The sequence below is a fragment of the Acipenser ruthenus genome, chromosome 3 (genome assembly GCF_902713425.1).
Source record: "Acipenser ruthenus chromosome 3, fAciRut3.2 maternal haplotype, whole genome shotgun sequence".
Lineage (NCBI taxonomy): Eukaryota > Metazoa > Chordata > Actinopteri > Acipenseriformes > Acipenseridae > Acipenser > Acipenser ruthenus.
This window is the reverse complement of record NC_081191.1, coordinates 31,019,237-31,084,652: the sequence shown is the minus strand read 5'-3', so window position 1 is coordinate 31,084,652 and position 65,416 is coordinate 31,019,237. Positions and strand designations below refer to the sequence as shown.

Genomic DNA, 65,416 nt, shown 5'->3' with positions numbered 1-65,416 from the left:
CACTACTCCACACTGCTGCCCATTTGGGGGCCAGCAGAAAAATATTAATGTACCAAACTAAGCATTGCTTACAAGCTAGCTAGCCATAACTGTCACTGGTCACTGGATGTGGTAATTAAAGTCAATACATTACCATTTCACAGTAATGTGTTACACTGGTCAGGCAGCAGGGGAAGCCTTGCATTACTGCGGTCTACAAAGTACCCTATCTGTGTATAAATAGAAGGGCCATGTAAGAGTGTAGAAGTACTAAATGAAACTTAATAAATCCAATGACAAACATTTCTGAAAAAAGACTTCTAATCCAAATGTTTATCACTGAAATAATTAAAAAGAAATGTTTTCGTACATTTAGTAGAGCTGTCATGTCTTACATTCCCAAATTGAATTGTTCATTGTACAGCTCCGAATTAGCTTGAAGCAGGCAGTCTTGTGCAGACTTCATTTAAAAAAGGGTACAAATGAGTTTAGTAATGTGTTCTCACGGTGGTTTGAGGTAAAGAGACATCCACAAAGCATTAATTAGATAGTTAGTAGAATCACTTTCACACAGATCAAGACTTTCAGCGACTGCCTTCTGACAGCAATTAAATCAAATGGTAGGTTTTATTTATAGTGAATTTGGGCCGTTGCATCAAACTACAAAGCCAGTTACAATGTATCCGTTTATCAACCCTGATTAGATCACAAGCGTTATATACAGGGAAATCGTGTGATTATGTTTATTAATTGTGTCAGCTGGCATTGACAACATAGCTCATTCGATAGATAACTCCCCCTACAGAAAGTGTAGTAGTCCATCTTTTGTGGAACATGGCTGGGGTTCTGCGTAGGTTGTAGACAATTTAAGTTGGGCCAGTAATAAAAGTCCCCACTTGAAGATTTTCCATAGAGTTGATATGGTTGTGGAGTTGACACTTGTAATTCTTTTAATAGACACATTTTGCATCAATCAATCAATCAATCTTATTTTATATAGCACCATTCATAGTGGACCACCATCACAAAGCGCTTTACAAGATGCAGTATGTGATAGCTAATAACATATGTATATGCATTTTCCCTGCCAAGCACATCTGTTCACTATCTACATAGTGAATGAAAGTGCATGACAGATAAGACTTAGGAAATTATTTTGTTACCTACAAACACTTTAAGGTGTCTTATGCCCATTTTCCACTGGTGTGGGTGGCGTGCGGGTGGTTTTCCACTGGTGCAGGTGGTTTTCCACTGGTTCGGGTGGTTTTCCACCGGCTATTTGTCGAGCCGAGTGAGGACCAAACCGTGAAACTCCTGCCTCACAGCGCATCTGAATCTGGCTTGGAGCCAGGCAGGGCCAGGGGCAGGATTAATGATTTTCAACACTACGGCGAATCAGTCAGTCAACTCAAGGAAGACAAACAACATTGCGTGCTGTGGCCGATTATCTTGCTCGTCAGATCCACATTACTGCTCTCTCCGAGAAGCATTCTCCTCTTTGCGCAATCCGCCTGTTTTTGCATTTCAATTGTATTCAGTAATATATGAAGAACGCAGCCATAACCTCTGGATCTGCCTTTCTCAGCTCAAATACAGAGCCTCTTAATACCTTGACAGGTTCATTGCGCGTGACGTCAGTTGCACAGCTGGGGCTCTGCAATGGAGAAACAACCAGGCTCCACCTATGCTGCTCCGGGCTGGCCCACCGTGACCCCGGCACAGCCCGGTTGTACAATGCAAAAGAGGTATTAGGTAAGTTGGTAAAGGGAAGGAGTGATTGATGTGCTGGGCTGTTTATATGTAGCTTCTTCTCCTCACAGGAACTTCTGTGGTACTTTTAAAGGCTAAAATAACTGAATCTATTCAGTCTTGAACAAAGAAGGCTATGCGGCGATCTGATTCAAGCATTCAAAATTCTAAAAAGTATTGGCAATGTTGACCCAAGGGACTTTTTTCAACCTAAAAAAAGAAACAAGGACCAATATTCCAAGACTATATGGCCAATTCAGCATCTTTCATTTTCATCAAAACTAAATTTACTAAGTGTCTGGACATCATTTTGGTTGGATTCCAATGATATTACCCAATGCACTATAGCTCTCAAATAAAAGCAAAAGTAATTATTGTGGAGATAGTTTAGGGTCAATATGGCTCTTGTCTACAATGGAAGTTTACTCCTTTTGAAATGTAATCCGGGACCTACGCATAGGAACCCATAGATTAACTGAGGAAACACTTAGGCCAACAACCAAGAGTACTCTTGACTCCATAATGAGCTGGGGAATAAAAGATTAACACATGCTATCATATTATTTGCTTTCTCAGAAAAAAATATTCAGGTGTGGAAGCGTATTCATTACAATTAATGTATCTATTACAGCTTATGGAGAAAAAAAACTACAAACCCACCACAAACACACAAATAGATGCAGCAGTCTGGTTCTGGGGGTGCAGTATGACATTTTGACACATCTGTTCCACCACCTTCCCACAGCAATATTATATAACAAGGGCCTCAGCTACCAGACATTCTGTCTCAGTTCTTTATTGTAACACAGTGATAATGAACAATAGAAGCTTGCAGCAGGGGATGCACTGTTTATTCCACAGCCTAGGTACTGTCATCTAAAGAAACCAAATTATGTATTTATGTATCTCTGTGTGAAGGAGCGCACACAACACAGATTTAAGCAGGATTTAACAAGTTTCCTTTTATTGATCCCAATAATCAAAAGTTACACTTTTACAGCATAATCATTATAATTAGACACAATAATGAGGCTACTAGTTATTAACAGAAATTAAGCATTGCTATCAGTTACCAACCTCAGGAAGAGGCATTCGACACGGCGATGGTGTGTGTTCATGGAGGACCTTGCTGCATCTCTATTGCACCTCCGAGTGCCTGCTGGCTTACACAGTTTTTACACCCCTTTGTGTGCAAAGCTTAGTTGCTGGCTTATCTCTGTGTGTGTGTCAGCAACATTTTGACCAGACAACTCCTGCTTGCACCAGGTCAGGTGAGGTCAGTTTTATTGACACTTTCTCAGGCAATACAACATTATTTCCCTGATAGCAGCCAGATAACAGCATGCTTTGCACAGCTGCACTCAGAATCATAGTTTTGTACTTATAATCTTTTCATTAACTCTTTACAGTCAGGGCATGCCTCCAGAGTTGCTGGACCTGAACATACACTGGTGTAGAATAACACATGTAAAGATGTTTTCTGCGTGTTTTTCTTTTTTTCTTGACACAGTACCTTGTTCTTTTTTAAAGCCTCTTATGGGACCAGCAAATGTATGCTCTTTTCTTCCAAGTCTTGCGATTTAAAAAAAAAAACAGTTAGCATACGCGTATATCACAGCATTATTACCTGCTTAGTTTTGACGCTCAGCCTCGCCAAATTTTCATTGACCTCTCTCGATACTGAGAGAGACAAGGAGACCGTTTGATTATTAGAAAATTATAAATTTATTAGGCCGTTTATTACACTGTACATAGAAGAAAAAACAATGCAGAAAGAGTTACATATTTGTCTGTCACCGTGTTCTTATGATATCTTGCAGATTAATCATCAGTCACTGTGGTGTTTTTCTTTTCTTTTCCACTTAATTGGACAACCCATTAAAGCTGAGCTTAGTGTTAGTCATTCTGAAGCACTGCTTAGGTCTTGGAATATCAATATTATTCCTTTATCATCCTTCTGCATGGCAAGTCAAAGTGTTTCCTTTTATCTATATCAGTGGCCAATATTTTGTACTTCTTTAGCTATTGCAGTTTTGAAACGATCTCCCTATGAACTTGTCTAAAGTATATACAGTATTCATAATATCAGTGACATTTCATCCATTAATAAAGTATGTAAACTTAAAAGGTTACTGAACACCCTGTAGTGTGTACAATAAAAACATTACTGTATCCTGTGTTGTGCAGTATGTATTTTGGCTATCTATTTTATAAACATAATCACTGTTTTGGCATTTTCCTCATACAAATACTGGTAAGTAAATAAAAAAAACGGTTGCAGAATCTGGAACACACTTATATTCATATGTGTTCTGGTTTTCTCCAGCTTTAAAACTTCTAAATGAGCTCTAAAACGTCTCCAGATTGAAACAGAAAATTATATTTAAAATTACTCCAACAAAAAGAATACTTTAATTAAGAAAACTCTGATATTACAGAACCTTACTAAGTAGTTCTTTAAATTGGCTACTTTATACCATCAACATTTTTGGAATATTGTATTTTCTGCCTGTGTGATATCATTTTATCTGTATTGTGCATCTTTCTCTGTTGTCATTTTTTCTTAGATGCTTTTTTTTTTACTATGCTTATTAATTATTTCAGCAAACCTGTCCATTTTCAATCACTTTTAAAAGCTGAATTCTGAGGTGAGGTGGTTTGACAAATAACCACTAGGGGAATTTAACTCTAATTATTACCCCCATCTTCGACTGTGGACCAGAGCTGACATTCTACCGAGGTGAAACTCAGATTTCAAGCTATAGCTGGCAGTATTTATATGACTGATTGGTATTTACTATTCAACCTCCAAATCTATGTTACACGGCACACCAACAGAGAAAATCAAGGAGTCTTGTACTTTACCAGAATTTTGACATGAGCGTCAACATTGCTGATGCAAAAAAAAAAACAACCGAGGATATGACCTCGGTGTCCTCCTAGCTAGTTATGGCCATGGTGGCAAACTGTAAGCTGGGAAAATCAATACAAAGTCAGGGGAGCAAAATAACAAACGCAAATCTCTAAGTGACAATTTGCACAGTTTCAAGAACTGTGCAAATCCTCTTAAGGTAAATATTTAGGACAGTATCACTGGCAGGCTAGAGCTCTTTTTCTAATAGAAGAGTGGATTACCACCGTAGTTTTCAAAAACAAGTTATTCGATCTGGGCAAGTCAAAACACTCAGCAATTCACTGGTGCCATCTCCTGGGGAAAAATAATGTTTGACAATTGCAGAAGTAGCAGAGGGATTGGTTATATTAGATAAACAAGATACCCAAACCAAAATGTCTCAATAAAACTATGCAATTGATGCTAAAAAATACAAAGATTTTTCCTGCCTATAAGCTAATGATTAAGATGCATATAATAACTTGGGCTTATAAAGGTAACAAGCTTCTGTCAGAACTATTTAAGGATATTGATGTCGTTTAGGATGTGCCTCCAAGATGTGAGGTCTCCTGAAGGATGTTATCATCCATATCCCAGACAGTTGTCCAACAAGTCTGAACTATTTTGGTGGTATGTTTAGTGGCACGTTGAGTTTTAAATATTTCATAAACCAAATATATTTAACCACTTGTATGCCAAAAAAAGAGTTGTCTGCTATGATAAAGCATTGATTTATTAAATATTCTAAGTAATATTGATCATAATTGGCTCAAATCAATATTAAGTTCTTAGATTCAATAAAATTATTTAATGAGTACAGCAAATTCAAGAAATGGATTTAAAGTAGTAATTAGTTTATTAACGAGGATCTAAAATGAACTCATACTAATATTCAATGGTTTAACATGCATAGATATTTACATCTAAAATCCAGTTATGTTCAATATAACACAGTTTTGACATGTCTTAAGATAACAATGTCTTTTGAGGATCAAGCCCAGTATAGTGGCATTAACAGAATACTATTTCAACTGTTCTTACTGTTCCTAAATTTTGGCAGAGTTCTGCGGTTGTTGAAGAGAAGTCTTTTGGTTGCCGCATATACAGTAGCTGCTGTTGTTAGGTTCTTATCCTGGTCTTGCTTTATCCTAAGGAAAGTCAAAATGAAGCAAATGCAGGCCTAAAGGCTGGCGCTGATCCACAGGGCCTCAAGAAGGTGTGTTGCATAGGTGTGTTGTTGTTGGAATCATCCAATTAAAGTTTATCTGCTCAGATTCTGTGTGTCTCAGGGTCTGCAGCATGTCACAAGTGACACATTGGTTAAATAGCCTCTTGGACTCCAATGAATCTGCATAAGGCTGTCAAAGTACTTTATTCCTGATAAGAACTATTTACACTGGGAAGAGTTGCAAGTCAGACTAAAACATTTTTTCCTAAAGACAGATACTGCTCATGCTATACAGGCTGAAATTGCAGTATGAAACACACATTAAAGTAAAATACAGCATGTTTACTCCATACTTCTTAAAAACAAACATTTTAAAACCCTATGGTGCACTTCAATTTGTAATGAAAAACAAATGATTTACAGCTTTCTGACCAACTGTCCCAACATACACAGGAATTGGTACTTTTTTTAAAAATTTCTTAACAAGCTTGTCTGTGTTGCTATGCTAACATAATGTGTCTATATTTTCGTTAACTTAAGGTCATATTAGGACATGCATATCTCTTACCTTTTCTGTAATGGTAACTGTTAATCTAAGTTTAATAAAGTATTAGTACTAAACTTAGTTCTGTTGCATTGAGCAAATACTTCGGCTCAATCCACAAAATAACACTCACTTATGTGAGGTGGTTAGCAATTGGCAACCCAGATTGGACCCATTTTAATTTGCATCAGTGCAACCTAGTGGGATTTAAAGGGTCACAACCTTTGCTCATTAGTTCTTAGGTAAAGAGCTAGAGCCGACATACTGAATTTTAGTACATCTAGTGCACAGTATAACATAAACAAATACTGAAGTAAAAAAAATTGCTCAAATTAAAGACAACCTTGCATAAAATAGTTTAAAAAGACTAAGGCCCGATTTTGACGGAATGCTGTAAAATGCAAATGTAAGATGAGCAAGATGTTATAAGCATCTGAAGACCACCGACTAAGCTTTTATTTTTTTATGAGATGCGCAGGAATGTTTCGCTGAGCATCTGTGGTTGCACCTCCAATCCTGAAGGAATGGCATGAGTAGTTCGAGGAAGAAGAGTCGCCTTTTTGGAGATCTTGGAGTCTTACAGAACCAGGACCCAGATACGTGACCAGAGACTGAAGCCCAAGATCCATATGAACTGCAGCAGGACGCCTCGATAGTCAGCCGAGACCGATGTTTGGGGTCCACACGAACTGCAGGATGCCTCGACAGGCAACTAGAAAGGGCAATTAGTTGCAGAAAGGGCAATTAGTATGATTAATACGATATTTTACGTGCTTTGAATGTATGGAATACGTGACCTGAGATTGAAGTTTAAAGTCTCCGATGCAGTGGTCCGTAATAGATCAAGAAACTGGCTTCGGTGGTGACAGTTTGAAGCAGATCTTTAGATGTCCAGCGGTGAAATTTGTACCCAGAATAGATTTTCTATTGGATCCATTGAGATGGTTCGTTGATCTGGAGGATTGGTGAGTAAGTGATGGACATCTGGTTTATCGGTGTTAGAACAGTAATTTAAAGAAGCAAGTGGAATAGATTCTAAAGCGATAAGCAGCTTTTGTAAGAACGTGTAGAAATGTCTCTGTAACTTAAACTGAAGTACTGCTTGGTAGAAGATCCTGCTGTGAACGTTTTTAATCCAGTCTCTTCCATTCTGGTAAATTCCGGTGTTGTCCCAGTTGAGCTGGCGGAATACGTGCTCCAGGCAGGCGGTGAACAGCTTGGGCGATATCGGGTCGCCCTGCTTGACCCCACTGCCGACTGCGATACGCAATGGTCGGTCGAATAGGGTGATGTCGGTGTCAGAATTCACAATTCTGCAGACATTTGCAGAAATCGTCTCACATAGGAAACCATTGTTTTTTTATTCTTATCATTATATGCAAATCAGAAATACAGGCATGTTGATTTGCTGTTGTTTATTTCGGTGCCTGCAACAGCACTAAGCAGCTTCAGTCTAAACTACAGGATGAATCGTGCACACAGAATATAACTGCAAATTTTTGTGCTGAATAGTACCCCAAAAATCTTCCATGAAGACGTGCCTGGTACCAGCCTCCTGGGGAAAAAAGTTAGGACAATTAAGACAACAGCGATACCTGTTGAAATTAGGGAGGATACAATCTGAATTACTGGCACCGCACACCGGCAGCTACAGTTATATATGTAACATCTAAAAATATAAATGCAAAGGATATTATCATTGTTAAATAAATAAATAAATAAATAAATAAATAAATAAATAAATAAATACAAACTTTCGAACCCCTCCAGGGCCCTCTGAGTGCCCCTGTGCAGCTGCACCTGCTGCACCTGCTATTGCTCCGCCACTGACTTGCAGCCCCTTAACCTGTGCTGTCTTATATGCAGCCCCTTAACCTGTGCTATCTTACATGCACCCCCTCAATATGATGGTTATACAGCTTCATATACAGATGTGTGCCATATAGTCAGTGTGGGAATAGGCTATTGCTGTAATCTTGACCTGGGGTGAACCTTATTGCATGCAAGGCTGTTGTTCCCTCTGATTTGTTTAAGTATTATTAGACCCTGCGCTTGCAAGTACCGGTTATTCAAATCCAATGTTAAGTAATTATTTCTGTAGTAATGTGAATGCTTATGTATATAATGCAGTTCAAGTTATGCCACTAGAGGTCAGTAGCGCCCTTTATACTTACCCTCTCCTAGGATACCAGTCGGTCGAGAAAGTCCTTAGTTAGAGAACACTAATGTGTAGGTTTCAACAGAGATTGTTCTAATAAAGACACTGTGATTAAAGTTATGATGTTATGATCTCGGATCTCGGATCTCGGATCTCGGATCTCGGATCTCGGATCTCGGATCATTCCAATTTCCTATGCAATTAAACATTTGAAAGCATTATAAATGCCAAATCCACCAACTCCAACTGCTATACAGGGAGCTTATATACCTGCTTGCTAGCAAGCCCCACCCCCTGGACCAGTCTAAAAAGCGTAAATAAATATTTTATTACAAACATGGTTATTTGACTCAATGTCACTAGAAATAGAACACATAATAGTTAATTCCATTAACATTCTGATTCAATTACCCATAATACTAATTTTAAAACCCATAACCTCTGGTTATATTATTATGTTTACTTCTCCATCGTCTTGTATTATGCGCGCGCCCTGCTGCATAATAACAGCGTTCTACAGGCTCACGCGCCCAAGATGGGGTCCCCCATCTCGCAGACATGTACACAGTACGCAATTCCAGTGCTACGTACCAGTACTTCTAGGTAAGCATCATTTACTTAAGTTATAACAATGCAACTGTCGTGATGTAACATTTAAATACATCTTTAGTTTCTTTTCTTCCCTTTCAGGTTTTCCCACCGTATCTCACCAACCCACCGGTAAGTACATAATTATTTATTTCCATGTTTTCTGTGCACAGTAGTTACACTGCTACTATTTAGTTAATCCTTTATTTGTGCAGTTTTAACACACGTTTATAAAACCGACATGCTCAACCAGCACAAAGAAAAGTATTGGTCCAAAGTCTCAATATTGTTTATTTTTTACCCAGTCCCAGGGACGGTTTTGTTCAGTGATGCAGTCTTTGCACTGTTTATTGTAGACAGTTCATTTAAGGGGTGCCTTCCACGAGGAAGCCTATTTGACTTATTCACACTGCTGCAGGAGATGTTCAATCACCATCTTCAGAAAGTAGCAGCGCTTCCAGAGGTCATACTTCTAATTACAAAGCCACTTTACTAGAACCATTTTTAATAACCGCTCAATATCTGTAAATATTCAAATACATTACCAAGGAATATACTGTACTACTACGATTACTAATAATAACTAGAAGTTGCAGGCAACTTTAAGGCTTCCAGGCGTTTACAGCAGTACAAGATATGGTTTTAGACATGTGAAAATGGAAATCAAATGAACATTTTGTTAATTGGAAAGCCTCCTTTTATAGTGTGTGTTTTTTGTAGTATAATGGTTAGTATTTTATAAATGTTGTGTTTCGTTGTGAGAGTGCATTGAGTGCTGTGGAACTTTCAGCTGCATATTTTAAATACCCCGGCTGTTAAATTTCAGTACAGCCCGAGATCACAGTAATGTTATAAAAATGGCAAATAATACTATAAAAAATGTAAATTTTACACTCTTAAAGTTAAGTGGGCACAGTATTTATTTTTTATTTTTTGTTACTGTTAGATATAATAATAGTATTAAGCAGTATATGTTGCAGGGTAAGGCAATATCATTTTTATCAGGAATTACAAGTTTTTATGGTCATAAGCGCCCTCTGAGGTGAGATTTTCGAAAGCAGTCTTTGTTCACCAAAGACTGCGTTCTAAATTTCACCACAAGAGGGTAGACTTGCACCACCCCCTAGTTAAAGACCAATCATATATTTCCTTCTTGCTGGAAAGTACAGTGATATTTTGTTTTGTTTCTAATATGTACAGTGTGTGTCAGTATGTGTACAGTGCTGTATATGCCTGCATTTCCACACGGTTATTTTAAGTAGACAAACATTACGGCAGGAAAGCTGCTCATACAGCTGTAACACTCCCCCCCCCCCCCCAAACTGATGACCCATTGCCCCCTGTGGTTCTCCCTCCGCAGCTGCAGAGGTCCACTAGGCGTTGATGCCCTAGCCCATGAGAAGGTCAGGAGAGACAAGGTGGCAGTTCTCCTGGTGGCCCCTAGATGGCCCAGGAGATTGTGGTTTTCAAACCTCTGCCAGCTGCTGCAGGGCCAGCCCTGGGAGGTCCTGCTGCACATTGATCTCCTCAGTCAGACGAGGTCATGACCCCAGTATTGCCCTATAGGAACTATTTTGCAGTTTCTGTAAGATCTGTTAGAGGTGGGTTGATTCCCTTCTACGTTGAAAGTATTCCTAGCAGCCATATCTGCATACCATGTCCCCATTGACTCTGTGTCCCGGGCGCTCCTGTACTAGCGACCCATTTTCTGAAGGGTGCTCAGCGGTTACGTCCTCCTAAGAAGAACGTTCTCTCCGAATGGAGCCTAGATGTGGGACTGGAGGCTTTCACTAAGGTCCGTTTGAGCCTATACACTCCATAGAGTTGAAGTATCTGTCTATGAAGACAGCATTCCTTTTGGCTATCCCCTTCGTAAAGCGGGTCAGTGATCTACAGGTGCTGTCGGTGCACAGCTCCTGTATGCGTATTTGGGATGATGGCAGCAGGGTGTCACTACGTACAACCCTCATTTCCTCCCTAAGGTGATCATAGCCTTCCACATGAACCAGTCTGTGGAACTGGAGTCTTTCCATCAACCTCGGTTTTCTTCGGAGGAGGATAGGAGATTGAACTTCCTCTGCCCAGTGCGGGCATTGCTCTGTGTCATACTGACCAACTCTTTGTCTGTCACGGTATATAGACCCTAGGACAGCCCCCTCTGGAAGCAGCAACTGCGTATCGCGATGCTGGCTTGCCACCACCTGGGCGGTTAGCCGCACACTCTACCAGAGGATTGGCTACATCTTGGGCTCTCTTCAGAGGGGCCTCGCTGTCTGATATTTGTACTGCGGCTAGCTGGGCTGTGCTGCATACTTTCTCCGGGTTCTATCACCTTAATATGATAGATCCTTCCTTGTCTTCATTAGGCACGAGGGTCCTTGAGGTTGCAAGGTCGCACTGCTAACCTTGGGTTATGCAGTTCTGATGCGTCCCTCATCTGCTGCCGTTCCTTCTCCCTCGCAACTGCTTTGGTACACTTTCCTATAAGTATGTTGGTGGTCGTCTTTGAATTGAAAGGGAATGTTAGGTTACTTACCGTAACCCTGGTTCCCTGAAAGAGAAGACGACCACCAACCAGCGAGGTCGCATCAGTCGCCCTCACGGGTTCGATGCAAAAGAGAACATGGCTTCCATGGGTTGACTGTTTAATCCCTCAGTAGGCGGGACCAAGGACGTCACCCCAGGAAGGGGCCTATCGGCAGCTCTGATTATAAAGAGTTCAGTGAATACCTACCTAAGGTAGGCATATCCCATAAGTGTGTTTTGGTGGTCGTCTTCTCTTTCAGGGAACCAGGGTTACGGTAAGTAACCTAACGGTATCTATTAAGTTGTTTGTGTACTGTTACTGTACAACAAATATTAATGCATTAAACAGTGACCAATTATTTTAAAATTATTTACTTTCAAGCCATTTTCTTGAGGTGCTTATACAAAATGTGATTACCACCACAGTTGTAAAAATATTTTAAATAAATATGTGGACAGAATGTGTGTAATAAAAAACACGGGTGAAAATGCTCCATCTGTAGATGGAATTCTGTCAAAATGGCCTCCCCCAGGTCCATTCCTATGATTCGTGTAGAAATGGCAAAAACATCGGGGGGGTGGGAACTGTAATGTTTTCGCACGTACTTGATGACTTGTTACCTTTTAGTATATTTTTCTCCTGTTGAGAAACTGTAACTTGATTGAGACCATAGGCACCTAACCCATAGAGCACAGGGGAGGCAAAAAATTCTGTCCACATTTTTTTAAAAATTATATTTATTTTTATTTTTTTTACTTGCAATTACCCATTTATACAGTTGGGTTTTTACTGGAGCAATCTAGGTAAAGTACCTTGCTCAAGGGTACAGCAGCAGTGTCCCCTACCTGAGATTGAACCCATAATCCTCCGGTCAAGAGTCCAGAGCCCTACTCCACAATGCTGCCCCTAGTAGCACTACTAGCAAAGGAAACAAATACATGCTTGTGGTTACTGCTTTGTTTTCTAAATTGGTAGAGACTCCCCCACAAAAAAAGCTAGATGGATACTCCCCATCTGATCAAGGGATACATTTTACAGGGCAAGTGATGCAATTCATGCTATTCAGTTGTGTGTGTACAACTACTGTTCGAAAAGCCGTACATTAAACACAGGAAAATCACACCATGTTCAGAGACAGAGTTTCAGTGATTTCTCACTTTGAAACTGTCTCTGAACATTGTGTGATTTTTCTGTGTTTAATGTAAGGCTTTTCAAACTCTTGCCTAACGTAGCCCAGACCTGTCAACCATGCAACTCTGCACGTACACACTTAAACGCACACTGTTTCAACAAGACCAAGATGAACTGTTATAACCTTGGGTCTTGTCTTTTGTTTCCATGGTACTACTTCAACAGTTGTTTCCTCATTTCTGTTGTAAAACTACAAGCCTGTCTGGTGAAATCCAGCAATAAAATAATTTAGTTCTGCTTAAATGATGCAATAGAATCATAGAACTCCACCTCCTATCATGACAGGAACTTGCAGATTATGGCTATATGATATGTATTTTCTAAGTTTAATAAATATGACTCAATTTTCAAGTTATAAAACATATTGGTTTTGTATATTGTGAGAGGGTAGTCCTGGGGGAAAAAAAGGATTACACTTCCCAGAACAACACAGGCTGAAAAGCCGTAATTATGTTTAATTGTTTTATTTGTAATGATCCCCTGCATGAAAATCATGTGCAAATGCATATGGGTTGAATTTAATTGGTTTATTGTTTTGTTAATTGTTTTAGCAGTGATTATCCCCTGCACCTGGTGATTATTGTAAATTAGAGCCAGGTGCAGAGTATAAAAGAAAAGCAGCCTGTTCTGGGCTGCTGGTGGGTATAGGAGCCTGCTTGAGAGTGTGCTCAAGCGTAAGAAGAAAAGGTAGTGTAAAAACCTTTCTGTTGTATGTAATAAAATTGCACCACTCAAGGTTTGTTGCCCCTTTAAAAACAGACCCAGGACACAGGAAATGGAGGTTTAAAGCACTTCTGCACTATTTTTTTAAATAATAATCACCAAAGCAAAATAAAACAAAATAAACTCCTAGCTCTTTCTTGAGCAATAACTAAAACACAGGAACCTTAACTATCTTGCAGGACAGCTAAGCCGTTTACCTGCCAGTTAAACGAAGCAAACCACACAGGTTTAACACTGATCTGAAAAAGGTTTACACTACCTTTCCTTTTGTAATATGCCTGTGCACACAAACAAGCAGGCTCTCCACACAGCAGCCCAGAACAGACTGGCTGCTTACCTTTTATGCCCTGCACCTGGCTCTAATTTACAATAATAGCCAGGTGCAGGGGATCATTACTAATAAAACAATTAAACATAATGGGAAGTGTAGTCCTTTTTTTTCCCAGGACTACCCTCTCACAATATTTAATTCCATATGTTTCAAGAATCCATAGTTTTGCAAATATGATCCATATACACCATGTATTAAAACATATTGTAGCAGCCGACTATCCAGCGGGTTCAGCGGGAGTAAGGTGGAGGAATGGAAGAAGCAGGCAGGAGTCAGGTTTGCTGTAGAAATCTGTTAGAACAGCTGTGTTTATTTGGCTCTTCATGCTCTTTTAGAAAGCTCTTTATTGAAATGGCCACATCAATACAAGTCAGATGGAGTATCTAGATAGATTTTCAAGTTTTTAAACATATATAGTGGTTTGCAGAAGTATTTGCCCTCTACCAATTATGTCACATTTTGCTGAATTACAAATAATGTATGCACAGTTTTTCAAACAAACTTTTTTTATTCAAAGCTGTAGTGGTTAAACTGAACACTGTTATATGAGGAGGAGGTTACATGTCAGCAAAACTTGCAAAGAAAATGTACAAAATGAAATTTACTGGTTGCATAAGTATTCAGCCCCTTAAGTCAGTACTTGGTAGAAGCACCTTTTGCAGCAATTACTGTTATGAGTCTTTTTGGATAGGTCTCTACTATGCACAGTAGGACATTTTTGCCCATTCTGCATGGGAAAATTCTCCAGTTCTGATAAGTTTGTTGGGGATCGTCGATGGCCTGCAATCTTCAAGTTTTGCTATACATTTTCGATTGGATTCAAGTCAGGACTTTGACTGGGCCACTCAAGAACATTAATTCTCTTCTTGTTCAACCACTCCAGTGTGGCTTCAGCTTTATGCTTCGGGATATTGTCCTGCTGAAATGTGAATTTCCTCCCCAGTTTCAGAGTCTTGGCTGACTCAAACAAGTTTTCCTCAAGTATTCTCCTGTACTTTGCACCATCCATTCTTCCCTCTGTCCTGACAAGCTTCCCAGTCCCTGCTGAAGAGAAGCATCCCCATAACATGATGCTGCCACTACCATGCTTGACAGTTAGGATGGCATTGACTGGGTGATGTGCAGTGTTGGGTTTGCGCCAGATGTAATGCTTGGAATTTAGACCGAAAAGTACATTTTCTGTCTTGTCTGACTACAAAACCTTTTTCCACATGTCTGCAGTATCATCTACATGCTTTATCAGAAAACTCCATAGTGCTTTAAGATGTGGTTTTTTGAGTAATGGTTTCTTTCTTGCCACCCGTCCATACAGGCCAGCTTTGTGTAAGGACCGGCTCATTGTTAATATGTGAACACTGACTCCCATCTCACGCAGAACTTTGCAGATCGCTCAAGGTTATTGTTTGCTTCCGAACCAGTTCCCTGCTTGCCCAGCTGCTCCGTTTGGAAGGGCGACCTGATCTGGGTAGTGTCTGGGTGGTATGATGCATCTTCCACTTCTTAATGATGGACTGTGCTGAGAGGGATAATCGGCGCCTTTTGAAATTTTCTTGTACCCTTCTCCTGCTCTATGCCTCTCTACCACTTTATCCCTGACTTGTTTCGAAAACTCCTTGGTCTTCATGGTTGCATTGTTGGATCACTATGCGAGTTGCAGCTTGAAAGTCTTTATATACCTGAGGGTTAAACCAGTCTTTATATACCTGAGGGTTAAATTATCTACAAGTTAAACCACTTTGAGTACACACAGGCTGAAACCATTTCACTAATTTTGTGACCTTTCAAACAAATCATTTGCACCTGAGCTGATTTAGGGCTGCAGTAGCAAAGGGGTTGAGTACTTTTGCAACTGAGATTAATCTGTTTTTCTCTGTAAATCTTATTTATTTATATTCTATATGTAGTAGTTTGTGTAGATTCTACATGTAAAGCTTAGTGGAGTACGCTCAGGTGCCAACAAAATGTGAAAAATTTGCAGGGTGAATACTTCTGCAAACCACTGTGTGTGTGTGTGTGTGTGTGTATGTATATGTATACCTGTACTTTGTCATGTAGTCAAATCAGGGTGACAGCCTTGTAATACTGACATACAGATTTACAGTGGCCTTTTTAAAAAAATGTTTTATTGACATCATTTAAAAAAAAAAAAAAACAATAAAATCCATTATAAAATAGGCTACTTGTTATGGTCATACATTGATACAATTGCAGACTAGATCATTAGCTTTCTTGACAGCAGTGTTGATGGTCAGAATTCCATTCAGAATGTCTGTAGACAATTGATTTCTTAAGTCCTGTTTTTACAAGGTTCATCTGAGAAAAAGCTTGTTCTAATTCTGCAGTACTGTGGCAAAAACAACATATTAATGGCAACCTTGGCAAGTGTAGGAAAACGTGGTTCTCAGTTAGGTGTTGACAAGAGCGCAATTTTGTGCCAGTTTTCATCAGCTGCCAGATCCCGTCAAAGATCCATCAAGTCAGTCACTTGTTACTGCATAAATTCCATCTAGGCTATCCAGCTTATTTCTAATAGCAATCTGGTAAAAGCATTGCAAGCTGGACGATGTCTCCCGAGCTCGCTGTACTTTGGATACTTGGTTGAAGAACGCGTATACTCATTTCAGCACAGTATTGTTAATTGGAATTCTTCTTTTGATACTTTTCACTGCCATCATGTAAGGTGCAGGTATATGGCATATATTTTAGCGTTAATGTGACTTTTTTTTAATTTTTTTTTACTCACTGGCCTTAAATGTATGGATGCGTTGGCAACATTAAGTTCTCTACTTCTTTCTCAATCGCCAGTGCAGCAAAGGCAGTTTTCCTTGCTTTACTGTTGACACGCTTCATTAAAGAAAATGCTCTTTCACCAGGGTCGAGGATAAGGTTTTTGGCGGTTCAAGGCTTTCAGCACCGTATACTGTACACCGTATATATATATATATAGGGCAGCAGTGTGGAGTAGTGGTTAAGGCTCTGGACTCTTGACCGGAGGGTCGTGGGTTCAATCCCAGGTGGAGGACACTGCTGCTGTACCCTTGAGCAAGGTACTTTACCTAGATTGCTCCAGTAAAAACCCAACTGTATAAATGGGTGATTGTATGTAAAAATAATGTGATATCTTGTAACAATTGTAAGTCGCCCTGGATAAGGGCATCTGCAAAGAAAGAAAGAAATAATAATAATAATAATAATAATAATAATAATAATACTGGAATCCGTCCTCTTGTCCTCTCCATCCAGAATACGAACTCAACTTTTGTGAGGATAAGCGGACAGATTCCGGAACGCGTTAGCTAGCGTTTACGCTACTAAAATATTCTGGAATACGTCCTCTTGTCTGCTCGTTCTGGAATATTTGTGCTAGTGTAAATGCGCCTATTGTTTGCTGTAGTCAAGCAAAATCAAACCGATTCACTTGTGTCGCAGTGCGAAAGTGAGTGACCGTAAATTCCAGATCCAGTTGGATTTTGTGTGAACACAAGTGAGATACTCAGTGTTGCCAGATTGGGTGGTTTCACGCCCAATTGGGCTTTGTATTTTTTTTGTGCTTGAAAAAATGGTTTTGGGCATGTGCCTAATTTTTGGCCTAGTTTTGGGCATTTGTGCGGGTATTACATTTGGATATATTTTGAATAGTTTTAAAATCTTAACTATATTTGTATGCAAAATACTAAGCTATATGAAACAAAACCCTTAGTGTTTATATCACTGTTGCTAAACATTGTAACAATAACAAGCATCAATATCTGTGCATATGACGTACATGCCGTTATGGGTAGCTTGTGATACATGCGTGCCTGTTAACAAGATATATACTACTGTGATTTCTTAAAGATGACAGTTGAAATAGAATAGTACGAAAATTGCTGTCAAACATCTCTGCATTCGATTTGGACTGCAAAGAAATGACCTAACTTCCGCATTATTTATAGTCGACCTCCTCAGAGCTGCTAGCAAAGTTTGACAGCAGCATGTATAACTGCTAATGCAAACCATTTGAAGGTGACTGCACGTGTACATAGTTTAATGGAAGTTCTACATTTCAGTTTGTACATGAAGGACATTTTCTTTACATTTTTTGTACATACATTCTTGGCTATTTATGCTCCTCATACAGACCTGTAATCAGAATTCAGGTAGGTTAGGAATTGTTTACGTTTTAAATGCAAAGGTTTATCGATGTATAATATAAATTATAATAGGGAAAGCAATTGTATTTTTTCATTAAAATAGATAAGTAGCTTTACTAGTCACTTAACTCTGGCTACAAAAGTTTTTTCCTTTGAAGACCTTTGCTTACGCAGTTCCAAATGCACTAACCACTCTACTACCCATAGCTACACTGTGTGTGTGTGTGTTTGCACACTGCTGAGTTTTAATCATTCTAATACCTTAAGATAAAAATGTAAAACTGGAAAATACCATATTTATTGGGCTACTTTTGAGCTAGTTTAGGCAACCTAATATTGGGCTACTTTTGGACTGGTATTTGGTTGACTTTGGGCTACAAATGTGTTTTAATTTCGGGCAACCCTGGATACACTGCCTCGGTTGAAATGTCAGTGAGTGAAGTTCTTCCAGTTTGCGCACAGTTCCATGTCTGTTTTGGCCCCCCTCATGACTTTGGGCCCTAGGCAGCGGCCTATTTGTTAATCCGGCCCTGACCCTGAAAACATTCAGAGTTTTTGTGTCGCAGAATTTGTATTGCTTTTTGACTTTGAAAAGATGACAAACTGACTAAATGGATTGTTAATATCAGTAATGTGACATGCAAGAAGAAAAAAAAAAAAATGGCATTTTTAACTCAATACCTGTAAAAATTGAATTATTTTTACCCTCAATCAATCCTTATGCGATTATTGTAAACTGGCAAAGTGGTGAGTGAATACAGGTGAGTGCAGTGCAGAGCGAATATAAAACAGACAGACAATGATTTCCAGGTGCAAGGGTGTTTATTGACTTAATTAACAATGTCCAGAGCCTTATGGTAAACACCTGTAAATAATAATGATGGAGTGATACAGCGGCGTGTATCACTCGGTATTTGTAAATCCCCGGGTTTGACCCGTAACCAAAAGTCTAGTTTTACACACCAACACTAAACACAAAACACAAACACAGTTCTTAGTAATAGTGAATACGTGCAAGTAGTGTAATACAGTTCTCCATGAAATGCAGGGGTGAAAGTGATGTCTGGGTTTATGCTGGCTTTCGCTACAGCTCTGGATCGTGCAACTGGTAGTCTATTAAAAACAGATGACCGTTACAAAACACTAACAAACACAAGACAAAGCTCACGGTTCACGATACAGCAAACAGACTCCTTGTAGGTTTTCAACACTAACCATTTACCGAGGAACAGATCACGTCCGCTATGACCCCTATTTATATCCTCGCTCATGACCCCTAGTTTAACGAGCGCGTCCGCTCCTCCAATCCTCAGATGCCACACAGTTTACTGTCTGGGTCATTGAGTTTGGCTACCGTAGCTGCGCCCCTTTCCTAAATGACCAACTTCCACCTACCCTATGGAATAAATTGTTGTGCCATTTAGTTAAGGGTACTGTGTTCCCGTTACACAGTGCCCTCACAGGTCGAGAGGGAGATCTAACACCAAGCACCATTCGATCTCTTGTCACAAACATACAGCACAAATAGTATACCAGAGCATGGTTAACATGGATGTCATAATGCTACATGTTATGTCATTCACATACATGTGTGCTTTACAAAGTTAAAGATATCAGTATCGATTATAAAATATATAAGTTGGTGGTATATTAATATGTATGTATGTTAACTGACATACCTGTACTTTGTTTTTATGGACAATTGAGTTTAACCATTTAAATACCTGTACCTAAAAATAGCAACAAAAAAGGCCCCTAATTTTAACCTGCCAACAAACAGTTAAATCACCTGTAGGAAGTAGGAAGTGTTATGTCTCTGCTTCCTGTTTAAATCTCTAACCAGCCTATGTGTTTCATTTGAAAAGCTGTGACGTGCCCTTGATAATGACAACATGCTTTTAACAGCAGGGAGGGATTATTTATCCAATTGGGTGCCAAAGGGGTGGAGACAGGAACTTGCACTAAGCCCTGCTAGCTAGCGATACTACTGTACTGGTGTCCCGGCTGACTCAGTTTATATATCAGCAATGACTGAATCACACTGCTTCAGTCTAAAGGAAGCCACTGAGAAAGCATAGCAGCTGTGAGACAGAGAGAAAGCAAGTGGAACACTGGTCTTCATTTAAGGTAATACCCATACCTACATGCTATGTATTTTATGAGTTTTTCAGTGTAGTGCTTTTAAATGTATTATGGCTGGGTTATGTTCCAAAAACTACAGCATCCAGTTTATGAACAGGATCTGTTAAACCTAAATCATATCAACAGGCAGGAGAGCAAAACAGGAACTGGATTTGATATTATATAAAAAGGACATTTTAGATACACGGTAGAATATTTAATAGGATCCCAATATGTAAATGTGGGTGCTTTTGATACATTTTTAAAGAGAGAAAACATGTCCTTTACAAAGCTGGTGAGCACAGAACAAGGGTTTACCTATATTTTATGTTTTATATTATTTTATATGCTATGACATCCCATACAGCTACATGAACTGTAACTATATGAACAAACCTTTACCACCTGCCAGTGTACACATGTTGCTTTCTCCTTGAACTCTTTTGATTAGGATTTGGTGGTATAATAATCCGTATTGAATAGATTGTTATTGCACAATGCCTTGGTTCGGCTCTAGGGTAATTTTCCACAATTGTAAACTATAAAAAAAACCTAGACAAAAGGAATCTGGACACAGAGAATTCACTGAGCTGGAACGTAGCGTGCATGTTTAGCTATTAAAGAAGTGGTGGATTGTTTACTTCACTGCGTCAGACTGTCACAGCAAATGGTGGTTATCAAAATAAACAGTGGTGCATCATGAAACAGACAACAGGTAAGAATGTATTTATTCTTTTTGGAGGCAAAATCATCTAATTTTACCATATAGTTCTAGCCCAAGTTGTCAAATATAGTGCTTGGTTTGTATTTCAGAAAATCAAAGGTTGTACATTGCAGCACTTTCATATGCGATGATCTGGGAGGTTTACCTTGTAGGGTAAAAGGGATACAAGACACTGTTAATGACCTTGTCTACCAATTACACACCTGGCTGCTTACCAACAGTTTGTAATGGTACATACAGCACTGGCAATGCAAAGCTTGCAGCTGTTTCAACTTGTCGGCAAAAGGGGTGTCCTAGAAAAAAGCTAGAATACGCTACCAAGTTGTAGTAAGAAGGATTTTCCTTTACAATTGCCTTTTTTTTGCGCAAAGATCAGCTGGAAATTAAACTGGATTTAGAAATACTAAAAGTAAAATCAAAATGAAGCTGGGCCTGATGGGAGCTGTTTTTGCAGTAGTAAACTGTGAGTTGAGGGAAATGTTCAAGGATATGATGGTTAGACATACTTAATATACAGATGTGTGCCATATAGTCAGTGTGGGAATATGCTATTGCTGTAATCTTGACCTGGGGTGAACCTTATTGCATACAAGGCTGTTGTTCCCTCTGATTTGTTTCAGTATTATTAGACCCTGCGCTTGCAAGTACCAGTTATTCAAATTCAATGTTAAGTAATTGTTTCATATGCAATTAAACATTTGAAAGCATTGTAATGCCTCAAACACCCACCTGTTCTGCATGCAAAACCCAAATGGATTGTTCATTCATTTAGAGATGCGCCTGTGTCTCTAAAGCTTAATTACTTTAACAAATTGTGGTCCACTTATTACATGAATGTATTGATTGTTGAATGCTTCAAATTGAATGTCTTCAAAGAAGAAAACCCAAATATTTCAAAATATTACACTGATCCTATTTGGATTTTGAGTTAAAAGGTAAGCCCAATTAATACTTTATTTAACTTACCTGAGTTCTGCCCCCTGGTTTACTATGCACTTTTTTTCTATTTTCAAATGAAGAAAAGAGCATGGAATTGGCCAGGGATCTGGAACACTAAGGGGGTGCAAACATTATAATAAGATGTAAGGATTTTGCCTTGTGCTTGGGCAATTGCTGACCCTCCAGAAACTTTACACCTCCTCTGACAAGGTACAAACCATTGTAGAAGCGAGTAATTAAGAGCTGTATAAAACCACACACCTTCAGAGACCTGTCATTGACCTCAGGGTGACTGCTGTGGCTGTTGTTGTGGACAGGCTGGAAAACCTTTGGAGGAGAAGGGCAAAACATAGAAGACCCCACATATTCAAACCCACGGTCACTTTGTTTGGGATGGATTGTCCTTTGCTTGCCTCTCCAGCAGTGTCAGCTGTGATATGTATAGCGGCCCTCCTGTGCTGCGTTGCGAGTTTCACTTTTGTTTGCCGCCGCAGGTCCTGCTAACTTTTCATCACCTGGTTGACTGTCCTCCTGGTAACACCGACAGCATTGACTATCTCCACTATAGTGCACCATATGGCCTCTTTTTGGTAGCATAACTGATGTTGGCTGAGGCTTTTCCAAATCTGAGTGACCTCAGCCTTAAGCTCCTCCTTAGAATATGTTTATTTTCATTTATGTGTGCCAAGAGGACTTTGCTACTATTCCTCTGACATATTTTTTTTTGTTTGGTTGGATTTTCGTGCTCCACAAATCTCATATAGCACCTATTGCTCTCTGTAATCCTAACTCGCCTCACCTCCGGCCGCTAGGTAGTCCGATGCACAGGCTGAGGCAGTGTCATTGCAATCCTCATCATGATTGCGGCTCTTTCCGTGTTGAGTAATTTGCATTGCTCTTAAGACAAAAAGACAACATTCCTCCGCCCAGAAGAGCAACCACCAAGAAAAGGTGTTAAAACCAATCCTCGTCCAGGACAACTGGAAAATGCTGGCAGATGTTGGTCAACGGCTTATTTTTCCACCGGAGATTGCCACCTCTAACCTTTGACCAGATATTGTCTTGTGGTCTGGATCAGCACACCTTGTTCACCTGGTAAAGTTAACAGTGCCATGGGAGGATGCTGTAGAAGAGGCGTATGAGAGAAAGAAACTGCGGTATGCTCAACTAGCCGTTGAAGCGGAACAGCGAGGATGGAGAGTCCGGGTTTTCCCAGTGGAGATGGGTTGTCGAGGATTTGTGGTACAACCCGGTTTCTCAGAGATGTCGGATTCAGTGGCCCAGAGTTGCGTCGCACAGTGAAGAACTTATCTGAAGCAGCAGAGAGGAGCAGTACGGGTAAGTAAGCTGGGCTGAGTTGAGTGGGGGACGGAGGGGGGTGATGCTGGGACGCCAGAATCACTGTCGAGCCCTCTTGAGGTGTCGTGGGCTAGTCGACGAAACACTGAGGATGTAGGTGCCCACTTGAAGACCCCAGAGATAAGTACCCTACTTAGCTCAATCCAGACGGTTGTCATGCTGATGCGCTGGGAAGACCACACTGTGGTTGATCCCTGGAGCCAGCATCACAGCCGTTGTGTGTGTGTGTGTGCTGATGCACTAGGGAGGCAAAACAAGCGGATCCCTGGAGCCAGCATTACACTTCAGCCATCAACACCAGGCAGAAGGATATCTACATCATCATATGGAGAAGGATATCTACATCATCATATGGAAGGAAACGCAAATGGATGGAGACACAGATGGATCACATTAGTTTACTGTAATGCTACGTCTTAATTGGTGCTTATCTTGGCGAGAGCCGAGTTCAAATCAGCATGAAGTTTTAACATCTACTCTTGTGTAATGGAAATCAAGCTTACATAGGCCGCAGTGCAAAATAATTGCTTGCCTGTTAGGAAATTTGGTTTTTGGAGCTGCAATTGTTTGCATTGCGCCTATCCTGACATCAGCCCCTTAGTAGTCCATATATTTTTTATAGATAATAGGAACATAAATTAGCCTTGAAGAACACGTTACATTTTTAATGCCATCTCATTGTATACACCAATAACAGATACGAGAATGCTTGTTTATATATCAAATGTTTTTGCTGGTTTGTCTTTTGGGATGTGAACGTTGCCAATTGTGCTTTTTAAAAGGAATGTACTCCGTAGTTTCTCAGTTTTGTGATTCTTAAATTTCAAACTGGTGGTGAAACGTTTTCTCATAGTGCACCATGGGTCCTCCATGAGTGATTTTAATTTAGTATGGTCGAAAAAACTCCAGTGGTTTTGTGGGTTTAATATCCAGGATACATGTCCTATTCATAGTTATGCCTGCATTATAACAATCTATCACACCAAAAGAATTGAAACAACAGTACAAGAACTACACAAGGCTAGCATCAAAGCGGGTTTGAAAATGAACCTGAAGACGACTCAAGTCATGTTCAATAAATATACCACTACACAGGCAATTGAAGTCAATGGGATCAAGCTTGAACAAGTCAATAACTATGCATACTTAGGACAGTTAGTTTCGGCAACGGAGAACCAAATATGCAAAATCAACAGAAGAGCAAAAATGGGCTGGAGTGCCTTTGGAAGATTAAGCATGGTTCTGAAAGGGAAACTACCCTTATGCTTCAAGAGGAAAGTCTTCGACCAATGCGTGCTGCCAGTGCTAACACGGATGAGAAACCTGGACCCTCAATGCAAAATGACTAAAAAATTACAAACGGGAATAAGGAAGGAATAGATAAGAGTGCAAACAAAAGTATGAGATGTTATTATGTGAGTAAGGCAAACCTTGCTTTTCTGTTCTAGTAATTTTATAACATTTGTAAACCTTTGTAATATAAACTCTTCTCTATTGATCCAACCGTTTCCGTATCTGAAATAACCATGTTATACCTTTACAGCAACAGTTTGACATAAAAGATGGCCATGTTCGTTAGATATTTAGATATGCCACTTTTTAGATAAATTGAGTAGATCAGTTTTTTTCTGGTATAGATATATAAAAATGTATTTACTGGTTGTAATAGTTTTTTTTTTATTTTTTATGGAGTGAGCAGCACTGCTGGACACATGCTGCAACACTGCTGTTAGTTGAACAGGTCCATCTTAATAAGGAGCAGTTTCACAAACTTGTTCAGAAGCAGAAATGTGTCTGCGACATGATTTCCTGTAACATTCAGGCAGCTGGATACAGTTTTGTAACTCCAGGTGCATGTGACAAGAAATTGAGAAATTTAAAAAGAACTTACAAAACTGCATTGGATAACAATAATAAAAGTGGTAGAGCGAAAAAAAGTGTGGGAGTATTTTGATGTGATGAAGGATGTACTTAGTAGGGATCCTGCACTAACACCAGTTGCTGTGTTTTGAGACGCTGCTGCTGCAGCAAAAACACATCCTTCAGCAGCAACATCTCCTGAACCGCATGCAAGATCTCCAGAACCGTCTACATCTGCATTACACAAAACTCCCTCAAACGAGGGACATTTATAACTAAATGCCCTTTGACTTTGGCAACGAATTTTAGGGACCGTCACAAGATTAGCATTTTCCGATCTCAAGGAACGATCAGGGGTCTGCAGGTCTTGGACCTTATCTTCAAGACCACGTAAGGCCTTATAGGTAATAAGAAGAACTTTAAAATAATAATAGAAAAATAGCATCAGTAATAAAACAAACGAATGAGATGGATGCAGTAATTCTATCAATTAAATATGCGATTTAAAACCAAGATTAACTGAGGTTTAATTTTTTTAATTGTGAGATTAATCGTGATTTCATTTTTTTAAGCGCTTGATAGCCCTAATAAAATAATTAAGGAGATAGTAGTAAACAATCTGTTTTACTTACATCCATGATCACTGTCTGGCAACAATTCACAATACAAAATAATATTTTTCCTGGCAAAATGAAGTTGTACACTACGTATGATTCTCGCTGAAATGCAAAACCTGCGTGCACTTAGGTTATGCTTTTTTCTAAATGAGTTAAACTGAATAATACTAAATCACACTTAGTAAAGGCACAGGTTTTGCTTTAGAGATGCCTTGTTTTCCCTATGGTCAATTTTGATTTAAAATCTCTGCTAATAGTAGTCGTAGTATTTATTAATAATAATAATAATAATAATAAAAATAATAATAATAATATTGCAAGAGTGATGCAGTGACGTTTAGAAAGATGAATCAAATACAAAAAATAAATAAATCCTAAGGCTGGAGAAAAATAAATAATAAAGAGTGCTTCCCTCTCCATCTGTGTTTACAACCTCTCCCTCGGTTTCACTCCCTTCATTACGTTTTCTCCCTCTGTTGAATCAGACTCGTCTAACCCCAGATGAATCGGTAACGGTGTCCTCCGCAGTTTGGACACAAAATAATCCTCAATCAGATTCAGAGAATGCCACTCTCCACTTCCTGCAGCTTCAGATAAATGTAACTTTCAAAGATTTAAGCGCATTGCTAGCAACTTCACTCTCTTGATCTGACATTCTCATTTACTGTGAAGTAACATGGTTATTTTAACTATAAATGAATACACAATACATAACAACTGTGTAAGTCGCCCTGGGTACGGGCGTCAGCTAAGAAATAAAAATAATTATAGCTACGTAGCCAGCTAATGGTATAATAATAATACATTGAAAGTATAAAAACTAGTGACCGCGATTGCAAGAATATTCTCTTTTAACGTAGCCTAATCTCTGTAAATTATTATTATTAATAATAATAATAATAATAATAATAATAATAATAATAATAATAATAATAATAATAATACAAAAAAACTATAAAAATAGAAAGTATAAAAACTACAGCGAATATAATTCAGCTTCAGGCCTCACTGAGTCTGTCGGAAGGCTGAAAGTGCCATCGCAACGAGCTATTAAAAATGTCATCTGGTCGGCGGGTAATGTGAAATCTGACCTGCAGATGGCGTTGTGTTGAAAGAGCAGACTTTCAGCTTTCAGGGGATGTATAACTTGAGGTGGTACACGGCTTTGAATGAACGCCTGCTTCACTTTAAATTAGGCATCACACGAAAAACACTCAACTGAAATGTGCATGCGTTATAAAAACACTTAAAGATTTTAAAGTAAATAGCTGTTACCAAGTTATAGTTTAGACTTCAAACTATCAAAATAACACGAAAACCAAAAATTGTTCAGGGACACCATTTTTTCTATTTTCGCCTCTCTATTTATTTATTTATTTATTTATTTATTAGCAGACGCCCTTATCCAGGGTGACTTACAGTCGTAAACAAAAATACATTTCAAGAATCACAGTACAAGTATTAATACAATTAAGAGTAATACAATTTTTGCTCTGTAGCAAAAGGAATGTTTGCAACATGCGACTGATTTTGTGGGAGCAGGTAACACTTTGTTGGTTTCATATAGCAGAATCACATTCAATTGGAGGAAGGAAACCCATGAGGTTTTTTTTGTTTTTTTTGTTGGAAAATCTAAAGTTTGTTAATTCCTTTATTTAAACCAAATTTAATCTGTTTTTCTTTTTTGTGGATATCAAAGATTTGGCAATAATGCTAGTTGGAGAAGCTGGTGTCTCGCAGTGTGTACAAATTGTACACTCAATCTACACGATGATCTTGAAAGATGAAATCTATGCTTACAAAACAACTAAAATCAAAGTACAGTTGTTACCATGGAAACATCCTGGAGAAAACAAAAGGTTCATAGGGGCCTGGTGAGGTATAATGAGTTTTTTCCTAACTCACTTTTAGTCATCTCTTACCTCAGGCTCAATCAATTTCTGGGTTTCTGTCTACGTTCCACATAGGAATGAGGGAAACTATGGGACACATGTGCATTTAAGACTAGCATATCTGTCTGCTGCAACTAATAATCTTTCCCCTGTGCAGATGCTGTTCTTTGATCTATTTTGTCATCACACTGATTTTGTATTTATACAATAGCTATGGTGATGGATAGATATTACTAACATACAGTACTTCTCAGCATTAGCAAGAGTGACCCTCATTTGCTTGTGTTTTAGTTTTTTGTTAAGTTTGGCATGCATATCCATAGGCCACATGCAAGTATTCAAATGCAAGGCTATAGATTGCTATGCCACTGAAATAAATTTGGACTACAACACAGGAAGAGAACAGGAAGCAGGAGTCAGCAAGGTGTAGCCATGGTAGGAGTCAGAAACCAATTTAGAAGCATGGAATATATATAAGAATATTATTATTATTATTATTATTATTATTATTATTATTATTATTATTATTATTATTTGTTTATTTAGCAGACGCCTTTATCCAAGGCGACTTACAGAGACTAGGGTGTGTGAACTATGCATCAGCTGCAGAGTCACTTACAATTACGTCTCACCCGAAAGACGGAGCACAAGGAGGTTAAGTGACTTGCTCAGGGTCACACAATGAGTCCATATATTCCTGTTATCCTAATGTTGCATATTTTACTGGAAATTATTTTTTTAATGTAAATTTATAATAAATTTAGTTGAAACAACGTTGCATACAGCTGTATTTTCCAGTGTAACCAAAACATTGTCTCTCAATTTTAAGAAAAGGGATTTCTTTACTTTTTTTACTTCACCCATTCAAACAGTTAACTACAGAGCTGGCAGGCATGGCTGATGGGTAACTGCAGCACACAAAACAATATTAGTGAACTGACACAACCAGTTATTAGTTAGTGGGTGGAGTTTTGGAATTCATATGCAAATTTTCAGGTCGAACAAGCCAAACAAGCTTTCATAGATACAAGTTGCCAAGTATGAGCATGCAGCTAGCACACATACATAAATATTTTCAGTGTCTTATACAGAAAGAAAAATTGCCATTTAGGAATGTGTATTCCTAAAATACTGTAAGCAGTCTCCAGTTTTGAGCAGTTATCCTTCTTAAACATGTTGCATTCATACATACTGTAAAACACTATGAAAATGTAATTATTCATTTTATACAGTCCATTTTACACTATAACAAACCTGTTGGGGTCCAAGCCTTTTGTTTGTTATATCGAGGGGTTCATTATAGCGAAAGGACAATCAAAATGAACGACAAACTGTTGGATTAAGTTAATGAGATGAGATTGTGAATAAAAGTAGAATTACATGTAACTGTTCATCTCATGTATGCAGTAGTATTCTGCCTTTTGCTTTATCCTATTCGATAAAGAATTAAAACGCAGTACAAAAAAGCAACAATCCCAAATTGAAGCTAAACTTATTCAAAATAAATCTGACATGAATTGTTTCAAAGTGGGCCAAAGTTTAATCCAACATGCAAGAATTCCAAACTGAGTTTTTATTCCAAATCAACTCAACATGAAAAGTTTGACATGAAAGAAACGTTAATCGGTTCCTCGTTTTTTTTTTCTTTAATCAATTTTGCTTGCCGCATGGTTGCTGAACAAGCCAACAAAGAGTGCTTTTTGACAACCTATATTCACGACAGCCAGGTTCGTTATAATGAAAGGCGTATATTGAGAGTGTACTGTAATTAAAATACATAGCTGTCATAAGGTTTCCTTCATTTATACAGGTTATTTGGAAATGGAATACTGGATCTGCAGGAATGATTAGGTTAGAGCTAAATATGCTAATAAGGAATGCATGCTTTTGAATGGAGCTGGGGTGACAGCCAGCAGCAAAAGTGAAAGTGTGGTAAAGCATATAGGTAAGAATTGTTAATTACAAAAATATACTGTATGGTAAAGCATATTTAAAAAACTTGGCAAACCACAGTTAACTATGGTAAGTGCATGAGAAACTACAAAGATAATGCGCAAATCTATTATGGTAAACTTTTGTATAGGATAATATACATCAAATTCCTTTCTTTGTTATTTGTCCTTCGAAGTGAAGTGGGGTAACTGCTCTGTTCTTTTTGCAATGGTACTCGGGTGAAGTGGTCATCCTATGTTTACACATGTTTATTGGTAACATGTGTCAAGTACCTGCTGTACAGATTTGTTCATACCTTCTGTACAGCTAGAAACACAGACACTAAATACAAGCTGTGTTGTTGAATGTGGTATGTACCAACAATGTTGTGTAACTGAAATCCTTTCTCAATGTCAGAATTTGCGATATCATGAGAGATTCCACAGCCCTAGGGGTATACTAAGTTTAAAATCTGGGGATATGTGGAAGAGCCTTGTGAGAGTATAGTACAGTACTAGTTTTGTACTGTATGCAGTAGAACTACAGCAACTGAGAGAAAGGGCTTTTATTCCAAAACACTGCTGAGGTGAAATGGCAGGAAGTGGGACATTACCAGAAAGTAAGGCATGCAAACAGAGGGCTTTAGTATGGTAGCAGATCGACAGCAGCAAATGGAAGTGCATGACAGGAATGATTTACAGAATTATTTTCTTAGCAATAACCCTTTTATGTTTCCAAACGTCACGTAATGTAGCAATATATTTTATACATTACTGTAAGTTGTATGTAGCTAGCTACAGGATCCAGTTTGCTTTATAATAAATTATATTCTTCATTAGGTCCATACGGGTCCATGTGAAACAATTATCGTACATATGTTCTGACTAAAAGGTTGTATACTTAAAATCCTATTTTATTTTATAATCATTTATAAATTCTTATACTTTTTGTTGATTTCAGCTATAATCAGATTTTGGAAAAACTAAAAAGCACTCAGCCTAATTACTGTTTTTATCCTAGATATAGATTACATATTTATCTACCTTTTTGTAGATGTAGTTGTGTTGAGAAAATAAACCAAAACTTTTTTCTTGATTTGTTTCTCAACAGAGTAGTTTTTATTCAATAAAAATCTTCATAACTTACAATACTGTTGCATTTCAACAGATTGGGTCATCTTCCCCAGTACAGAGAATTACGGTGTTTCCAATTTTGCTGTTCTTTTATATATAATTTACAAACTAGTATTAGTCAATAACCACCTGCCAATATCCTAGATTAACCCAATAGCAAGTGCCCAAGCATCTTAACACCTGTTTTGGTAAAATTTATTAAAACAAGATATATATAAACAATCAGAGGGCAGAGTGGGCCACTTGCAATATCCCTTTTTATTTTATTTATTTTTTTTGCTGTACGGACAGTCAGCTGTTCAGCCGGTTCACCCCCCCCCCCCCCCCCCCCATTTGTCAGGTGGTTTTGAGCAACATATTGTGCGATTTGGTATTTCAACAAAATGAGGCACGCGTTCATGTTTTGTTTGAATTGTGATGTTATTTCAATATAAACTATACCGTTGAAACTCAAGTTTGCTCAGCGTGCAGTAATCATGTGATTATTATCATGTGCTTGCTCTTGTGCAGTAGCGCAGCTATTGTCCAGTTGGCAGCAACATTATTAGCTGATTGTGTGTGACATAATGTCTTTCTCTCGACTTAAATGAAAAGTCAATGAAGAAAACCTCAGCTTTAATGACAATTGAAAGGACAAATATATGTGTATCTTACCATCATTTGCTAAAGCTAAACCTACACGTCTGTTGTGCAACGAGAGTTTCTCGGTAATTGACTTGAAATGTCGAGTCCATGCACAAAGTTCAGTTAATCTTTTCCCCTACAATCGGATGGTCTGCGAAAGAAAACTGACACGTTAGTCTCAAGCTATAATCATAGTAGTAAGATCCTTGTTGGTTGTACCACACAGCAACAGAAGGCTACTGCTGCTTCACTTAAGGTGGCATGGCTCTTGACACAATTTTTTTTTTTTTTTTTACTGATGCAGAAACCTTCAAAGAATGTAGAGGTCTTGAAGAGGTGATTTCAGACAGCAAAGTAAAAGCTAGCATTCTGACCACTGTGAAGCAAATACTTCTGTCAGCAAGAACAGCAACACGTCTCTACGAGTTTTAGCAGAGGAAGTCCAACGCAGTCTTGGGTGGGTTGAAGCGTGGTGAGTGTATATCTGTAGCGCTGGATGAATCAACTGACACCCATGTAGCCAGCCTAGCTGTGCATGTACGTCAAGTACTTTGATGGCCAAAATTTCATAGAGTAGCTGTTATATTTGGAACCTCTCAAACTACACCACCGGTGACATCATTTTTGAAAGGCTGAACGTATTACTCAAACAGCACGGACTATCATTTGAAAACATTTGTCTTATTGCTACCGATATGGCGCTCCTTCCATGGTTGGCAGACATAAAGGTTTGATAGTGTGACTTTCTGCAGTAGCTCTGCAGATAAAAGCTCTGCACTCTCATTCATCAAAGTGTGCTGTGTGCTCGGCTAAGTGGGGAACTTAATCAAGTAATGGAGGCAGTAATGAACATTATTAATTTCACCAACATCAAGCTTGCAGCACCGCCTCTTCCTAGAGCTGGTTTCAGAATCATCAGCGAACAACGACGATCTGCTCCTCCACAACGATGTACAATGGTTGAGCAAGGGCAATTCAGTGCAGCGGTTCTGTGTTCATTGCAAAGTTGGCATTCCTAACTTTTTGCCACCTCAATGATCTCACTCTACAACTGAAAGGACGACACAAAACCGTCATTGACCTGGTCGAGAAACGAGATGCTTTTGGGAAGAAACTAGATTTCTGTCAGACTTAACATTGCATAGGCGGCAGCACTTTAACTGGCTACGCTAGCATCAAGAGGAAGGTGCTACTAACAGTGTAGTCACTGGCTTCATGACATGACAGACTGTTGTACAACTGAAAGACAATTTCATTATTTGCTTTGACAACGTCAGCATTCCCAGGGATGTAATCGGTTTTGTCCGTGATCCTGTTTTCAAACAACCCTGATGGTGATTTCTCGTCCCATGTGAAGCAAGTGCTTCCCACAATCGACAAAGCAGCTCTGCAACAAGAAGTAGTAGATTTGCAGGCATCGTCGTTGCTGAAAACTGAATGAATTAACAAAGCAAATCTGGAATCATTCTGTTCCGCCTATATATGTCCATAGAACTACGTGACCATGAAGAAGCTGGCTCTGTTGGTGCTCTCCGTGTTTGGATCTACTTACACATGCGAAGTGGCTTATTCCGCAATGACTGCAATAAAAACAGATGCATGAAACAGGCTGACATAAGAAAAAGCTACCAGACCACTTTTGACCTATGCTTTTGTTTTAGCTGAATTCAATGTTATCCATTTAAATAAGATCCAGTAGCTGTGTGTACATTTCCACTAAAGATATTTGCAGTGATAAGAAAAAAAAAAATAGTTCATCTGGTTAAACGTGTCCACTTGCACAGTCCCCCACCATTGTGTTTAGGAGCAACTGTGTGTTTTTTCTTTTTTCTTTAAGGGTCTGAAACACGAACTTCATTCAACATTCATGCCAGTCTGTATCTTTTCCACAAAGGACAAAGTATTCACTGTTCTAGTAATGTCACCGCATCAACCATATTGCCACTCAATTTACTCTTTTATAAAGTCAATAATAGCAGTCCTTTTCTTTTTGTAAAGTATTGTAATGATCTGTTCATTTGTGTTTCCCGTCTGTATTCCCTCTGTTTCTACTGTAATTCCCACTCCATATTACCCAGTTTATTTTTTATTTCTGTGAAACAACAATTTTGTATGATTTTGAATTAGTTTAAAAATGAATGAACAAAAACGTAAACGTTTACTTGGTGCAGAGAGATGTAAATAGGGGGCACTTGTTGAATCTGGACTGTTGCACCAAATTGGATATATAGAGTGAGGGAGAGTTGCCTGATCCGTCCTACCTGTTTTTTGGTTAACCCCCCCCCCCCAAAAAAAAATAACGTTTTTTTGCAATTTCCTAGACCTTCAGCTATGTCAGTTACACTCCGTTAAAAAAATTGAGGTGTGGTAGAATTGGCTACTGTTGATTGGTCTTATTCCTTGGTGAATGTTTCCATCAATCTATGCAGTCTATGTCATTATTGGCTTAAAGGTTTGGTTGCTTAAGGCAGTTTTAGCTGTAAAGGTGTGAATGCTATACTTTATGTAGTGTAACTCTGTTTTATGTAAAACAATAATATAAGCAAACAAACCAAAGGCTATCTCTGATAGCATTTTCTAAGAATCGCCTTATGCCCCTGTGATAGGGTACTCGTGTCACGTGTGTGGGTAACCGCTGATATGCAAGACAGAGACGTGGGAGTTGGAGTAAAACCAAGTCTCAAGGTTTACCCGTGAAACTCACGGTTTTTCACAATTTTGAGTCTCTCGGCCGTGCCATGGATTCTCATGTTTGTACATAAGTTTGTTATTGTTTGTGAGGCTGTGAAACCCTTTATACATGATACAGCGGTAAATCCAATACAACTGTCCAAGCGTATTTCATTTCTTTTGGGGGGGGGGGGGGGGACACCATGAAGAGGCGTACATTACCATTCTATAGTCCTGTAGCTGCTACGCAAACTTCCCCCTTACTCCAAAGATAGAATTGCCTTGTTGTCTAAAACTGACGGTTTGTCTGCGCGAGCCTTCTACGTTTCAGTACACACTACGTCATTACTTGGACAGAGTCAAAAGGAGAGGTTGTCAGACTGTCACTGTCTCGTTCATGCAGACATTACCACAGAAATATAAGAGAAATGGACATCAATGAGAATGTAATTATTAAAGTCGAAAAATATATGTTATTTATGTTGCCAGTGTCAGTGGTTATAAAGACAATACAAAGAAAGGCGCCATATGGTAAGAAATAACAGAACAATTGTAAATTGATGGTATGTATCACTTTATTTCACCTTAATTTTGGTCAAAGTGACGGGGAGCACCACATACTTTGTATTTCTGTAAAATGACGCTTCTTTGTTTTAATAGTGTTGACCAATAATTAATAATCACATTCACACACTAACTGAAGATTTTGTTGAAACTGAAAATCAATAAAAAGTATATTAAACGAAGTTTCTCGTATTTACAAAGAAATATGTGTAGATGTATTCTTTTTGAATGATTTACATGTTAAACCAGATCACATATAAACATTCACTGTTAAATGTCATTTTTTGTGTGTGTGGTGTACCCAGACTATTTCTTTGTTTTATTTATTTTATTTCGTCTCCACAAAAGGAGCAAAAGCAGACAGTTTTTTTTTCTTTTCATGACTAGCTACAGTTGTGTTTTTTTTTTTTTTATGTACTCGTGCTGTATTTGTGTCGTTTGCTTCGCTCCCGGTGTGCATAGCCCTTAAGTCTAGGTCGTGGCATAGCTGTCAGCCATGTGCAAAAATCTTGATCTGTCACCAGCACCCCCTGCCCCACCTTCCTCCAAAACAAAATCTAGTGGTCTAGGTTAAGGTTTTTCATCAATCCCAAGGTTTTTCAGCAGGGGTCTCACTGGTATGAACACTTAGGGGTTGACATGTATGACAAATGGGTCATTATTATTATTATTATTAGTTTATTTAGCAGACGCCTTTATCCAAGGCGACTTACAGAGACTAGGGTGTGTGAACTATGCATCAGCTTCAGTGTCACTTACAATTACATCTCACCCGAAAGACTGAGCACAAGGAGGTTAAGTGACTTGCTCAGGGTCACACAATGAGTCAGTGGCTGAGGTGGGATTTGAACTGGGGACCTCCTGGTTACAAGCCCTTTTCTTTAACCACTGGACCACACAGCCTCGTCATGTGACACTAACTGCGATGGTAACGCACAGAGGACACACACAGGAGACCTGTACGAAAGGCAAAATAAAAAACAGTACAACAACTACAAATAAAAGGTGCCACGCAGTGTGAGCGCTAGCCTTACTAAATGAGGCGTCCCACTCCAGGAACCTGCTACACTACATAACTCTCGCTATACATTACTTGGGATCAATATCCCCTAAACTAACCTACTTCATATGGCCTTGGCTGGGCACTGCCTTCACAAGTACCGTGTTGCAGTTTAAGGGTTGCGTAGCTGTAGTTCCTGTAGAGCGGACGCTCTCCTCCTGAGTGTACGCAGCGCCTCTCTGTAGCATGGCAGTGCAGTCGCCCAGAGTGATCCCACCCGGGTGTTTTTATGTTGACGGACACTGAGTCGAGACCCGCCCACCTGCTGGTTGAGGACCAGCATGGCCAATCACTCGCTGCCCTTCCTCTCAACCAAATCTAGCAGTGTGGAGTAGTGGTTAGGGCTCTGGACTCTTGACCGGAGGGTCGTGGGTTCAATCCCCAGTGGGGACACTGCTGCTGTACCCTTGAGCAAGGTACTTTACCTAGATTGCTCCAGTAAAAAATCCAACTGTATAAATGGGTAATTGTATGTAAAAATAATGTGATATCTTGTAACAATTGTAAGTCGCCCTGGATAAGGGCGTCAGCTAAAAAATCAATAATAATAATAATAAATCTAACAGGCAGCAAGTCTCTATTGAGTGCTCGTCTGTAAACCAATAATTTAATCAAACATAACAACTCCAAAAAGGCACACACAATAAACCCATTTCCACATATCAATTACACCAACACTAATTTCCCCATGTGCAGCCCCATTTAGTTTTTAAAAACCTTAAGCTTAATGGTTTACATGTTTCTATATGCAAAAGTTCAGCATGATGCAAGTACATTTCTGAGAAAGCCTGCATTTTGTAATAACATGGGCATTGCCTAATAATTTATTGTGGACCAGGATAGCCATGGTAGTCATAGTCGTGGTCGTATTACTTGGTGTTTTGTCTAGGATGTGATACCAGACAAGTCAGTCTACCAGAAGGAAATTGATTACAGACAGAAAAGATGTTGCTTGAAGCATGAAAAAAGATCCTGTTTGCTACAAAATAAGTTGTAACATGAAAATGTATATTGGTTGATAATAATGACTTGCAGTATCACACAATTTTATACTTGCTTTCCACAGGTTCATATTGTGTAGAAGTAGGGGCATTTAACACATTATTTTGTTCTGTATGTTAAAATTAGGTGAGGGCATAAACATATGTCCTTTAATATTGTAAGTGAATGATTGTTTGTTTTTTTTCCCTTCATCTTACAAAAATACATTTGTATCTTGTTCCCTGTATCTTGTTAAGTGTGTTTGTTTTTAGGCACAGATACATGCTTGAGAGCATCAGAGTATTTATTTTTGTATTTATTTTTAAAGAGAAGTTCTTACCGGCTGTTTGCCTGTGCTTTTTTTCTGCAGAAGAATGCTGGAGACTGTGGTGACATTTTAATGTGCTGGTGGGTTCACCTGGAAGGAGCTGCCGACAGCACACAATGACGACGACCAGCCTGTCAGTGTCCGGGGAGCTGGCCCTAGAGCCCCTGGTCAGTTGCAAACTGTGCCTATGTGAGTGGCCTGCTGACAGGATGAGCACCCTCCAAGCATGCAACTGTGTCTTCTGTACCTCGGTAAGATCTCACAACAAACTGTTTTGAAGGAGGGGTCTGTGAAAAGTTCACAGGGTTGTCTAAGGTGTCTTCTTCGGAAGTTGTCTTTTGATGACCACAACACCGAAGGGGTCTATTTACAGGGGTGTCAAACTCAGTTCCTGGAGGGCCGCAGTGTCTTCTGGTTTTCATTCCACCCGAGCTCTCAATTACTTAATTGGTCTAATGATTTGATTAGTTGGACATATTCAACACTCCAGGTTTCAAAATGTTTCATAGGTCGTGTACCTTGAAATCAAGTGCATTTTTTAAATCAACTGTAAAAGACCTTGAAAAATATGAAATGTCCAAATGAACAAATAATTAGATTAGTTATGTTAATTGAGAGCTTATGTTGGAATGAAAACCAGAAGACCCTGCGGCCCTTGAGGACTGGAGTTTGACACCCCTGGAAGGTGATGAATGTAAATACTGCTATTACTTAAGTCATTATTAGAAGGGGACAGCGTGAAGCAATGTGAGTGATTCCAAATGGCACTCAAAGCTTGTGTAGCATATTGATCAGTAACCAACTGCAGGCCCATCACTGCTTGATAATGGACCCGGGAATGCTTAAAAGTACTGTTGCCTTGTGAATCTACTTTGAGGTCCGCAGACAGGCTCTGGCGAAGGTCTGTTTTAGAATCAGTACACAGCAACTGCCACCTTGCTCTGATTTAAAAAAAAATAAAAAAGCCTGAAAAGTCGCCTTTAAATGTTTACAGATACTGACTAACCTCTGTCTTAGTCTTTTATTAATCCATATCGGTATATAATTAAAATAAACCCCTCTGCCTGTCACTGAATCATGATGTAATTGAGCTCTGCATATAGTACCTTGCTGCTGCTCAAGTCTTTATTCTTCCTTCGATCAATTAAGCCATGATACAGCATCATGCTTTGTCTTCCTGTAATTCAGGGGACTGAAAAAATATTTTAAGCTTATTTCTTTTTGCTAGAACTTGCTCTTCAAAAAGGGGAGAACTTGGTTTGCAAGGGTGATGGCATGAAGATTTGTTTAGACCCCATGGTCTGTTTTCTGATTTAAGATGACTGCACATAAGGCTAAATATGAGTTTGGTATTCCAATAAATACTATTTTAGTATATGATTGAAAGGGACACTGCAGCTTTAAAAAAGGTTGATTTACTTCAAATTTATAAGCAACGACTGGAATTTGAGATTCTATTCAAAGCTAGATATTTACTGTATTCTCCTGAGATTGCATGCAATTTCTTATGAGTTAAGTTTTCAGAACTGTGTCAGTGTTTGTTGCTGTTTTATTTATTTACACAGTAGTTCAGAGTACACCGTGAACACAAGTTCACTGGAGATGGGAGAGAACACAGTTGTTGACTGTTCCTGTGAGTGCCTGCCTTTATTCATTTTAAGCTGGAATTTCAAGATCATGCCTAGCCTGTAGCCAGCAAGAAAATTGTTTACTGCTATGTTTATAAATATAAACTTACTCCAGTTAGTTGCATGTTTTCTGATTGATACCCTGAAGAAAATTGCTGTAGTTTGGCTATGTGTGATAACTGTTTTTTCCTTATGAGTTCATGCTGTGCAAAATTCAATCAGCAATTTAAGTTTAGAGCTGTTTATTAAAGCCCTACCAGCACTGTGTTGAGACCAATCTCTACTGTCTCAAGTTACACATATCCCTGCTATTCAGTATAATCAACATTTTATATTTATTATTAAACCATACAGATACTGTAATCCTGCATAGTTCATAAAAGGTATTCTGCAAACAGAGAACTCCTCTACTAAATGTTATGTGCTTGTGGCATATCCAACACATTCCTTTTACAGCCATTATGAGCATCTAGTCAACAAAACAAGCAGTTGTTGTTGTAAGGGGGAGCTTTTATTTCAATATGTAATAAAGATATGATGCTCTGCTCCTGAAAAGTTCTCTGGGCTGAGCCAATATCCTGCTTATGCAGGGGAATTGGTTTCATTCATCAGCTGAATAAAGTTATGCGAATAATACCCCTCCCCTTCTAAAAGTTGACCACAGATTTGTTGCACAATATTTTTGCAGTTTTCCCATGCCTTTACCATTATGTATTTACCATAGCTTACCGTGGTTTGACATTTTAATGCTTTACCATACTGTACCTCACTATTCTTTACAGTGCATACCTACTGTATGTTTTACCATACTTTCACTATGGTTTATTACACTTTGCTGTGCTTTTACTATGGCACACTTTTATAAGGGAAAGTCAAAGAAATTATGTCAAAAAATAAATTGTGGGGACTTTAACATTAAGTAATACAATTGTGTTTAATGTTACACAATGTTCTGTAAATAATTATTGCTTATTTGTGGTGATAGTATACTTTATTGTAATTAAGCATTAATAAAGCACTAATCTAATATGGGGCTTCATTGTCGTAATGGATAATTACAAGTTAAGGTAAAACCTAGGTTAAACCTAGTACAGAAACTAATCGGCACAGCTGAAACAGTGGTCTACTTGGCTTCGTTTCTTATCACTTCTATTGTTGATTCATTGAGCGTAAGTTAACCTTTAATAAAGTGCAATATGCAGTCCAGGCATCAAGTGTCATTTATTTCTCTGTCTCTGTAACCACTGACTAAGGCATTCTGCTTTGTTACTTTTATTTCAACAATGCATGAACATTTATTCTAGCAATTTGGTTTATTACACCATACCAGTCTGAAGCAATTTCCTTCAAGAAATCAGTCAAAACATGCGATATGCAGTGTGATTCATTTACCTTTTTGGAACATAAGTGCATGCTATTATTCATTTTTAATGATGCTTTACAATGCTCAAGGTTATCTGTCAAACAGAATATGGACAGGCATTCATTTTAAATCCAGCGAAATCAGAAAACCAGCCCCACCGTACCCTAAACCCTCTCTTTATTATTATTATTATTATTATTATTATTATTATTATTATTATTATTATTATTATTATTCTTTTACAGCTAAAGTGCAATTTCTCTATACACATTTAGAAAACAAGTTATTTCTGAAAAATCGCAGATGATTTTAATGGCAGAGGACAGTATTTTACACTTATTTCAAAATGTTGCATAAATGGTAGAATTCAGTAGCAGTTCCTGATAACCGTGGGAACAATTCTACTTGCATTTGTATATTGTGATTACCAATACTGTCCAAGTGTTTATATTTCCTCGGAAACCGAGCGCAGCTACTGGATTGTTCCATATATATTGTTATCTAGGGTATATTGTTCCTCAGCAGTTACACATTTACAGTAGGTAAATTGAACAGTAAGTATATTCTGTTTGGCTTCTTGGGCTGTAGTGTGGAGTAGTGGTTATGGCTCTGGACTCTTGACCGGAGGGTTGTGGGTTCAGTCCCCAGTGGGGGACACTGCTGTTGTACCCTTGAGCAAGGTACTTTACCTAGATTGCTCCAGTAGAAACCCAACTGTATAAATGGGTAATTGTATGTAAAAATAATGTGATATCTGTATAATGAGAAATAATGTATAATGTGATATCTTGTAACAATTGTAAGTCACCCTGGATAAGGACGTCTGCTAAGAAATAAATAATAATAATAATAACACAGCTTGGAGCTCCTACTCCTTACTCAATGTTTAAGTAAACAGATTCAGAGAAAAACACATACAATAAATAAGGGGACTGTCGCCATTGTTTCAAATTTGTTAATACGTAATACAGTTCTTGAGAGGCAATTGTATTAGTACATTATTTTATCATGTTGTATTTTAGGTGATTTCCTTTGAGTATAGTATTTGTGCATATAGAACATGAGAAGGAACGTTAACAGTTATTTTGTAGAAGACTGTTTCCCTCATTTGGGGAATGTCTTTTATAGAATGGGATCCAAACTAGTCCATTACAGCCATGACAGTAAAATGTTCTACATATTAAAGACGCTGATCCAGTATGGATTGCTGTATGTACATGTTGTACATTATTTGGTTATTGCTTATCGCATTTTACTGAACTGATAAAACAACATAGCTTAATCAGCATATTGATGTTTATCAGATTTCGGTCTTTGCTTCTCAGCTATGAAATAAGTATAATTGTATGCCGTCTCAGAAGTTGATTTGGCTCATTGGGGGGGGGGGGTCTGTTTGCATTTGTCTGTTAAATTAAAGAATGTATGTAGTTGTAATTCCTTTAGTGTCTGTTGTCTTTCATAATTCATAATCAACCACATTAGCAGTGATCAGTGAACAAATTGTGTTTTTTATTGCTTGCACGGCCGAATTTCTACATTAAATTAGCGAGTGCCAATACATAATGTCTGTCCTTATCAAAATCTCTTAATGCACGTCATATGCTTCTGATTTTTTTTTTCAATTTCCTATCCTATAATGGAATATGATAAGTGATGTGTGTCTTCTGTACAAATGGAGGTTCAAGATGTTTATTCTACTAAATGTAATGCATGATACACTGAAAATGGTGTACAATGGTACTAATCTTGAGCAATCTTGAGTAAGGGTTGACAAGATGTGGCAGAGAATAGAAATTTCTACTTGTAGGAGTCATGACACATGCTCTTTGTTCATCACCTAGCAATGCTGGGTTCTGTACAGGTTCATATGAGATTTCATTAGTCAGAAACTCAGAGCAATTTATTATTTTCTAAACATGTAGAAGCACAATTTCATTCAAGCCATGTGCAGAGTATGGCTTGTTAAAAAATAAATACATAAATAAAGGCTGGTCAGTTTGTTTGTATGTACCAGTAGGTACTATTGTATAGTAATTGCACAGATATATAAAAATGTTTTATATGAACCTGTACTTGAACAACATAACCCTGGTTAGAGGGCATTACCGTCTAGTAGTGGATCACGTTGGGTTTACCATACAGACGTACAACTAGGAAAGTAATGCCTTCCAATGCGGTTTTTGTTGCAATTAAAAACTGGTAAACCTTTTAATTACAGATTTGTTGACCTTTTCAATGTTGTGGTTGTTGTTTTGAACAGCAAGCCATTCAGTAAACTGTTTGAACATGTTGTATACAGCCTCCAAGGTATTGCATTGATAAACAAGCAATGAAACGGAAAGGCCCAGACATTGGGTCATGACACTGACCACATGGTCATAGTAAAGTGTTCTAAGGCGATGCAAAGAGTTTAATGGATCCAGCAGTGTGCTAATGATAATGCCTGCAATGGAGGATATGTTATTGCTGTAAACTATGTATAATGTTTCAGTTGCAGGCCCACAATTATTCTTCCCTTTTTGAGGCCTTGTTGTCGCCCTGTCACACTGAGAGCTAAACAAGCTTGCTCCTGCTACGACCTGCAGAAACCACATTTTTATTCAATTGTATGGGGCACCACCTTAAAGTTAATCATTTCAAATGGTACCAATTACTGTAGGAACAGATCTCTGAGAGAATAGTTTAAACACTGTGGATTGAACACTTCCACTGTGCCTGCTACTTGAACAGGATTATTTTGTTGGCCCTCACTGACCTTTTATTCCTTGTTATAGATGGAGGCAGTTAGGATACAGTAGATGCAATATGATTTTTATATAATAACACCAGAGACACAGGGCAGCAGTGTGGAGTAGTGGTTAGGGCTCTGGACTCTTGACCGGAGGGTTGTGGGTTCAATCCCCAGTGGGGGACACTGCTGTTGTACCCTTGAGCAAGGTACTTTACCTAGATTGCTCAAGTAAAAACCCAACTGTATAAATGGGTAATTGTATGTAAAAATAATGTGATATCTGTATAATGTGAAATAATGAATAATGTGATAACTTGTAACAATTGTAAGTCGCCCTGGATAAGGGCGTCTGCTAAGAAATAAATAATAATAATAATAATAATAATAATAATAATAATAATAATAATAATAATAATAATAATAATAATAATATACCACCACATGCAAAGCACTGAAATGCTTATGTGGTTCTGGCAGAAGGAATGAAATACAAATTAGGCATCTTGCCTATACCAAAGCCACTTGCATTTCATATAGTGTATGTTGATTTTTGTAAATTAAACATTTACATAGATTCAACATGTATTTTATAAGGAGGACAGGTATTGTATTACTGTTCTGTGCTGGGGATGAAAAATACCCACATAGTGGTCACACTTTTTCCATATACAGTATCTGGAGAACTGCGTATCCAATTGTCATGAAACGTGGTATTACCATTATTCAGTGCTTATTCAGAGTAACAGTAAATGTGTGGTCCAGTGGTTAAAGAAATGGGCTTATAATCAGGAGGTCCCCGGTTCAAATCCCACCTCCAGCCACTGACTCATTGTGTGACCCTGAGCAAGTCTCTTAACCTCCTTGTGCTTTCGGGTGGGATGTAGTTGTAAGTGACTCTGCAGCTGATGCATAGTTCACACACCCTAGTCTCTAAGTCGCCTTGGATAAAGGCGTCTGCTAAATAAACAAATAATAATTATAATAATGATGTCTGGTACTAGTTGTTATCCCCAGTCAGTTTTACATTCAAATGAGTTTCTGGTCTGGGTTTTGTTAAATGCCGAGGAGACTGATTGATTGCCAGGGTGATTTGCCATGTGTAAAAAGGTTCTTACTGGCCTGTGTGTTTTTTGTTTTTTTTTTCTTTTCCATTTTCCACTCCTTCCTTAAGAGGAGATGGCGCATGATATGTGAATATAGAGGGTTCTTGTGCAGTGTTTAAATTGGCAAGCCATGTACAGCACTAACAGCAAAACCCAGGTGCTGCACACAGAGGACTGTTTATGCAGTTGCCACTTACCAGCATTTGCAAGCACAAATCCCCAAACTCCATCCATTTTGTAAAAATGCATCCAATATTCTTTACTTTTCAGTCATATTTCATGTTTTGCTTTTTGTTTTATTGATTTCTGATTTTATTTTTAACTAATTATGTGACTTCTAAAGACAATTGGTTGCACCAGAGCTTATTTAGGTGTGTCATAGCAAAAGGAGTGAATACTTATGCAATCAATTATTTTCAGTTTTGTATTTGTAACTAATTTAGAGCAATTTGTAGATTTTATTTTTCACCTTGACATTATGGACTTTTTTTGTGTTGATCAGTGGCAAAAACTCCTAATTAAATCCATTTTTTTGATTCCATGTTGTAACACAATAAAATGTGGAAAAGTCCAAGGGGGGTGAATACTTTTGAGAGCCACTGTAACAAGTGCCTTACTTCTGAAAGCTTTTTTTTTTTTTTGAATGGGTTCATAACACAGATGAAGGCATTAGCCGAAACGCTTCTCTTATTGAATTATGCCTAGTTTCTATGTGCCCCGGCCAATAGAGTTTTAGTTTGCAAATTCATTGCATAAAAAAAGTAAAGGTTACAGATCTGGAAACAAAATACAGTCCAACCCTTTTAGTAGCATTGCAAAGGGGATGCTCAATAATGGTGTCAGTAATCTTGACTATCAGGAGTGCAATGCAATTCTGGAATAAGAAGAATTAAGGGTTGAAATACCAAATATGCCTGTTTTTTGTAATAGGTATCCTATTGATTCCACTGGTGCTCATTAAAAAGAAAACCAATCAGTACAGTCACATAAACTATACATGTACAACACAGTGTAATACAAACCGAAGGGAAATGTAAACATACATACAGAATTGTGTGTGCTAGATACTGAATATGTCTGAACATTCCAATACTGTACAGCAATTTACCTACATAAACACTTTCTAGTCTTGTGCTTTTATTTCATAAAGTGAAACATGTTAAGACTGATAAATGTGATTGATATAACCAGTGTGTTTTAATAGTGATATTAGCAGGGCTGTGTCCCTCTTGAAAAGCCTATATTCTGGGTATAGGAGTAGAGTAACATTTACAGGAGTGATATTAAGTGGTTTTGACTATTAAAAAAAAAAAAAAAAAAAAAAGTTTTAAACAATCTGCTTTTAGATTCTTTAGATTTGGATACTTAGAAATGCAAATCCTTTGTATTGGTTAATTTTGCCATTGTTGCTGTTTTTCGTTTGCAGTGCCTAAAGCAGTATATGCAGCTTGCGGTCAGAGAAGGCTGTGGCGCACCCATCTCATGCCCTGACATGGCCTGTCTGAAGAATGGGACTTTCATTGATTCTGAGGTGATAGTGGTTGTTGTTGTTTTTGTTGTTGTTGTTGTGTGTGTTGTGTGTTTTTTTTTTTTTTTGTGCTTTCCAAATATTTTAAACCAGGGTTCATTAGAACCATGGGGTACTAAAATCCCAACAGGAATAAAATAAACTGTTTCTGTTTTTCTTTTTTGTTTTGTTTTTGTTTTTTTCCACTTGTGTTTATAGTAACTAAAAAGGAAGGCACGCACAATCTTTATATTTTGGAGTTTCTGTTTTACAAAGTGGTGGGTGTGTCACTTACCGGTATTGCAACTAAATCACTAGTGGAGGTCACTAGCAGTATGAGTCACGAAAAAAAGATCAGGACATGTTTTAGCAGATTTGCGGCACTACTATGGAAAAAAAAAAGTATCAACAGTTTCCCTAGTGATTGCAAACAATTACTGAAATGTTGCTAGAATGGCTTCTGTGTGGAGGTTAGGTGATGTAGCTGATAAGAGCTTAACATCTATAGTAACCCCCCCTCCATTCATATTGTTCAGTTTCATAAACACCAGTTGCCAACACTTAAGACTCCAACCATTAAACTGTGCTGCATTTTGTAATCTCTGTATTCAGAATGAAAAAGTGTTTATCCAAGCCCCTATACTGAAGACATTTGTCTATGTACGTTCCTTTCTCATAGACTTGATCAGTTTGTTGTCTCTTTTTGAGTTATGTGGGAATATCAGAAATACCAGTGTGTATACAGCAGTAAAGGTAGTCAAAGACACAAGATTCTGATCCATTTTCCGTTTGTTGTTCTCAAATACTTGTAATCTGTACAGTATGTCCTCTCTCTCTCTCTCTCTCTCCTCTCTCTCTCTCTCTCCCTCCCTCGCTGTCAGCATGCAATACTTACATTTTTCTCTTGTTCCTTTTGTTTCAGATTGCTGGTTTCATCCCTTCAGATCAGGTTCAGTTGTATCAGCGATTAAAATTTGAGAGAGGTATGCAAACATTTTTTTAATAAACAAAAATTGAAAATAGTCAGCTCTTGAATTTTATAATCCTATTTGATTGAAATTTAACAAAAAAAAAAGATGAACCCAGGTCTGGATTAAATCAAAAGCATGGAGCTGCCATACATTTTAATTTAGGCCCTTTTTATTTGAGGATAACAGTCAGCAGCTTCTTTCCCTCTGTACTTGGATGGGTGGCTCATTAAAATATTTTGCATGTAAATATCTATTTGAGGATACCAAAGGTAGCAAAGGGTCTGAATGAAGCAAAACCAACAAGAAAACGGGTTACATTTTGAAAAACCAACCGACTTGTGAAACAGCTGTTATACAGTAAATAGAAAGGCAAAGTCTTAATACTAAGGAGTGTTTGATAACTCCACAGGAATGGCCAATCTTGTCCAGTACAGTCTCAGTTTTCATTGGAAATGAAAACGGAATGCCCCACTGTACAGTATCTACAGGTTATTAGATTATGTGCCTAAACCAAGACACTTTGGTATAAAATGACTTGTATGTTTGTTGATTTTGTAACTATGCTATTGAACAATATATATACAATAGAATAGTTTCTGCATAGTAACAGGTTTCACCAGTGAGAAAACAGATGACTCATATAGAGTTGCATCATTTTTTTTTTTTTTGTTTTGCCGAGAAGTTTTCATTGACTTCAATTAGTTTAATTCGCATAATGTGTCATAACATTGATTTAAGTATGAAACTCTCTGAATATGTTTTGTAATAGACTATTTCAGGCAGCTCCAGAACTTAGTTGATAGCACATTTTACCAAAAAAAAAATAAATAAAGGCAATAGGAACCACTCCCAAATGACTACAACACTCATACCTGAATTCCACTTAATGTTGGCTTGTATTAAAAGTGGTCTCCAATGTTGTGTCATTTTCAACAAAAGATTTTATGAAAAAGCTCTGTTTTAAATGTATATATACCCTTTTCTCATTTGATGCCTGCAATCTTTTAGGCCTAGGGTAGTAAAAAAAGTTTGAGAACTAGAATGTTAGGATGGAGACATTAATTAAAAAGAAAAAAAAAACCAACAACAAAAAAAAAACACAATATGAACATAATTTTTATATTTTAACATCATGCAATCAAAGAAACTACAAAATCATACCGCAAGTGTCTACCAGAAACTACAATAGTAGTACAGTATTTCATGTCACATTTTTCAATTTTTGGAAAACTATAAAGCAATATGTAATTCAATATGTTAATGTAACATTATTCAGAAGGTTTCATTTGTGAAGCAAAAATAGTTAATTCTATAGGGCGTGATGCAAAATCTTTGGCCATAGCTGTAATGCCCCCCATATAATCTACTAAATAAACACTGGTTTGTTTTTGTGTCATCTATATGCAGGTGTATGAAATGAGTGATCAGCTTAGCAAAGAAACATACAATACATTGCTGACAGCAAGTAGCCTACTACTGAAATGTTAGCAAATATATCCATTTACCGTCTCAGCCAGTTATTTAGTAAAAATAGTAGTGAACTACAGAAATTTAAAAAAAAAAGGCAAAAAGTGATAACCGTATCAGATTGGCTACAGGAAGGATGCTTATTAGGAGCGACCTGCCTATCCTTGTATGAAATATGGAAGTGCTCAGACACTTCACGGTGCTTGGACACCTCCGTAGAGAAGAGTTTCATTCATGAGTTTTTCTGTCAAGCACGTGTTGTCACCACTTGGCTTTGATTGGTACCGCGCGGCAGCCAGAAAAAATCGCTCTGGATTTCATTTGACCGCCACCGCGGGACTAGCTCTATCGACTACTGCATTGTCATTGCAAAGGCACTGCATTGTCACTGAAAAGAATTTACTAAATATGTTACTGCAACTAAACATAATACATAAACTAAACCAGTACTTCAAACGTGAACACAATGGGTATGTCAGTTAGATACAAAAACAAATGTAATTTTCCAACCCAATACTACACACACAACTAATATGGATATGTTTGCCTATGTTTGTCTGTAGACCCCTGTCCAAGTAGAGGCACAGAAATAGCTGTGTCTTAGTCCTCCGTGGTTATTTTTGTAACTATCAGGTGGTTCTGTATTAATAGGGCACTGCTTCTTTTTAAGTATGCAGGCAGTACTGAAATAGCTCTGGTGGGTCTAGGCATCCAGCCAAGGATCAATGGTGACAATAAACACCAGCTACCTCACAGAAAACTCTTCTCTAGGCTAATTCAATATCTTTATTTCCAATTTTTTTTTTTTTTTTTTTTTTAGAAGTGCATCTGAATCCATATAAAACCTGGTGTCCTGTTGCAGAATGCCAGGCTGTGTGTGACATTGAATCAAATGATGTTGGACATCTTGTGCAAGTCAAGTGTCCCACCTGCCAAACTGAGTTTTGTTCTGTCTGTAAGGCAGACTGGCATCTGGGGCATTCTTGTTCAGAAAGCCAATCTCTCAATCTACCAGCTTCTTTTGACAACGGGTAAGTGGGTTCCCTAGTAAAAGGTAGAATCAATTCACTTTTCTTGTTGAAGAAAAGTTTCTTATTTCAAGACTTTGTTTCCTTTTAATAAGGAAATATCTAAAAGTAAATTTGTAATAAGATTATTATTCTTTTTTTTTTTTTTTGGTGTGGCCATTCCAAGGTATAGAGCGCTATGCACTATAAACCACAAGCAACCTAAATGTTGCAGGGTAAGGCTTCCCCCATGATGTAATTAGTTTTATATTTTGCAGTTTAGCAGGGATATCGGTCAGAATTGCCGGCAGGAAAATGGTCTTTGGGATCTTTATTGGCCAATCAATCACAGTCCCAGTTTCCCCCATTCCAGCCACATTCTCTAATGGCTGGAATGGTGGGAGCCAGGTACCAATTTGCCTAATTAAGACATCTTACTATGTATACAGAAATTAAGGTCCTCTTGTGAATAAAATGCTGCACTGATTTGACCATTGTATCATTTATTTTACTATTAAAATCATTTTACAACAGGGACAGCTTTTTTTTTTCCAGTTAAACTTCATTTTTTAGCCATTTGAACAAAATGAGTTCTGACGTGATGCCTTACAGCCTTTGCAGTACTTCCTCAGTTATTTGATGTCACTTTATCTTTTTCCTACCTAGTGTTCCTATCAGCAATGACACAGAAGCTCCAATCAAGCAGTGCCCTATGTGCAGTATCTATATTGAACGAAATGAAGGCTGCGCTCAAATGATGTGCAAGAACTGTAAACACACATTCTGCTGGTACTGTCTTCAAAATCTAAATGTAAGCTTCTGTTTTACACATTTTAAAATGCAGAGAATTTTTGTTTTATAAACATCCTTGATTCTGAATAGAGCTTTCATTAATCCACAGATAGAAGCTCTTTAAAGTGAAGCATTTAATTTGTTCATTTAAATTAGCCACATCCATGTATTTTCAAAAATTGTGTGCACCATCTGCTAAAGGCAATATATTGTTACTGCCTTTACAGTAACAACATAAATTTAGTGGGTCATAAGTATTTTGATTAGTAAAAGAGCGAACATAAAATCTATGTAGGTCTTTCCTAGTTGGGTTGTTTTACAATCTGATTGCTGCAGCGGGCATTCCTTTTTACTTAACAAGATGCAGCACAAAATGAAGTTCAAAGCTTCAAGAACCAGAGAAATGAACCATCCATTTCAGGCTTCTTCTTATGTGGTCCATTTTGTACAATTAAAGTGCCAACCAAAGCAACCAAAAGTTGCAGTGTGTAAAGTCGCCTCAGAGCTACAGCGTCGGAGAGCTACAGTCGCCTCAGAGCTACAGTGTTGGAGGACAACGCAGCTCTGGGCAGCTTACAGGCAAGCCCGCAGGCGCCCGGCAAGACTAAAGGGGTCGCTGGTGCGCGGTGAGCAGAGGGCACCCTGGCCGACCTAACCCTCCCTCCCCCCGGACGACGCTCGGCCAATTGAGCGCTGCCCCCTCGGAGCTCCCATCCACGGTTGGCTGTGGAATAGCCTGGACTCGAACCGGCGACGTCCAGGATAGAGCGCATCCTGCACTCTAGCGAGTGCTTTTACTGGATGCACCACTCAGGAGCCCCCTAATACACATTTTAAACTGAAAATACAGTATTTATTACAGTCTTTTTGCAACTTTGGTATCTGTTAATCACACTTGTCTTTCTCATTTAGAACGACATATTCCTGAGACATTATGATAAAGGGCCATGCAGAAATAAACTGGGACACTCCCGGGCTTCTGTGATGTGGAATCGGACTCAGGTAAGAAAGTCAGCATCAAAACTGGGGCTTAGTACTACTGAGCCATATTCAACAATTGTCTAAATCAGGTTTGCAATTTACTAGAGCCAACTTATATTGCAAACATCGAAATAATCTAAATATATTGGTGATAAGACTTACACAGCAAAGTTTGAACATTTCACACTCGAGCTTAACAGGTACATCTCTTGTGAACTTAACTCCACAGACGTGTGGGTCAGCTGGGTGTCTTGTCTAGCTCCTGTATTTATTGTGTTCAATTATATATCTGCTTCCATGGAAACCTTGGTCTGGTGGAGCTATTGAAATTGACATTGCATGGAAGTATCTAAAATGTATAAGGTGCTAAACAGTTGTGTTTTCCCTGTGGTCAGGTTGTGGGTATCCTGGTTGGTGTGGGTATACTTGCACTGGTGACCTCACCACTCTTACTCCTGGCATCGCCGTGCATTATCTGCTGCATCTGCAAGTCCTGTCGGGGAAAGAAGAAGAAGATGAAACAGCAAGACCAGCCAACTACATGAAAGAAAAAAGAGGGCACCTATAACCTATTGGTGCCAAGCTTAACAATACAGGTGTCCACCATTCATGTCTTGGTGGAACAAGTGCCTAATATTTGTGTGCCTGCATTCTGGTGAAAGGCTTTGCTGAATTTTGTTTGAATGCCGCAGCGGTCATCCTGACTTTAATGAAGACACTGAATAATTGCAGTTATAGTAGTGAAAGAATAAAACACAAGGAATATGTTTTGTGAACTTTGAGGGCAAAAAAACCAAACACATATTCTCTTCAAGAATCCTTTTTTTTTTTTATTGCATTATGTGTATGCCATTCGTAAGGATTAAAACCAGTTACTGGGTCTCTTAGCAACAGCACAGTTTGCACCGCCAGAGAAAATACTATCATATCTATTCTATTTTAATTATAAAAAATTGAGAATTGGCAACATAAACTATTGCTGGTATTTTTGTCATAAACTGGCTTATTTGCAATTTTCATAGGGATTGAGGAAGCGTACTCCAGGTTCAAGATGTATGTACAGTATGGGTCGACAAAACATTGCTAAATTTGCACCAATTTTTTTTTTTTTTTTTTTTTTTTTTTTTTACAAAACATTAGTTATTTGAAGATGTACTGTACATGCACTTTTGTTGTTTTAGTTCTATAGCATTTACAAAAGGTTTACAAAATGCACTGGGGTAAATGCTTTGTGAATAAATAGCCCGAGTATGTGGTGGCCAGAAAGCAAAATCAGTCATTTTATATGTCGGGTGATTTACATTTAAATAATTATTTTGGTATGTATCTAGATGTTTTGTTGAATGAAAAATTGTGCATTCAACATATGGTATGTTTAAAGCTTTTGATTCAAGGTGGTTTTCAAGTTTACGATCAATCTAAACTCTCAAGTTACCCTACCCATGTGGCACAACCATGTCATTGCAAAACACCATTTTTACTGTCGCATTCATAATTAACTTCTCTAAATGGTAAATATACTTATTTTTGGTACTTCTATGTATCTTTTCACAACATTTTGTATAAAGAGAGAAAAATTATGCCAATGACATTGTTTGTGACAAATTGAGTTGTCTGTTGCATTAAGATATTTTACTGAGCAGCGAATGCTCTACAATCTTAGATTTGAAAGTCAAACTTAGTAATAAACTTTCTAAACTTTTTGATGGTGGACATCCACCATCGGTATCTTAGCATTAAGCTTTAAGCAGATAAAGTACAGCCATATTCATTCTGTTTCATTCCGATGTGTGTTAAATTCAGTGCACCATGTGTTCCTGTTCTTGAGCATATTGGTGAATGAAAAGATTGTTAATTCCCTCTGAAAATTATTCACATCAGAACAAAAACAGAGACTAAGTGGGTAAGGGTTCTCTATTTCACAATTTATTGTAAAATTTTATAGTACACTGTAATACGGGGGATATCTACAAGCATTCACAAGGAATCTGCTACATTTACTTGAACATTCAATTATTGTGAAAAGTGTGACTCATATGAAATATACAACTTGTCTTTGATTTAGAAGTCCGTTTCTCAAATGTTATCAATGTTTGTCCTTTGTAGGTTGATAATTTTAACTTAAGCAAGCAAATGTATTCACTTGGTAAAACCCTACCTCTGTTGCTGAAAATGAGAATGTCTTAAACTTAAAGCATCTTAAACTGGACTTCAGTCAGGTATGCATATACAAACTGGGTATCAGAAGATTGTATTAAACTAGGCGAGTTTTGTTATTTCTTTATCTATTTGTTTTTAAGCATATGACAATATGTATTTTGTGCAACATAAGTGCTTAAGTTTGTAATGTATACAACAAAAGCATTTTCAGAATTTATTTATAATATTGTGTTAATTTATTAGGCTTTATTTTTCTTTGTCTATTATCCAAATCACGTACAGGTAGAGAACAAAAAATGGAAACACCTGGGTAAATGAGGGACACCAAGTATATTGAAAGCAAGGGCTTCCACACAGGTGTGGCTCATGCGTTAATTAAGCAAATAACATCCCAGCATGCTTAGGGTCACGTGTAAAAATGCTGGACAGGCCTGGTTGCAAGAGGAGACCTCACAGACTTTGAAAGAGGGGTGATTGTTAGGGTACATTTGGCAGGAGCTTCAGTGACCAAAACAGCTCAACTTGCTGATGTTTCAAGAGCAGTGGTGTCAAAGGTGATGTCGGCATGGAACTCCGAGGGAAAGACATCATCAACAAAGGGCAACAGTGGGCGGAAGCGCATACTCTAGGACCGTGATATCTGTGCATTAATTCGAAGTGCAAGGCAAAACAGGCGACAACTGTCAATTGACTGCAAATTTCAACCTGGGGCGCGAGCAGGCAGTTTCATCAAAAACGGTCTGCCAAGAACTCCACAGAGCGGGATACCATATTATTATTATTATTATTATTATTATTATTATTATTATTATTATTTGTTTATTTAGCAGACGCCTTTATCCAAGGCGACTTACAGAGACTAGGGTGTGTGAACTATGCATCAGCTGCAGAGTCACTTACAATTACGTCTCGCCCGAAAGACGGAGCACAAGGAGGTTAAGTGACTTGCTCAGGGTCACACAATGAGTCAGTGGCTGAGGTGGGATTTGAACCGGGGACCTCCTGGTTACAAGCCCTTTTCTTTAACCACTGGACCACACAGCCTCCTATAGTGGTCCAGTGCCCTCTTAAGTGACTTTCCATTGGTGTTTCCATTTTTTTGTTCACTACCTGTATAGCAGTGAGCATTCAGTGACTATGAAAATGGTTAGAAACTAAAATACACCCCTTTTTGAATTGACTAGGTAACTTCTTTCTGATTCTCATTGTGATTGGCTGCTGAATAAATCCTGTCTGTACGGAAGCAACAGGCTTACTTTTCCAACAGATCTGTGTGGGTCTCTAATATTAACTCCGCTGTGTTAAATTCTTTGTTTGTCATGTGACTTATAGCTTCTTCTGTCAACTCTTGGCTAAAGCAAGGAGACAGAACTATGTGTAACCCACATCAAGTCATGAGACTGGTCTTTTTCTTTTTCATTGCCAGGCAATATTTCATTTTTACAATAACACTGAAGAGTTCATTCGTTTTATCTAACTTGTGCAACACTACATTTCAGTTTAAATGGTAAATGTGGGGAATAAGGTAACAAATAAAGGTATCTGGCAAACAGCTGAGATTTTATGCCAAGCTTTACACTGCCAATTTCCAAATGGGAAGAGAAGCATAGTCTTGCGTTAAAATACATTGAATGCAAAACGTATACCAGCAGCATGTCTTTGTAATATTGAAAAGTAAAAAATAAAAATAAACCTTTTATTTTTTAACTTTTATGCTTTATAATTATATAGTAATATGCATTTCTTCACTATTTTTAGCTTGGTAAAGGGCACGTTTTGTGATCTTTATAAGAATATGCTATCCTATATAGCAAATGCTGTTTTTAATGATTTCAATTATATCAATTAAAGTGTAAAACCGCACACTTGTCATGCACATCTTTGTCATATTACATCTTTGTGCCATGGTGTTTTCCTTCCATACTGTATACAATCAAATTCACCTTTACCATAATGTGTGTTATTGTGACCTACAAAATTGTCATATATATATATATATATATATATATATATATATATATATATATATATATATATATATATATAAAATATAAATAATTTCTATAATTAGGTAAGATGTACTGGCATTCTTTTGTTAGCACCATGTAGTTTTAATCATAAATTCTAAGTTGATTTGATCACCCTACTGTATACCCTACTTGGATTTTATTAGAGAATTGGACAGCACGAGGAATCACCCTTGATGGCATCAACCATCTGCGGTTATCTCTGGAATGCCATACAGGGTGATTCCCCAGTGCTGTGAAATCAAATAAAATCCAGCTGTGGCTTATCCCAGCATGGTATAGGTTGATCGACCCAAAATCAAGTAGACAAACATTTTGGCTAATGCCTTTATCCTCCAGTTTATCAAGTAATCTTATTTCTTTTTTATTAAACACCTTATTTTAATACTTGCAGAAATACATACCTTCATACATACACACATGCATTCATAAAGTAATGTGGACATGTGAATGTGTCTACATCACAGCAGCTTTAGAGCTCCAGGGTAAAAAGAAACAGTTAGCTTGGTGGTGGGACACCCACTGACCTCCAGTTCTCCTGAGCCGTCGTGGGGATTGCTGCTGTGTGGAAACATAAGACATTCTGAATTGGGGAGAAAACGATTGGGCACACTAAAGTTATACAAAACATTAAAACAATAAATTTTTAAAAAATGGATAAAATAATGTGCTTATGAATAATAGGTGAACTATATTTCATTGAACTCTGCCTTATGATTGTTTTTGTGACCTTTACTCCAAAACTTTCATAATGGGACGGTGGGAATGTATTGCCCTACGTCATTTTAGTTGTAAAAGCAAACTGCTTAATAAAAATAATGCACCTACAGAACAATGTGTATCTTGAGCTGCAGTAGTAATGTATAGATACAGAACTTGCTGTGTTTATTTCAGTGTAGTATAGGCTTAGAAAGAATATGTTTGTGCTATTGCATGGTACATATTTGTCCACTATTGTTATTCAAACTCATTAGTTGTGGCTAGTTACTTATCTCTTACTCAATATGATGGTGGTTTTCCAGTAGCCATGATTGCTTTAAAGCAGCTAAATGGGTTTCATTTTTTGTGAGAGCCCACCCTTTCTATAAAAGGTGTGTTGAATAGAGTTTGAAGAGCAGCTGATTAATCCATTAAGTGCCAAATGAGTTGGATATATCTTTTTTTTTTTTTATATATATATATATATATATATATATATATAGCACCTTTGGTCAACCACCATCACAAAGCGCTTTACAGAGGTAAGCTGGGAACTGGACATTGATTTAACATCTCATCTGAAGGATGGAGCACAAGGAGGTTAAGTGACTTGCTCAAGGTCACAGTGAGTTAGTCAGTGGCAGAGAGGGGATTTGAACCAGTGACTTTCTCGTTACAAGCCCTGGACATTAACCACTAGACCACACTGCCTTCTCCAATCAGGCCAGTGGAATTTCATGCCGGCTAGGAAGCTCAACATAGAAAATTGAGCTTTGTCATAACGGTAGAAAAATACCAAGAAATGTATCATTTTTGGCTTCAGTTTTATATTTATATTGAGGCATCATAAAAGAATCTGAAGGACTAAATTTGCAGAATGAGCAGTTAGATTTAGACCTTTGCTGTTAACAAAATTAGAGTAGGTTATCATAACAATATAGTTAAGGAAAACATTTAAAATAACAGGTAGATGGCAGTTAAACATGCTCCACAAAATTACAAAATAGCCTGCCCTCAAATGAGGACAATGGCACTTAATGGGTTAAAAATGCTTAAGAACTGGGTGGGATAGTCTTCATTTTATGCCCAAAAGCGGGATTCTGCAATAGTGACTACCATATTGAATGCCATAAAAATGGCTTTGGCATAATACGTTCTGCATTTTTTACATGTTTGTAGTTCTTGGAGGATAATGGACATACAGAATACAGAACATAGTTTTGCCTATATCATGAACATTTAAACAAAAAAAAGAAGCTCAAAGTTTGTGAAATACACTTCCAAAGCTGTTGTGTTTGAAATTGTGTCTTGAGTGCTGTATTTTTCAAACAATGAGTGAAATATATAAGAAAAAATACATTTAAAATGTTTTAATAAAACAAAATAGTTAAACAGTCTCAACAGTGCAATGACTCAATGACTCATCGTGAGAATCAAACTGAGTGTCAGAATAATTAAGAAAGTAAATACATTAATACATATTTTCTAGACACACTATACACCCTCTAGTGACCAAAAAGAGAAAACAATCCATAAATAAACAGCGGTTTAATATGCATTAAATATGGAGAGGGGATTAAGGGTAAAAGAGTATTGAGATTCAAAATGAGACTGACACCTGCAGCACTGCACAAATGCAACTTCTTGTGCATTCTGGCTGTGTTGTAAGGTGATTAAGAGGCTGTGACATGCACCAGCTACCAAATTTGAACACCATTCTCTGCATGTCTTGTGTTGTCTTGTCCCTAAGGTATCCAAGCGTTTGGATATACCACTAGGGATATCACCTTTACTGTATCTATGCTATTAATTAAAAATAAAAAATATATATATTATAATGTGTAATTTACATCTGTGCATTGTACACAACTTTTAAAAAATGCACCTTTTTATTCCTACTTTTGTTTGATGATTAAAATGCACAGGAAATTCACAGTAATAGGAAAAAAGGGTTGCACAATGATTAAACTGTAAACTCCAGGACACAAAAAAGAATGTTTGTTATTGTACTAATGTTTAGTGTGTGATTTACTTCAGTTAACAGTGAACAGTATGCTCTGTGTCTTAAATTCCGCAATAGAACCCTCATAAGTGGCCTTTAACGCACAAGGCGGGTGCTTACCAGATGGTAAAGCCCTCTTATGAGGGTTTTATTGCTATTAGGAAATGGCTGCATTAATATATATATATATATATATATATATATATATATATATATATATATATATATATATATATATATGCAGCACTAATGTTTGTTGCGAATGGATACAAACGTTGTCCTCAATATTCCATGAGTAATGTGGTTTGCTCAGCATTCCATATATATGGCCTCATTTATGAAATGTAGCTGTAACGTGCACTATAAATCTAACTGTAATATCTAATTTACTATCAGAGAACGTATTAATTTACATGCATACTATCTGGCTAATTTACATACCATAGCGTGCACACTACATGTATTGTGAGCGATAATGTAATGTGCATGATAATGTCCAAGACTTACCCGTGACCACCGTGACATAAAAAGCCCCAGCAGTCCAGGCGTATCTTTTGGCTTATTATGAAAGGCGGAGGTTGCTTACATTGACCGAAAATGAGCAGATGCAGCCCTCCACAGGGGACAGGCAGAGGAGTTAGAAATTCTAGTGGAGGGGGTTGTTTTAAATTATAATACCTGGTTTGGTCCAGTGTTTTATTTTAACCACTCTATTGTTTGTAACAATGTAATGAAATATAAAACGTATAGGACAGCTTAGTCTACATTGACAGACAATGTTCAGAGGCGTGTACTAGAACAGATATTTTCTTTCATCAAGCAGAAAAAAAGGTAAAATACATAAATGAATACTGTATTTACATACTTTTTGGCGGATTGATTTGGAACAGAGATTAAACATAGTGTAGCGTTCTGGGGTAAATACAAGGAAGCCAGACAACCGCAGCAAGATCTCAATCAAGATTTTAATCACACAAGGTCAGGACACCACAGCACGTGCAAGCTGCTCCTTTATACCCCAAACCCTGCGAAAACGTAACATTTAGACATAACAAGACACGTTATTGGACATTCACAAGCACACTGGGACCACGAGTCGATCACGCTCCCCCCACCCCCACCGGTGCACTCGCCACATGCACAGGCACTCAGGACATTGACAAAACACGGAACAGCGACACAAAACCATATAACACATCACACATAGTCCAGATCGCTACAACAGTTTGAACATTAAAATTCAAGGTCCACCTTCCAGAGATTATGGACGTCATACTGACCAATCAGGTTAAAGGAAATCTCTTATCTATTTTCTAATAAAAGAGTATCTTACATGTTGTAATTTATTTTGACCACTGGCGGGTGCACTTGTGAATCCATTGCGTTACTTTTAATGTTTTTTTTTATTTTAGGGATAATTGCATATAATTTTACCTATTAACTAAATAATAGTCAGAGATAACATAATGCATAAGACCTGAACCCGAGCCTCTGTAGCATTGTTAGTCCTTTGTTGAAATGTCCAAAACCAAGTCAATTTAATCCAGTTGGGTAGGGGAAATTTCCACAGCCCTGCATCCCGCGCTGTAATTTGTAATCCTATTTTGTTTGTACACTGGCAGTCCCGGTGACCCTGGAAATAGAGCCACTAATCATCTTCTGTGCAAAAGAAAGTAAAAAAAAAAAAAAAGCACATTGTAATCCTCCTTGTGATATCTTTGCTGTTTCCTCAGATATATTCTATTTTCTAATTATTTACAAAGTACTTACTATTCAGTAGATTGTATAAGCAATGTTTTAATTTACTGCATCAGGGATATTTCTGATTCCGTGAAATGATAACTAGTACATTCTGAAACCTACTAGTCTTGATGTAAATTTACTAGTCCTTACGTGAAGTGCCTAAGTTGGAATCAACAACAAACAGTTGGGGTCCCTGAAAATATACCTCAGCCACTGACTCATTGTGTGACCCTGAGCAAGTCACTTAACCTTCTTGTGCTCCGTCTTTCGGGTGAGACGTAATTGTAAGTGACTCTGCAGCTGATGCATAGTTCACACACCCTAGTCTCTGTAAGTCGCCTTGGACAAAGGCGTCTGCTAAATAAACAAATAATAATAATATGCAGCGGAGGCACAGGTAACCCATTTGACTAACACAGCGGGCATACTAACGGCCTACATAAGAACATAAGAACATAAGAAAGTTTACAAATGAGAGGAGGCCATATATAAATATATATATATATATATATATATATATATATATATATATATATATATATATATATATATATATATATATAGGCACTTTAGCAAATACAGATCGACCAATCATCTTTTTGCACCTCGTTACTGAGCGATTACTGTACTGTGTGCTGAGAAACTGACACTGACAGCAGCAGACGGGATGAGGGAGGAAAACATTTTCTCAGCTGTATCACCTTGCAGACCATGAAGCTCTGCCTGAAATTGACACCGGTGACACAAATAAAATGTTTATTTTATTGTACATTGGCTGGTTTGTGGAGTTGGGGGTTACAGCCTGTGAGTGATTAAATACATGTGAATTACTACCTACAGGCGACAATAATTAATGTACTCACGTACACACACACAGTCTAAAGTCCCAAATTAAAGACAGTACGTTTCACTGTAGCCTTCGGGATGAAATTGCTAGCTAGGTGGCTACATTTTTTTCTTTTTTAAATTAGCAGTGGAGCTTTTTTAAATTACTGTAGAATCTGCCAGAACTGCCGGACGCTGAATCTACTAGACTGGATACTAATGAGCGACTCCTCACTGTAGTTTTGGTTCCTTTTTTATAGCAGTCTGTCAATTGATGCAGAATGGCACGCACTTGTAGCAATTTAAGTCTGAATCCTAGAAAAGGCACGTGACTGATTGTGCTCAATTATTAATTAGGGAAACAAACAAAAAATAAACAATATGCACACATATTCAAAACAATACATGAATCAAAATAAATTGCACAGCAACATTCTACCAACATCTCAAATGATAACAACAATTTACACAAAAGAACACACACCTGTACACAATAATTATAAATTATATACCACCCCACACCATACATGAGTCACAGTTTTGGCAGTATTGGCAAGAGAATTGTAGGCATCACTGCAACATCAATTTACTTTTATTATTATTATTTGTTTATTTAGCAGATGCCTTTATCCAAGGCGACTTACAGAGACTAGGGTGTGTGAACTATGCATCAGCTGCAGAGTCACTTACAACTACGTCTCACCCAAAAGACGGAGCACAAGGAGGTTAAGTGACTTGCTCAAGGTCACACAATGAGTCAGTAGCTGAGGTGGGATCTGAACCGGGGACCTCCTGGTTACAAGCCCATTTCTTTAACCACTGGACCACACATTTACTGTTACTCTGAATAAGCAAGCATAACCTTGCTCAAGTAACCTTTAAAAATAACCTTTTTTGCCTAGACAACTATTGTTGTCTACTTTGTATCAGCTGCTTTTCAAATGTTAAAACTGGTATTGCTTTTTCATTAGTTTTGAAACAAGTACCTTATAAAGGTGGCCATTTGTAACAATAACAAGGACAAAAAATTAGCCAACCTACCATAAATCTGTCAATTAGCTGTAGGGCCACCATGGCATCTAAGATAGCACTGCTTTTTAATTTTTTTTTAATTTTCTGGAGGTATATGAGACCATTCCCATCCTTGAAGGAAGTGGGGTGGAGATTTACGGTGATGTCTCCTCTCAAGAATGACCCATAGAGGGGTCCCAGAGAGGCTCACCCGGTAAAAGCACAGCAGTGTGGTATGCAGGGTGTCATACAGTCAGGGGAGCACAGGTTTACGTCTTGTCTGTGTTAAGTCGCTGGTCTTCGCTGTGGACTCTGGACGGAGCATCGCATTGGTTCTGCCTCTCCCACAGGTTAGGGAGACAAAACCAGCAGGGACTGTTTCTCCTCATCGCATAGTGAACCCTACTGGTCAGGCGACTGGTAAGCTCAAGCAGACACCTGCAGGGCCTTTGTCCTCCAGAGGCTGTTAGCTCACTGACATCGGAGAACGCCAACTGAGCCTTCACTTCTCAGGAGCTGTGTGGGGAATTGCTGCAGTGAATTAAATTGATTACAAGGGGTTAGCTACACTCTTGTTAATCCATGTGAGGGGGATCTTATTTTTGGTCCAAATTCTTTAGAAAATAATCCTGTAGGATCATAGATCCTAATTAGAAACCCAGTAAAACAAAAGTTTATCTTCAAACAAAAATATATATATATATATGTGTTAATAGCTTTCCTATTAATTCATGCCAGCAGAGGGAGACAAAGCATGTATCTTGAATTCATGAGCTGCTATTACAGTACCAGTAATACTTCAATATGTTGAAGACATTTTCTTGTGATGATTTGTGAAAGCATATACATCGTGCTGTCAGATAAAATCCTAACATATCCCATTTGTATAGATTTTTTTTGTTATGTATTCAGTTGAAATATATTCTTATTATGTAATCTACACATTGGGGTGTTTTTCTTTGTTTTGAGTGAATAGCAACAGCCTTTATGTACCAAACACCTTTACAGCACAGTACCTTTTTAATTGTTTTAGTTTGTAATCTATATTTATTTTTAAGTTTCTGTTGCTAAATGCCAGTCCTTTCCTCTGGGTCCACAAATTAGGGCCCTTCATCTTTTCTTGCTGTACAGAAAGCGTTCCTTCATAATTAGAATACCCTTTAACACAAGCTGTGTCACCCTGCAGTAAACTGCAGGACAGGTGAATGACGGAGAGAGAGCCAGGGACCAGTACATGTTTAATGGCTTATTCATACTTCATTACTTATAACCTAGGGATCTATTTTCCAGTGTGCTGTACAATAAGCTATTTTATCTAACGTTCTGCTAGGATACCTGTTTCATATTTCACTTGTACTCCTAAATGTCATTTAGCTTAATTTTGCATGTACCTAAACTTTTTTTTTTTACTTAAATAAATCACAATCGTAAACACAGCTTCATAAGAGAAAGTGGGAAATCAATTTATTCTAATGTACGCTAGCATCTAAAAGATTTGAAAAATGAGATCGGGATAATTTCACTTTTTTTAATGTCATGTAAATGCTCTGCTGCTATTGTGAAGAAAGTTGCATCCTGACATCGACTGTTTATTTATAAATGCCTGTTTTCTCCATTTGTTACCTTTTTAATATGAAAAGCAACCATTTTAATGGTTAAATGGCAGTGGCTCAGCACAATAATGTCACTCTGAATAGGGAAATGAGGAACTACAAGGAATGTCTATTTACCACAGCAATCAATAGTAATCCAGCGGTTCGCAACCTTTTTTTTTTTTCATTTGAACCCCCGCAGTAATAGTGAGAAATAAAAATCACATATCAGAAATCAACCAATCACAGTGAAGTATTTGGCATAATTCCAGTACATCTTATCCTGTGTAAATGTCATCCCATGCATAGAACAACTCATCTAATTCCAATGTTCAAAAATCAAAACAAAACAAAAAAACACACATACCTGATACCTTTTGTAAAATGGATCATCCTATTAGATTCACTCTTACTGTAAATTTTGATCAACTTCACAACTTCACACGTTTCTCCGACTGCACTTCTGTTCTTAATAAATATTCTGTTATTGTTCAATACACAACCACAGATGACACACAGAGGACGACTTTCTTCATATTTCGGAACTTTGTGTTTTTAAATGATGATGCACCTGCACAATCGCTCTGTTTATTCACGCACCACAAACCAATCCATTTGATGTACTGAAAGGGTGCAATGCAGGGAGAACACAACTGTGACTAATTCTTAAACACAAAATCGCCCATGATTGGGTCTCTGTATTATTAAGCGTAGTTTTCCAGACTAAATAAGTACCGGTATCATAGGTAAACTTAAAAAAAAGAAAAACGTTAGGCTACTAACCGTATCCCTGGTTCCCTGAAAGAGAAGATGACCAACAACATACTTATGGGAAATGCCTGCCTATTGTTAGGTATTACTTAGCTCTTTATATCACAGCTGCCATAGGCCCCTTCCTGGGGCGACATCCTCGGTCCCGCCTACTGAGGGATCAAAACAGTCAACCCACGGAAGCTATTCCTCTTTTTGCATCAAACCCGTGAGGGCGACCGATGTGACCTCGCAAGGTTTGTTGGTCGTCTTCTCTTTCAGGGAACCAGGGTTACAGTAAGTAACCTAACATTCCCTTTCAATTCGAAGATGACCAAAAACATACTTACGGGAAAGTATACCAGAGCAGTCGCGAGGGAGACAGAACGGCAGCATATGAGGGATGCGTCAGAACCGCATAACCAATGTTAGCGGTGCGAGCGTGCAACCTCAAGGACCCTCGTGCCTGTTGATGGCAAGGAAGGATCTATCACATTAAGACGCTAGAACCTAGAGAAAGTATGCGGTGTGGCCCAGCTAGCCACGGTATAGATATCGGACAGAGAGGCCCCTCTGAAGAGGGCCCAAGATGTAGCCAACCCTCTGGTAGAATGCACGGCAACCCTCCCAGGTGGGGGCAAGCCAGCACTGTCATACGCAGTCGAGACCACAATCCAGTGTGACAGTCGCTGCTTCGAGAGGGGCAGTCCTAGGGTCCGTATACCGTGACAGACAAAGAGTTGGTCAGTATGACGCAGAGCTCTTGTCCTATCCACGTAACACCTCAATGCCCGCACCGGGCAGAGGAAGTTCAATCTCCTATCCTCCTCCGAAGAAAACAGAGGTGGATGGAAAGACTTTAGTTCCACAGACTGATTCATGTGAAGGCTGTGATCACCTTAGGGAGGAAAGGTATGCCCCGGGGATATCGGCGCATCTAGTAGCGTTGCCTTGTCTGCGTCTTGGACCCTTGCCTGTGACAGCCATAGCTGTCTGCGAGCTAACACCAGGCTTGCTAGGCTCCGGCCTAGGGCTTGCCCTTGAAGGCCGGAGATCTGGAGCAGCGTGCCAGTGATGCAATGCAACTCGGAAGCCACCGGCTCTAGGAGCGGTACAAACAACCAAACGAGCAAGATGGGCCGAATGGCCTCCTCTCATTTGTAAACTTTCTTATGTTCTTATGTTCTTATGTAGGCCGTTAGTATGCCCGCTGTGTTAGTCAAATGGGTTACCTGTGCCTCCGCTGCATATTATTATTATTTGTTTATTTAGCAGACGCCTTTACAATTATGTCTCACCCGAAAGACGGAGCACAAGGAGGTTAAGTGACTTGCTCAGAGTCACACAATGAGTCAGTGGCTGAGGTGGGATTTGAACCAGGGACCTCCTGGTTACAAGCCCTTTTCTTTAACCACTGTACCACACAGCCTCCCCACACCCTCCTCAAGTGTGTCTCCGTAACCCTACATTGCTGGTTCGGACACACAGGGTCCTTGGGCAAACCCCCCAAAGGCAGGGCCTTGACTAAGGGGAAAACCTGCCAAACCCAGTTTCTCTGCATCCTCTAAAGAAGCAAGCTGAGAGGCTTGCTTCAGCACACTGGCGCCGAGGCTGGACGGTCCCAAGAGGAGAGTATCTCCTCCATGAAATCAGAAAAAGCTGGGAAGGGTTGCTGGCGGGGAGCTACAGCCTGCATCCGGAACACAGACTGGCATCGCTCGGCCGCTCCTGTCCTGGGGACCTGCAAGAAGACTGCAGCACGTCCCATCAGCGCCGACATAGAGGTCGAAAGCTGGGGCAGACTAGTTTCCGAGGCAACCTCTGAGCTAGGCTCCGTCTCGGCAGAGAGTGCAGGCTCCTCTCCTTCCTCCATCTCAGTGGGGAAGGAGTCCTCACCCCAGGAGGCCGCTATCGATAGCACTTCCTCCTCTGTCATCTGTGATGATGCTTCCCGTTCACCCTGATCCCCCCTGGGGGAGAGGGGATGGTACTGGGCAGGCGATAGTGGAGCCGCAGGTGCCGGCTGCCTTGTCAGGAGCTCCAGGACCTGGGCCATCTATACCTTGAGGTCCATTATGTCCCTCACCTGCTTCGATCACTTAACCCGTCTTGGTCGTGGAGATGGGGAGTGGCTAAATAAGGGCGACTCCCAAGGCTGCAAGCAGGGGATGTCCTGTGAGGGGCTCTGGGATAACTGGAGGAGCGGGGGACCTGGGGCTCCGATGGGCCGCTGACGGGTCGGCCACAGGAGATGGGGCCTCCATCCCCG

At 38.5% G+C, this 65,416-nt stretch overlaps 1 protein-coding gene and 1 long non-coding RNA gene across 4 annotated transcripts; one reads left to right on the top strand and one right to left on the bottom strand.

The window, feature by feature from the left end:
* Positions 1–5,458: 5,458 nt before the first annotated feature.
* Positions 5,459–8,700, bottom strand: LOC131715578 (uncharacterized). The gene is made up of 2 exons (XR_009315351.1): positions 8,508–8,700; positions 5,459–7,888 (listed from the first exon to the last, which is right to left on the bottom strand). It is a non-coding gene; the product is annotated as an uncharacterized LOC131715578 (long non-coding RNA).
* Positions 8,701–8,987: 287 nt separating this feature from the next.
* LOC117435553 (E3 ubiquitin-protein ligase RNF144B-like) lies at positions 8,988–54,374 on the top strand. 3 transcript variants are annotated; one of them, XM_034058836.3, is made up of 9 exons: positions 8,988–9,094; positions 9,182–9,211; positions 36,831–37,039; positions 45,040–45,144; positions 46,043–46,103; positions 48,379–48,589; positions 49,232–49,376; positions 50,270–50,359; positions 50,734–54,374. In XM_034058836.3, the coding sequence occupies exons 3-9, from the start codon at positions 36,905–36,907 to the stop codon at positions 50,881–50,883; spliced, it is 897 nt and encodes a 298-aa protein (XP_033914727.1). In that variant the 5' UTR covers positions 8,988–9,094; positions 9,182–9,211; positions 36,831–36,904; the 3' UTR covers positions 50,884–54,374. The 3 variants fall into 3 exon arrangements, with proteins under 3 accessions (XP_033914727.1, XP_033914726.1, XP_033914729.1); XM_034058835.3 differs by lacking the exons at positions 8,988–9,094; positions 9,182–9,211 and adding an exon at positions 19,988–20,111; XM_034058838.3 differs by lacking the exons at positions 8,988–9,094; positions 9,182–9,211 and adding an exon at positions 20,730–20,820.
* Positions 54,375–65,416: the final 11,042 nt, after the last annotated feature.

Bases quoted from the DNA above. Each gene is read 5' to 3' on its own strand.
- LOC117435553 (XM_034058836.3), top strand. From the start codon at position 36,905: ATGACGACGACCAGCCTGTCAGTGTCCGGGGAGCTGGCCCTAGAGCCC. The intron at 49,377-50,269 runs GTAAGCTTCTGT...TTTCTCATTTAG, and splicing joins ACTGTCTTCAAAATCTAAAT to AACGACATATTCCTGAGACA. The intron at 50,360-50,733 runs GTAAGAAAGTCA...CCCTGTGGTCAG, and splicing joins TGATGTGGAATCGGACTCAG to GTTGTGGGTATCCTGGTTGG.